Source organism: Canis lupus, chromosome X (genome assembly GCF_048164855.1).
Source record: "Canis lupus baileyi chromosome X, mCanLup2.hap1, whole genome shotgun sequence".
Classification (NCBI taxonomy): domain Eukaryota; kingdom Metazoa; phylum Chordata; class Mammalia; order Carnivora; family Canidae; genus Canis; species Canis lupus.
Genome location: NC_132876.1, coordinates 47,470,857 through 47,542,467, shown reverse-complemented (window position 1 = coordinate 47,542,467; position 71,611 = coordinate 47,470,857). Strand labels below are relative to the sequence as shown.

The following is a 71,611-nucleotide window of genomic DNA, read 5'->3' as shown; positions in this document are numbered from 1 at the left end:
ATTATGTTTATTGCTATTTTATTTTTGAAATAATAATATCACTTTGTAGGAGAATATTTAGAAAGTAGTTATAAAATGCCACCTTGTGACCAAAGACAGAAACACACACACACACACACACACACACACACACACACAAACAAAGATAGAAGCACACCATTTCTCACAAGGTAGAGTGGCACCCAGGTAGCATAGAGCCGGGAAACTCCTCAGCTAGTACCCTCAGAGGTCTGACACTTACACCAGGTTCTTCTCAGAAGTAAGATGGAACAGAAAGCAAACAAGGAACTGGAATAGCCAACAGGCCCTATCTCAGCTAAAGAGATAGGAGAAATGGTATTATAATACTTTCACCTTTATGTATGAATTATACAAACACTACACGGAGCACCTGGGTGGCTCAGTCAGTTAAGTTTCTGCCTTCAGCTCAGGTCATGATCCCAGGGTCCTGGGATGGAGACTTGTGTTGGGCTCCCTGCTCAGTGGGGAGTTGGTATCTCCTCCCCCTTCCCTCCACTCATGTTCTCTTTCTCACTCTCACTCTCAAATAAATAAAATCTTTATGGAAAAACTCAACATGTTCATTAAAAAGTTAAAACTGGATATACAGAGAAGAATAAAGATGAATTTATAAATTTCCCATAATAATACCATTTAGAAATATTCACTTCAGGGATCCCTGGGTGGCGCAGCGGTTTGGCGCCTGCCTTTGGCCCAGGGCGTGATCCTGGTAGACCCGGGATCGAATCCCACATCGGCTCCCGGTGCATGGAGCCTGCTTCTCCCTCTGCTTGTGTCTCTGCACCTCTCTCTCTCTGTGACTATCATAAATAAATACAAATTTAAAAAAACAGAAATATTCACTTCAAATTGTTTGATATTTCTCTTTACCGTGTGTGTGTGTGTGTGTGTGTGTGTGTGTGTTGCAGCTGGCTTTCTCATGAAACAGTATGATGATCAGAAATGGCTTTCCATGTCAATGAGATGTTTCTACATCATATTTTGTAATTCATGAAAGTAAGATTTTCTTCATGATTTTAAATTTTCAGGCAGATAACTAAATAAATTGGAAATTTAGAAGGAATTTGTTTCTCATCTTACAATACACAAAAGGGACCAGAGTGCATAAATGCTGTAAATGTATATAGAATTCAATTATTTCTGGAGTGCCTAGGTGGCTCAGTCAGTTAAGTGTCTGCCTTTGGATCAGGTCATGATCCTGGAGTCCCACAATGAGCTCCGGGGGGTCTGCTTCTCACCCCACTCGTGCTCTCTGTGTCTCAAATATATAAATAAATCTTTGAAAAAAGAATTATTTTAGAATTTCAAATGAATGACAGTTATTCCATTTAGTTTATGTACCATTTGCTTATGCAAGGGATAAGGTTGAATGAAAGAAATGAGAATAGACTTTTCCTTTGGAAGGGTGATATGGAATCAAGGAAGCATATTTGAGTAACTTTCATATTTGAGTATTATCTCAGCATAACCTGATGATGATAATGATGAATGATGATGATGATGATGGCACTGTTGATAATGATGATCAAAGATCTAACATTTTCTGAGGGTCTTTTGCATGCCAGGAATTTTATATAGTCTTCTGCATTTACTTCCAACAATGGTCTTAAGGGTTTATGTAGGGTTACACTTATTTTAGAGATGAATGAATCTGGGCTCATACTTCTTATAAGCAGAGAATCCAATTCCAGCCATATTGCTTTCACATTATATTGGCTTCACTCTTTCAGATGATGGGTTCCCAGGACTTGCCTACTGATCCTTAGGAATCTTTACAGTATGTGGCCTATGCCCAACAGGAATCCATTGAATATTCACTCAATACCATCCTTTGATGATGATGATGGTGGTGATAATTATGATGATGATAAGAGCAATGATAATGGTGGAGAGGACATTTTCTCTTTGATCTAAGAGTTCTATTTCCAGGGAGCCCATAAATGGCTCAGTTTCAAAGATAGTAGGTGTCCTCCAAGAAAAAAAGATAAGTGATTTATGCAATGTTGCATGCTATAAGGGGAAGAGCCCAGATTGAAACCCAAGTTATTATGGTTCTAAGGCCATACCCTTAACCACTCTGCCTTCCTAAACCCAAGAATTTGAATTTTATCTTCACCTTATTGCCCAACCAGTCTTTTAGGATATCAAAAAAAAAAAGTGGTAATAAGGGGATCCCTGGGTGGCTCAGCGGTTTAGCGCCTGCCTTCGGTCCAAGGCATGATCCTGGAGTCCCTGGATCGAGTCCCACATCAGGCTTCTGCATGGAGCCTGCTTCTCCCTCTGCCTGTGTCTCTGCCTCGCTCTCTGTGTGTCTCTCATGAATAAATAAATAAAATCTTTAAAAAAAAAGTGGTAATAATTCCTCAGATGAGAAACCTAAAGATAAAGGATCACAATTGCTTCCTCCAACATCAATGCCTTTAAAAGCATCTTCATACCAATTCACAGCTTGACTGCCCTGGCCCCAAGTTAGGGGCTGGGTCTGCAGTGCAAGGGTGTTGTTCAAACAGAAGGTGACATCCCATTTCTCCTGAACTGTAGGACCATATGCTTTTGCATGCTTCCTTTACCTGGGGTTTCCTATATCCCTGAGCCTGGGCTCATACAGACATCAGAAGTACCGCACCAGGCATACACAGAGCTAAAGTTATTGCAGAACCACACCAACACGCCCAGACACAAGAGGCCCTTCTGGGAGTCTAAGCAAGGTAGGTGGGAGAGTGATGAGGGAGGTCTTGTCTGAGATCTGTCCCCATTTCCCTTCAATTGCTTTGGGGGCTACTTCATTGGACTTGAGAGGCAACCTCTTCTGCTTTATCTCCAAGTCTTTTGTCTTTTGGCTAAGACAATTGCTTAGCCAAAGACTGTCATGACCAATGTTTCCAGTTAGGAATCTTTGGGGCTTTATATCTTCCCTCATAAAAAGTTCCCCAAAAGAGAAAGGGAGAAGGAAAGGAAAGACAGTAACTGTCCTCCAAGTATGTCGAAGACAGCCCTGTCATCAGCTTGGGAGAGTCTATGCCTGGCTGCAGGCTGAAGCAGAGAAATCATAGTTAGATCCACGCTGAGGAGGAATGTGACTTGGGTGAACCCTTCCACATCCTACCTGAACACCACCCCCTCTGAGCACCAGGAGAATGGATTTATCCTGTCTTGTAAAACTGGTACAGTTAGCCCCTGAAGTTCATCTCACTGCAACCAGAGTCCAGACCAACTGGCATCCATCAGGCTATTGCAACCTTTAAGAATGGTCTGGAGACATGAATTTCCCCCAAAATGACATCACACAAAGAAAAAATTAAAACAAAGCCAAAGGGTGTAGGACTGGCTCACCATTTTGTGTGCTGATCACAAAAAAAGAGATCTTGAATATATCTTACTCATATTGTAAGGAGTGAATGTATGGCCAAACATGGTGTTCAGTGAAGGAGAGTATATCTAAGATTACATTCCTTCCCTTGGCTTTATGTATTATTTATTAAAGGAAATCTTTTAAATTTTATGTATAAATTTGTCAGTCTTTCATAATTAAAGGCAAGCACTCTTATACGCCCCTACTTTCTGAATTTCAATAAACATTCACCAATATTGTCTTCTAATTAAAGCTCATATTTGTAATAATGGAAAATACTGTGTTTACCAGTCACCCTCATGCTTCGATGTGTATCATAATCACCTAGTGGAGCATGCTGTTACTTCTACAACCCACCTCCTGTGAGTCCTAAGGTAAGCCCCAGAAATCAGTATTAAAGATGCTTCCCAAGGTGGTTCTAATGCAGGTGATTATGCAGGACTTTGATGAAACATTTGGAGTACAATCTATTTCATGCACTTTCTTTTTGGAATTGCTTGCCAGAATACTAGAGAAACAAACTTGTGGGAGTCAATAGCAGAATGTGGATAACACCAGCTCCTTAGTAATAATTAAATCAAGAAACCAACTAAATATTGAAACATGAGGCCTCAGTTAAACACAAGTATGTGGGACTATTAGGAGAAAAGACATTTTTGTTCTGTAGGGGAAATACAATTCCTAACGTTTACCTGATAGCCTTTCTACTAGTACATTTAGATTACTAGTAGTGCCTTCACTAGTCTTTTTCATGTTTCAACTGGAGTTGGGGTAGGGTGAAGGGACTATTTCCTTAGATCTGTTTCCTATATTGCTGTGTGCGACTTATCCATATTCAAAGTCCTGTGAACCAGCAAGTCAGGCCTTCCAGGAGCCTTTAGGGAGAGATCATCTCAGAAGAGGACAAAACCTTAGTCCTTAGACCCGAGGCAACTCTGACTACATTGTTTAAATTCAAACTTGTACCTTGGTCCAACTCCCAAAATGGCCTCATCGTGTCTGACTCTGATTTAGAGGAGGGGTCCTGGAATTGAAAACAGAAGGGACTGTTTGCTAAGAACCCTGCAAGGCACTGTGGCCCAAGCAATCCTAGAGCAATCTCACCTGTTTAAGAGTCACTATAAAGCAGAGGCTTTGGAAGACAGAGTGGGGGTTCAACCCACTGGGGACTCTAGGAGTGGGTTTTGACACCCAAGGACTCCAGTATGCCAGGAGCAGTGAGGGCCAGCAGACAGCAAAGGACCCAGCAGAAGAGGTAGCAGTGCCCAGCAGGCATGGCAAAACCCAGGGGAGGAGGGTGGGGCTCAACAGCAGAGGACTGCCATGGAAGTCCCCACTGCCCTGCATACTAATGGACTTGCCCCTGAGCACAGGTAAGTGTCAGGGCCCTCCCTCAGATAACTGATGTTCTGTAGTGGGTTGGGGTTCTGTATGCACAGGCGGGAACAAGAGTCCACCAAGCCACAGCTCAGTCACCTCATTTCTTCCTCACAGCAGCCCTGTGAGGCAAATGATTTCCCCTCGAAAAGGACGGAGTCTTAAGTATATCTGTAATAACTAGCAGTTTTATTCCTCTGGCTAAGAGATCCAGAGGTAACTTGAGGTTTACTTTTTTTTTTTTAATAGTTCTTCCATCAAGAGTTTAGGTGCCCCCATTGCCCTTATAAGCTGGTTGCAAATTATTTAACTCTTAATTATAAATTTTTTTTTGTGTGTGTGTGACATGTGTTCATGAAAAAAATACATATAAGCAAAAAGAAAAAAGCTCACGCCACACAGAAATAAGCAGTCAAATTTTTGATATATGTATGTATGTATACACACACACGCACACAAATTTGGGATTTAATCCTACATGTGAACTGGTACTAAATATACTGCTCTGTAACCTGTTCTGTTTTACTTTACAATATAGAATGAATATATTTCCATGCAAATATGTTAAACTTTCCAATTGAAAAACAGACCTCTGGAATGGGTCAAAATACAAAATCCAGTGAGATGGTGGTAACAAGGAAGCTACCTAAAACAAAATTCCACCAGATGATTAAAGGTAAAACAAAGGTCAGAGATACATCAGAAAACGCTAACAGAAAGAAAGCAGGGGCCAGATTTTAATATCAGACAAAAAAGAATTCAAGGCCTAAAGCACACAGGATAAGGACGGCTACGTGAATGTCTTTGCTTCCAATGCATCATCACAAACTTGTTTCTTACTCTTCTTATCTCTTCCCTAAGCCTTTCCAACTCATCTACTCCTCTTATCATTTCTTCAGGGTCCAAATGCCTCACAGGAGTGTCCTCTTTAAACCCTGGGCCAGGTTGAATCAGCCCTCCTCTAAGATTTCCTTCTGCTTCCTGGCTTACACCTTCTTCAGAAGGTTGAGGATTTCCTTCTCCCTCCTGTGGTACATCTTCTGAAGGGCGGTCTGCCTCGGTCTTTGGCATGTTCTGTGGTTTTCCTTCATTTTCTTCACAAGACTTTTGCATGTTGAATATTTTTCTGGTATTTCTTTTGAATAATCCTAGAAAACAAGGAAACCAAACAACTAGATGCCAGACAAACAGACCAAAAGCCACAGTATAGGTTCCCATAGCGACAGGCCCCGGCTCATTCAGGTCCCTAATTGTCAAAAGTTTTCCAACTAGAGAAGGCTAGGTCCTCAGACTCAGAACTCCCCTGACTCCACCCCTTCCTCCACCTCCCTTCCCTCCCCCTCTCGCTCCAGCTCCATCTTTCCTCCTCTGGCTCCAGCCCACCATTTCCCAGCAGGCCCTGCTTACAGGCCTCTCCTAGCCCAGAAACGCGAGCAGCGCGGAAGCAATTAACCCCCTCGTCAGACGCCGGTCTCCAATATTCCCGCCCTCTCGGGCTTTCCCAAGCGGTCCCAGTCTCCCGCCACTCACCTGAGATCGGCTGGTGCAGTCTCTGACCTCCCCTCCCCCTTCCACTTCTCTCCAGCCTCCCCTGCCCCCGCCCCATTTCCGCTGCAGGCTCTGCAAAGGCCTCCAGCGCTTAATCTGGATGGGGAGAGGCTGTGGCGACCCCAAGATGTGCTTCGGTGTCATGCACGCACTCACACTCACACCCCCACCCCGTACCCGAAGGGACCTGAGGCAATTGCACCCTTACACTGACCTGCAGGGATCCAGGGGATTTTCCTGCCTCCTTCCCTCACTCGATTTGTGTCGCGCCCAAAAGACCAAGAGTCCTGCAGACCGACAGGAGCGCTTGCTGAGCAGGCCAGTACCTGAATCACCGGTCCCTTTCAGGATTCTAGGCCTTGTTCATCTAAAGTCCCACGTCCTCATCCTCTCCTTCTTTCAAGGCAACCCCACCCCTCCCCGGTGCCCACCGGTTCCCTGCAAGCAGGGAGTGGGAAACGCAAGTTATTTCCCTAATTTTTTCAACGTCTCTCTAGGGACTCTCAGTTGGCCGCCCTTCTCCCTTTCCACCCCCACCCCCGCCCCCACCAAACAGGTCCGAATTTCCTGCACAAAAATGGAGGGAGCATGGCGGGCTGTAATGTTGGGACAACAGTGGCGACCCCGTCTGGCTTCTGCTCTCCGGCTCATAGACCCCGCGGTGCCCAAGGCAGCGTCCGCTTTTATACTGACCTGAAAGGATCCGGGGCACTTTCCTCCAGTAATACGGAGCTGCTACTGGGAAACAGGCCCTGGACTATAAGGACTTCTGCACACGTCGACTCCTGGTCACGTGAAGATCGCGTCATCAATGAGCTCCAGTCTTCAGTTACCCCTCCCATTTAACACTGCAGCCCGCCCCCTGCATTCCCTCCACTTGATACTGTCAATCTTTTTTCGTATTTGCCAATCAGAGACAATAGAATTGTTATCTTCTCCCTGCAGTTGCTATTAGGCTTTCTTGGATCGCCTGGGAGGACCACCCCTTAGGGGTTAATCGACCATTTCTCCTTCTTTGGGGAATTATCTCTTTCTCTCTCCCTCTGCTTCAAATTCGCCCATCTTCCCTCCTCCCCCAAGACCTACAGTCCACCATTTCCACAGGAGTCCCATCTAGCATTAAAATGGTCGAAGGTGGTAGGTGGGGAGAGGAGTGGGGGTAGAGGCAGCTAGGAAAGAATGCAGGAGTGAGTGGAATTTTTTTTAGTAGTTCTCTTGAATTTTTTGATGCGTTAAGCATAATATTAAATGATCATGAAGTTTTACAATAATGTTTTAGAAAGAGATGCCATATAATCAATATTTGACACAATATGGAGGACAAAATAGTTTTATCAATTTTTAAGACTTTGGAACAAAGTTTCCTAATGGCTACAAATGAAATGACAGTCCTCACAACATATTGATGTGTTAGAAAAAAAAAAATTTAATCTTATTAAAAGAGCACCTTAAAAAAAACTGACTCCCAGATTAATCTCTGGAAAGAAGCCCGTTTTTCTCTTGTTAGCAATCTTATATAAGTAATCCACTACTTTTTCTCTCTCTGGCTGAACTCAAGTTACCAAATGTTAAATGTCTGACCTTTTCATTGATGACTGCTGAATGGCTTCCACTCGGGTTTCAAATAGGTTTTAGACAGACCTCTTAGGTCCCTTAGGATCTGATGCCTTGTTAATCAGAAGTGTCCCCAGAAATGCCTGCTTTCTTCAGAGTGAACTTTATTTTGGAATTCAAATAAATATGTTGGAAAATAGCTTTCATACGCTCACAAACACTCAGAAAGGAGAGAGTACCCTGTATCTCAGGTGTGAGGTTTTATTAGCAGGTAGAATTTTTATTCATTCATGGCATTCTTGAGATATTCTGGTATCATTCATTTTGTTCCATTAAAAAAGAGAACTATCAACATGCATAATTGTTATGATCAGAAGCAGAGCAAACATCATTGCTGTAAAAAAAAATAGTTAAAAAAGGAAACTGATATTCCAACAACCCATAATCCACTGGTACTTGGAAGTGTGTTGTTGCCAGAAATGACATTCTGGCCAGTGGAGCCAGCTGGAGAGTATGAGAAGGAGGAAGTAAGGGATCTTTTGTCTAGGATTGTCACAGGGGGATGCAGCAGCCAACAACAAAGCCTGCCATGGAAAAGGAAAGGTTCAAAAAATAAATGTTTTTGCTGTCTTAATGTTTTATAATTTATACTTAAGCATGCAGAATTTATCCCACAGTTGAGATACATTTATCTATTATTCAAGAGAGAGTTTTTAATGTAAATATAGCTGGTGAACTGTAAAGATATAATCCTGAACTACCACAAAATGTTTCAATTCATTCTTTCAGATGTTACATATAATGGGAGACAACTCTGATTTTTAAAAATTACTATCATATAGCAAAATTAGCCACTTTCTGTGTGTACAGTTCTGTGAAGTTTAACAAATGTATAATTTGTGTAATCACCACCACAATCAGGATGCAGTTCAATCACCACCCCCAAAAAACCCTCCTTTATGCTACCTACCCCGTTGTAGTCATAATTTACCCCCTTCTCTGAACTATAGCTACCACTGATCTATTCCCAATTCCTATAGTTTTGTCTTTTTCAGAATATTAAATAAAAGAAATCTACGAGGGATCCCTGGGTGGCGCAGTGGTTTGGCGCCTGCCTTTGGCCCAGGGCGCGATCCTGGAGACCCGGGATCGAGTCCCACGTCGGGCTCCCGGTGCATGGAGCCTGCTTCTCCCTCTGCCTGTGTCTCTGCCTCTCTCTCTCTCTCTGTGTGACTATCATAAATAAATAAAAATTTAAAAAAATTAAAAAAATATAAAAAATAAAAAAAAAGAAATCTACGATATATCACTTTTAGAGATAGGCTTCTTTCACTCAGTGTGATGCCCTGGAAAGTCATTTAAGCTGTTTCATGTAGCAAGCTCATTCTTTTCTTTTTGCTGAGTAGTAATTATTCTGTTATATGGATGCTCCAGTTTATTTGTCCATTTACCCAAAGGAATGTAAGTTGTTTCTACTTTTGAGTGATTATGAAAAGAGCTGCTATACACATTTGTGTACAGGTTTAGGTCCTTACTGCCTCATGCCTGACTGTTACAAGAACCCCCCTCTGACTTATCTGCCTTTGGTGACTTTCTCTCCCTCTCTAATTTACCTTGCACGTTACCATCAAATTAAACTTTACTCTTCCTTATTCTTATTTTCCTTCTTGAAGGCAACCCCACCATCAGAGAAGTAAATCCTATTTTACTCATCCTGACGTTAAGCATTGATCTGAATTGAGCATGAGGATGCATGTTCCCAGCCTTGTCATATACTACATCAAAAGGAACTCTCACTCACTGTTTCCCAAGTATGCTTTCTCCTCTCTTTGTCCTCATGGGCCATTTTTTCCTTGTAATTGCCCTCCACTTCCTCCTAGATCCTGGTCCTGCTCATTCTTAGGGGCCCAGACTTCATCAACCAGCCTCTAAAGCCACCCCAACTGGAGGTGATCTCTCCCTTTTCCTATTCATGCTGCACAAGAGTCTGCACCCCTCATATGGGCCTTAGGAAAGGTTGCCTTGTACCTTTGCCCTTTCCTGTTAGTTTAGGGGAAGGATATATCTAACCAGGCAGATGGTCAGAGGTGGGCTGAAAATATGGGGAGTCAGGCTCCAGCTCACATGTTGCTTTAGTGGCTCTTGTAATTTTTAATGGTGCATCTCCCAGAAATCTGAGTTTCAGAAGGAGCTGTTTGCAGGCTCACAGATGAGCCTTCTTTCTGTCTGCAAAAAAATTAAAGCTGAAGTTTCATTGTCCCCTCTTCTGCTTATTCTGCTTATGTGTAGTCAGAGCAACTTTAATACCATTTTTATGGAGCTATCAATAGAGAATATTGACCTTGTTTTCCTAAATACTCACAAGAGAGACATCAGTCACCTCACTGGTGCACACCTGACAGCCAGATTATACAGGCCTTTACATTTATTGTTGTCCCTGAGCAATTTCAGTGCATCAATATAACACTGAGCTACCTTTGAAATTAAGTTAATCACAGTAGCTTTTAAATATAAGTAGATTTTTGAAGATAATAGCATTATATTAAATCTATTTTTAAAAAGAAATGGAAAAGGTGCACATATTAATTTTAACAATAAAGACATGAAATCTAGGAAGTAGATGCCCTGAGCTTCTGACCCAATCAATGCCCTGTCTTCATGTGCCAAGAGGACACTAGGGATAGCTCCAAAGCCCAAAGTCCTTCAGGTGTCAAGAGGAGAGAAGACAGAAGGAAGCATTTTAGCAGCCAGGAGTTCTTGTACAAGACTGTGATATCCAGAATATTGTTTTCTATAATCCCTTTAGAAGTCACTTCCATGGTGTTTTGTTCTGAGGCTCTATATTCAGCAACTCCTACTGCATATTTCTTCATTGCTGTTTCTTTTTTTTTAAGAATGTTTTATTAATAATAAATTTATTTTTTATTGGTGTTCAATTTGCCAACATACAGAATACCACCCAGTGCTCATCCCGTCAAGTGCCCCCCTCAGTGCTGTTTCAAAGCTCGTCCCACAGTAGAGCTTGAGACAGCTATTCCCCTCCTTTTAGTTCTCTAGCATAGTCTGTAAGGCTTGAAAATATCATTCCCAGCATGGCAAAATCTCCTCCAGATCCAAAGGTTTAGCTGCATTGTGTGGACTCAAGTGGCCATCTTCTAAGAGGATTTCCCCTTTCAGAGCAAAGTAAACACAACACAATAGGTCTTTGTTCTACAGAGGGTAGTCCATTCATGTTCTGATAAGTGGAGCACAGAAAACCTGATTTCCAATTAGTCTGTATCTGTTTCAGAAAGTAAACCCTTCTACCATCCCTCCCTACTATGTTCCCTGACATTTGGAAATTTGGGATGGATAAATTTCAAAAGTTTCACAAACTATTCAGAATAGCGATTTGAAAAAAAAAAAATAGCGATTTGCCACATCCAAGCAAATGAACCTAATTTGAAGCACAACTTCCTTTTCTTTTTTAAAAAAGATTTTATTTATTATTTGAGAGAGAGTGAGAGAACACAAGCATAGGGAGCAGCAGAGTGAGAGGGAGAAGTAGACTCCCCACTGAGCCAGGAGCCAAATGTGGGGGCTTGCTTTTAGGACCCTGAGATCACAATCCCAACCGTAGGCAGCGGCTTAACTGACTGAGTCACCCAGGCATCCCTGAAGCACAACTTCAATGATACTCTTCATCTCTTCCAGTTAATTCTGCCCACGTCCTGAACTCACAGCTAAATGTTACATATATTGTGGATTTTTGTGGTGAAGAGTTTCTATTTATCAGGGCATAATGCTTATTATGAATTGCTGTGAACCTGAAATCGTAGGTCATAACCACTGCCATTTTAAATGTCCCCAATGGTATCCATGTTGGCCACAGTAAGAGGAATCCCTGAGTTGGTCTGTTTAGACTTAATATGTTAGAGAATGCTCAAGATCCACCTCAGCTAGATTCTCTAGATTGCTTTGTTTAGTTAAACCTTAAGATCTGCATCTATGTAGAACCTCTTGAGAGGTTCAGGGGAGGCACACTTCAACTGTACTACAGCTTGGGCCAGGCAACTTTTTCCTGTGGCAGAAGATGAGTTGTTGGGGAGTGAGTGCACTTGCTGTAGGCTGAGTGCTTTTAAAATTTAAATTTAGGGGCGCCTGGGTGGCTCAGTCAGTTAAGCATCTGCCTTCTGCTCTGGCTCCCCTCAAGATCCCAGGGTCCTGGGATGGAGGTGGAGGTTCCTGCTCAGCCAGGAGTCTGCTCCTTCCTTTCCTGCCTCTCCCCTTCATCAGTTGTGCCCTCAGGCTCTCTCTCTCTTTCCCACTCTGTCTCTCAAAAATAAATAAATAAAATCTTTAAAAAATTAAATTTATAATGAGAAGAAAGTCTATGCTGGCCTCTTGATTCTGCCTTGGTTGCCTGTTCTACACTATCCTTTCGACCCTGTATTTTTGCATCTGAACACTTTCACCCTGTTTTGTTGGCCTTCTCCTTTGTATCCCTCACTTATCTGAAAATGCCATCAGTACAAAAACTTTATCTGGTTCAAGTTTGTAACCATTCCAATGCTGAAACACTAAGTTGGTGGAAAAAATCTAAATTTGCATTAATATGGGAATGATTAAATAAATTACCCATACTTACTGGCACAAAAACAGACAGATAGATCAATGGAACAGAATAGATAATCCAGAAACGGACCTTCAACTTTATGGTCAACTAATATTTGACAAAGACAGTGTCTTCAATAAATGGTGCTGGGAAAATTGGACATCCATATGCAGAAGAATGAAACTAGACCACTCTCTTGCACCACACACAAAGATAAACTCAAAATGGATGAAAGATCTAAATGTGAGACACGATTCCATCAAAATCCTAGAGGAGAACACAGGCAACACCCTTTTTGAACTCGGCCACAGTTACTTCTTGCAAGATACATCCATGAAGGCAAGAGAAACAAAAGCAAAAATGAACAATTGGGACTTCATCAAGATAAGAAGCTTGTGCACAGCAAAAGAAACAGTCAACAAAACTAAAAGCCTACAGCATGGGAGAAGATATTTGCAAATGACCTATCAGATAAAGGACTAGTATACAAGATCTATAAAGAACTTATTAAACTCAACAGCAAAGAAACAAAGAATCTAGTCATGAAATGGGCAAAAGACATGAACAGAAATCTCATAGAGGAAGACATAGACATGGCCAACAAGCACATGAAAAAATGCTCCACATCATTGGCCATCAGGGAAATACAAATCAAAACCACAAGGAGATTCCACCTCACACTAGTGAGAATGGGGAAAATTAACAAGGCAGGAAACAACCAATGTTGGATAAGATGTGGAGAAAGGGGAACCCTCTTGCACTGTTGGTGGGAATGTGACCTGGTGCAGCCACTCTGGAAAACTGTGTGGAGGTTCCTCAAAGAGTTAAAAATAGATCTGCCCTACGACCCAGCAATTGCACTGCTAGAGATTTACCCCAAAGATACAGATGCAATGAATCCGCGGGACACCTGCACCGCGGTGTTTATAGCAGCAATGTCCACAATAGCCAGAATGTGGAAGGAGCCCCGGTGTCCATCGAAAGATGAATGGATAAAGAAGATGTGGTCTGTGTATACAATGGAATATTACTCAGCCATTAGAAACGACAAATACCCACCATTTGCTTCGATGTGGATGGAACTGGAGGGTATTATGCTGAGTAAAGTAAGTCAATCAGAGGAGAAACATTATATGTTCTCATTCATTTGGGGAATATAAAAAATAGTTAAAGGGAATAAAGGGGAAAGGAGAGAAAATGAGTGGGAAATATCAGAAACGGAAACAGTACATGAGAGACTCCTAACTCTGGGAAACGAACTAGGGGTGGTAGAAAGGGAGCTGGGCAGGGGGTGGGGGTGGCAGGGTGACAGGCACTGAGGGGGGCACTCGATGGGATGAGCACTGGGTGTTATTCTATATGTTGGCAAATTGAACACCAATAAAAAATAAATTTATTTAAAAAATTACCCCCCCCAAAAAAAAACAAAAAAAAATTACCCATACTATGGAAATTGTGCAGATATAAAAAGGAATGAAACAATGCACATATAAATGACATTGCATAATATTAAAATTATATTTTTTGAGTGACAAGTGGCAGATCAATATTTAAAGAATACTGCTTCATGCACATACACATAATGAATGCATATATATATATATATATATATATGCACACAACTAGTTTATTAAGTAGTTCCAATTTTCTGCCATAACATGAAATGGTTTTATTTTTCCCAGTAATTGCTGTCAACTGCAGTCTGTCAAATTCTCCCTTTCTCTCTGAACAATTAATTTATGTAATGACATTTCAGTTTGTTTCCTCAACTATTCAGTCACTTTCAATCATTAAGAGAGTTTTATTATAGGTTCTTGAAACTCAGCCTAGTGTATTGTTAAAACTTTTCGTTTTGAAATCATTTTAGTTCTAAAGAAGAGTTTTGAAGATATTACAAAGCATTTCCAGATACCCTACACCCAGCTTTGCCAGTAATTATACTACGTTTATAAAAACAAATAAATTAACTTTTGTGCAATACTGTTAACTAAATTACAGACTTTGTTCAGATTTCTCCAGGTTTCCTATCAATGTCCTTTTTCTGTTCCATGATTCAACACAGGATACAAAGTTATACTTAGTTAACATGTCTTTTTAGTCTACTCTACTCTGTGACAGTTTCTCAATGTTCCCTTATTTTTTGACCTTGACAATTTTGAAGAGTGAGGTATTTTGTAGAATGTTCCTCAATTTGGGCTTGTCTTGATATTTTTCTCATAGTTAAACTGGAATTAGTGATGTGGGGGCAGAATATCACAGAGGTGAAATGCCCTTTTCATCACAATATCAGGGTTATATGATATCAATATGACTGATCACTGGTGAAGTTGATTTTGATCACTTGGTTAAGATGATGTAGTCTTGGTTTCTCCACTTGTGAAGTTATATCTTTCTGTTTTGTACTCTATTCGTTAAAAGCAAGTTAGTAAATCTAGCCCACATTAAAGAGGGGAATTAAGTTCTACCTCCTGGAAGGAGGAATATCAAAGAATTTATGGATATGTGTTTGAAAACAACCATAGTAGTTAATAAATATTTGGGGTCAGATAATTTGAAGCTATGCAAATATTCTGTGGATTTTGCCTGCAATGATTATTACAGTGATGTTCTGATAGTAAATTTTTATATTACTCATTTCCTTCTACATTTAATACTTCCAAATTATTCTGTAAGGAAGATTTGTCCTCTCCTGTACCACTTATTTATTAATACAACTCTTTCTATCAGTATGACTCATGAATTCTTTTATTGAAAAAAAATTTTAAGGGGGAGTGACAGAAGGAGAGGAAGAGAGAGAATCTTAATCTACACTGAGCTTGGCCTCTGATATGGGACTCCACCTCATGACCCTGAGATCATGACCTGAGCCTGAATCAAGAGTCGGATGTTTAATCAACTGAGTCACCCAGGCACCCCTAATGAATTTTTAAGTCTTTGGGCTTATATGAACATTATTTGATATTTGATATTTGGTCCAAATTATTCCAGCCTTGGCCATTAGGGGCTCCTTCAGGTCGGCATACCTTCATCCTTTTTCTGCTTCCTTGCTTTCTGGTACTAAAAGATGTTCCAGGTTCATCTGGTATTGTGCTATTTTCAGCCCAATAATCAGCCATTTCTCCAAGCAGTTTTGGTTACTTTTATGGGATAATCATATATAGTAATTAAGACCTCAATGCAGGATCCCTGGGTAGCGTAGCGGTTTAGCGCCTGCCTTTGGCCCAGGGCGCGATCCTGGAGACCCAGGATCGAATCCCACGTCGGGCTCCTGGTGCATGGAGCCTGCTTTTCCCTCTGCCTGTGTCTCTGCCTCTCTCTCTCTCACTGTGTGCCTATCATAAGTAAATAAAAATTAAAAAAAAAAAGACCTCAATGCAAGATATTTTTGTTGCTACTGGAGTGTCCTTGATTTTAGGACTTCTCAGCTGACAGAGCAAGGAGATGTATGTATGCTAAACTGTATAAACACATACCTACAATATTTATTGTGTCTGTATCTCTCTCCTCTCTCTCTCTTTCCCTCTCCCCTCCCTCCCCACATAAGTTGATACTTATACATGTGACTCTAGTCCATTATGACAGGTATCTATTTAGCTTTCTCTCCATTTATTATTTTTTAAAAATTTTATTTATTTGACACAGAGAGAGAGAGAGAGAGTGCACAAGCAAGGGAAGGGGCAGAGGGAGAGGGAGAAGCAGACTACCTGGCTGAGCAAGGAGCCCGACAAGGGGCTTGATCCCAGGACCCTGAGATCATGACCTGAGGCAGAGGCAGGCACCCAACTGACTGAGCCACGCAGGGGTCCCCATTTATTACTTTTCAAATTCGAGTAATCTCTACTCCCAGTGGGGCTCAAACTCATGACCCTGAGATCATGACTTGAGCCAAAATCAAGAATTAGTTGCTTAACCAACTTGGCCACCCAGGTACCCTCCCCACCTTTTTTTAAAATTAAATTTTCTTTAAAAAGATTTCATTTATTTATTCATGAGAAACACACAGAGAGAGGCAGAGACAGAGACGAGGGAGAAGCAGGCTCCTCACATTCCCCGACCTGGGATCACGCCCTGAGTTGAAGGCAGATGCTCAACCACTGAGCCACCCAGGTGTCCCCTCTTCCCACTTGTTTTTATTTTTTTATTTTTTATTTTTTTTAAAGATTTTATTTATTTATTCATGATAGTCACAGAGAGAGAGAGAGAGAGGCAGAGACACAGGCAGAGGGAGAAACAGGCTCCATGCACCGGGAGCCCGACGTGGGATTCGATCCCGGGTCTCCAGGATCGCGCCCTGGGCCAAAGGCAGGCGCCAAACCGCTGCGCCACCCAGGGATCCCGATTCCCACTTGTTTTTAACTGACAGTGAGAAACCTGGTTCTTCTTCTATATAATTTATTTACTTATTTATTTAATCCTAGTATATAGTTAAAGTAATTTCAGAATTGTTATCATGTATCCCTGTAAGAAACAAATTTCCCAACCAGAGCACAGAAATTATGTACAGTTCTTTTTATCTTGAGCCTTATAATATGCAGCCAAAACACTGTTTTCTAAAGAAACTTGGTCAGTTGTTTCTTTCCCTACCCTTTCAGTGAGGTTAGGGCATGCATCATACAATGCCTCAGGTTTTCATGATATATATTTTTCCATCTTTATGCTTTCAATCCATTTGTGAATCTAAAGTGTATCTCCTGTAAACAGCATATAGTTGGATCTTTTTAAAATTCAGTATGGTGATCTCTGCCTTTCATTTGAGTTGTTTAATTTATTCACACTTAATGTTATTATTGATAGAATTGGAATTATTTCTGCCAACTCACTTTTTGTCTGTCATGTCTGATGTATTTTTTGTCTCTCTCTTCCTCCTTTTTCCTTCCATTAATTGACTATACATATTTTTTTAATTTTTATTTTTTAAAGGTTTTATTTATTTATTCGTGAGAGACACAGAGAGAGAGAGAGAGGCAGAGACACAGGCAGAGGGAGAAGCAGGCTCCATGCAAGGAGCCCGACGTGGGACTTGATCCAGCGTCTCCAGGATCACGCCCTGGACTGAAGGTGGCGCTAAACCGCTGAGCCACCCGGGCTGCCCAATTGACTATATTTTAATGAAGGATTTTAATTTCTTTAAATGACGATTTCATTATATAGCTTTAAGTTGTTTCTTTTGTGATAGTCCCAGGACTTGGCATATACATCTTAACTTACCAGGATATATTTCATATATATATATATATATTTTTTTTTTTTTTAAGATTTTATTCATTTATTCATTAGAGACATGGAGAGAGAAAGAGAGAGAGAGAGAGACAGAGACAGAGGGAGAAGCAGGCTCCATGCAGGGGGCCCGAAGTGGAACTCGATCCCGGGACTCCAGGATCACGCCCTGAGCCAAAGGCAGATACCCAACCACTGAGCCACCCAGGGGTCCCATATTTCATATATATATAAACTAAATTCCAGTAAGATATAGAAACATCATTCCCATACACTTCTATTCCCACTTATTGCAGTAATATTGTTATACATATTATATCAAAAAATGTTATAAGCCTATCCATTGTTGTCATTATTACTTTACATAACTTTCTGTCTTTTATGGAAGATGCAAAACAAATGGTAGCAAGTATATATTCATAGTATTATGTTAGTCTTCTTATTTATCACTTCTGGTTCTCTTCATTCTTCAGGGGTATTTTAGTTACCTTAGGGATTCATATCCTTAGCCCAATACAGCTTTGCCTCCATCTATGTCCTTTGTGCTTTTATTGGCAGATACATTTCTGTTCTATATGTTATAGACTCAAACAACATGTTATAAATGTATTGTTTTTAAACAGTTGCTTTTCAAAATCAGTTAAGGGAAGGAAAGGTAAAATATGCATTTGTACTGTGTTTTATAATTACATACTTACCTGTATGTGTGTTTTTATTTTTCATGGATTCAAGTTACTGTCTGGGTTGGGACACCTGGGTAGCTCAGTGGTTGAGCATCTGCCTTCAGCTCAGGGCGTGATCCCGGAGTCCTGGGATTGAGTCCTGCATGGAGCCTGCTTCTCCCTCTGCCTCTCTCTCTCTCTTTCTCTCATGAATAAATGAATAAAATCTTAAAAAAAAAAACAAGCAAATTACTGTCTGGGTTATTTACTTTCAGAAATAGAGAACTTTCTTTTGATTTTTTTATAAGGTGAGTACTAGCAACATATTCTTTCATTTTTTTATCTGAATATGTCTTTGTTTTGCCTTCATTTTTGAAAGGTATATTTGATGGATACAGAATTGCTAGTTAACAGTTAATATCCTTGAGCAGTTGGAATATGCTGTCCTCCTTCCTTCTGGCATCCATTGTTTTATAGACAAATTATTGAGACTCTCTTATAAGTTAGGGGTCATTTTTCTCTTGCTGTTTTCAACATTTTCCCCTCGTCTTTGACTTTCAGCCGTTTTTACTATGTTGTGTCTGCCCGTCTCTTGCTTGTATCCTACTTGAAATCCACTGAGCTTCCTGGATATGTAGATGAATATTTTTCATTAAATTTGGGAAGTTTTCAAACATTATTTCTTTGAAATATTTTCTGTTCCTTTTCCCTCTCCATTTGCTATTCCCATTATGTGTATGGTCAGTGTGATAAATGGTGTTCCATGTTTCTCTGAGATCTGTTCATTTTTCTTTTTTCTCTCTCTTATTTAGATTACATAAAATCTATGAATCTTAGAGTTTACAAATTCATTCTCCTGCTAGCTCAAATCTACTGTTGAGCTCCTGTCATGACTTTTTTATTTCAATCTGTACTTGTCAGAATTTCCACTTGTTTCTTTTTAAAATTCTCTCTTTTTTTTTAAGAAATTTTTTTAAAGATTTATTTATTTATTTATGATAGACACAGAGAGAGAGAGAGAGAGGCAGAGACACAGGCAGAGGGAGGAGCAGGCTCCATGCTGGGAGCCTGATGCGGGACTCGATCCCGGGACTCTAGGATGCCACCCTGGGCCAAAGGCAGGGGCCAAACTGCTGAGCCACCCAGGGATCCCCTAATTCTATCTCTTTATTGATTTTTTCAACTTGATATAACATTGTCAACATACCTGCCTTTAATTCTTTAATTACAGTTCTTTTTCATTCTTTGGGTATATTTATATTGGCTACTTTGAAGTTTTTGTTAGATTTAACATCTGGTCACTCTCACAGACCTGCTTTGTTGCCTGCTTTGTTCCCCATATATAGGCATACTTTCCTGGTTCTCTTCATGTCTTGAAATTTTTTCAGATAATACATTTTAGCAACTCAGTACTGGTTTTCTTACTCTGGGGTTGTTTGCTTGGTTGTTTAGTGACTGGCTATTTTAGACACATCCATTTCTTCCCTACTATGTGAAACCTCTTGTGTTGCTCCTGTGGGGGCACAGCACTGGGTATGCCCATAGTCACTGTGGGATGAAATTGGTTTTGTCAGTCCTCTTTCCCTTAACACACTAACTATTAAAGCTCCACTAATACCTGTTGTTTGCTCTGTTGTTTTTGAAAATGTGCTGGGTCATAAATTCACCAATTCATGGTATGAAATTTGGGCTTCTTATGAGAGATAATTTTTGGTCATTGTTTGATGTTTTTTTTAACCCCAATAAGACTCTACTTAGCTGTCTCTTTCCCTAAGTCTCTGGTAAACTATCTGCCCTGACATTAAGTTATATCTCTAATCAACTGACCTCCTCTTAATTTCATTTCACCACAATCTTCATTTTTTTTATTGCTTTAAGCCTTCAACTTCTCTACACTGTGTGACAGTTCCTTTGGAAAGGGACTGGGTTCTCTGTTTCAAAGCCTGACTCTCCCACTGAGGAAAGTCTCTGCTACAAGGCTCTGGAGCTAGGGATGGGCAGAATGGAGCCCCCACCTTTCACCTACACTCACTCAGAACTTGGCCTGAGCAACAGATAATTCAAGGCAAGATGAGAAGTTCTCTCCTGTCTATCCTGGAAAGGTAATGTGACCCTTCAGATGTGAGCTGAGGTGAAGAGACCTGTGCTCTTGGTTGTACCCTTTAGGCATGTAATTTCCATCATGCTGATCTGGGAGCCAGATAGGAAGGAGCAAAGCTTGGTTCAGATATCACAGGTTCTCAGCGTTTTACTGTTTTAGTAGATTTTCTTAAAGAAATATGTTTTTTTTTTTTCATTTGCTGTATGCCCTTATGGCCATTTCCCAAAGAATTTAAATGGTTACTTTTATTTTTTTATTTTTTTATTTTTTAATTTATTTTTTTATTGGTGTTCAATTTACTAACATACAGAATAACACCCAGTGCCCGTCACCCATTCACTCCCACCCCCCGCCCTCCTCCCCTTCCACCACCCCTAGTTCGTTTCCCAGAGTTAGCAGTCTTTATGTTCTGTCTCCCTTTCTGATATTTCCCACACATTTCTTCTCCCTTCCCTTATTTTCCCTTTCACTATTATTTATATTCCCCAAATGAATGAGAACATATAATGTTTGTCCTTCTCTGACTGACTTACTTCACTCAGCATAATACCCTCCAGTTCCATCCACGTTGAAGCAAATGGTGGGTATTTGTCATTTCTAATAGCTGAGTAATATTCCATTGTATACATAAACCACATCTTCTTTATCCATTCATCTTTCGTTGGACACCGAGGCTCCTTCCACAGTTTGGCTATCGTGGCCATTGCTGCTAGAAACATCGGGGTGCATGTGTCCCGGCGTTTCATTGCATTTGTATCTTTGGGGTAAATCCCCAACAGTGCAATTGCTGGGTCGTAGGGCAGGTATATTTTTAACTCTTTGAGGAACCTCCACACAGTTTTCCAGAGTGGCTGCACCAGTTCACATTCCCACCAACAGTGTAAGAGGGTTCCCTTTTCTCCGCATCCTCTCCAACATTTGTTGTTTCCTGCCTTGTTAATTTTCCCCATTCTCACTGGTGTGAGGTGGTATCTCATTGTAGTTTTCATTTGTATTTCCCTGATGGCAAGTGATGCAGAGCATTTTCTCATATGCATGTTGGCCATGTCTATGTCTTCCTCTGTGAGATTTCTGTTCATGTCTTTTGCCCATTTCATGATTGGATTGTTTGTTTCTTTGGTGTTGAGTTTAATAAGTTCTTTATAGATCTTGGAAACTAGCCCTTTATCTGATATGTCATTTGCAAATATCTTCTCCCATTCTGTAGGTTGTCTTTGAGTTTTGTTGACTGTATCCTTTGCTGTGCAAAAGCTTCTTATCTTGATGAAGTCCCAATAGTTCATTTTTGCTTTTGTTTCTTTTGCCTTCGTGGATGTATCTTGCAAGAAGTTACTATGGCCGAGTTCAAAAAGGGTGTTGCCTGTGTTCTTCTCTAGGATTTTGATGGAATCTTGTCTCACATTTAGATCTTTCATCCATTTTGAGTTTATCTTTGTGTATGGTGAAAGAGAGTGGTCTAGTTTCATTCTTCTGCATGTGGATGTCCAATTTTCCCAGCACCATTTATTGAAGAGACTGTCTTTCTTCCAATGGATAGTCTTTCCTCCTTTATCGAATATTAGTTGCAAATGGTTACTTTTAAAAAATAACTTTCAGGGACACCTGGGTGGCTCAGTGGTTGAGCATCTGCCTTTGGCTCACGTTGTGATCCTGGGGTCCTGGGATTGAGTCCCACATTGGGCTCCTTGCAGGGAACCTGCTTCTCACCCTGCCTCTGTCTCTGCCTCTCTCTGTGTCTCTCATGAATAAATAAAAACTTACCAAAAATAATAACTTCCAGCAATTTCACTGGGGAGTGGATTCTCAGAGTTCCTCACATTACCATGCCAGAAGTAGAACACCAACCAGTTATTTTAAATGCCCTGTTCAATTGTTTTAAGACCTGTAACATATCTGATTCTGGTTCTGATTATTATTTTTTTTTCTTCAGAATGCGTAATTTTTGTCTTTCTCATAATTTTTACCTCAGGGACCTTACACATTCATGCTCTCACTCAGTCTTTAGAAATTCATTAGCAATTTCTTCCTAAATTTTCCTACTGGTCTATATGTTGTTTGGGGGTATCTACCCCAGATAAGCAGACGCTTACTTCCCATTTCTCCCTCCATGAATTTTTCTCTCGATATTAGGATAATTCTATGCCCATGAAATCAGTTCTCTGATAGTTTTAAGAAAAAATGCTGTTTTGCAGTTTATCCAACTTTCTTTTCTGTTGTAGTGTGAATGCCATTATTTTCAGCTCTCCATTTGGAGCTGAAATAAAAAATTGTTTTGTTCATTTTACAAATTAAAGAACATTAGATCTAAAGTTCCTTTTGGTTCCCATAAGCAGTACAAACTCATTTGCTCTAGTGACTTGCAGTGGATAAGGAGTTCGGGCCTATTTTCAGGAACACTTATTTCCTTATTTCAAAAGTTTTTATTTGGTTTGGGAAGATAGTGAGGAAGAAGCAAAGTAGCGATCTCTTCTATTTTTTGTTTCTGAAGATTTTATTTAATTATTTGAGAGAAAGTGACAGAGATAGCAAGATAGGGAGAGAACATGAGGAAACAGGGAGGAGCACAAAGAGGGGAGGAGAGGGAGAAACAGACTCCCCACTGAGCACGGAACCCAAGAAACAGATCTATCCTAGGACCCTGAGATCAGACCTGAGCTGGAGGCAGACCAACTGAGCCACCCAGGTGCCCCAACTATCTCTTATTATATGACTGTCCTTAGCAACATATGTCATTGTCTTTTGACTCAGAGTGACCAGGTGATAGGCTCAATAGTCTCCAGTGAGAAAACTCTTTGTTTTCAGTCACAAAGCTTTGTTTCTTTCTCCCTGTTCTCTTTTCCTTTGGAGTATGAAGAAGAATTTTGTAGGGATGGAAATTAAGCTCCATACCATAGAACTTTAAAGCATTGCTCCCTTTCAGGGCCAGCTACAGTCTGGATTTGACCAGATAATTTGAGTTTGAAGTAGGAAGGTTGAACTCTTCTCTCAGAGTCCAATGGAATAGCCTTCAAAACAATAGGGGTGGGGATTCAATTAGGACAATCACCCAACCAACCAACCTTACTCAGACTCCCAGAAGGACCTTGATTGTGCCTGGGCCTGTTTTGGTGACACTGGTGCAGTACTTCTGATGTTTGAGTCATCCAAGGCCCAAAGTATAGGATACCCCAGGCAAAAGGGACTTAAAAAGACCTGTCATCCTCCAAGTCCAGGAGAAAACAGGTGTTACCACCTGTCTGAATACCTACATCCACTATAGGCATAACCCATGACTTGGTGGCCAAGGCAGTCAGGCTGTGAATTGGCATCAAATGCCTTTTAAAGACATTAATACTGGAAGAAGTGGTGCCATTATGAGCGTTGCTCATACGTCTGTCATCTGAAGAAGCATTACCGTTATTCTGACTTCTTAAAGGATTAGTTGGTTAATAGAGTGAAGATAAAATTCAAATAATTCTGTTTAGGAAAGCAAACTAGTTAAGGATTATTGCCTTAAAGCCAGATGAACCTAAGTTCCAGTAGAGGCCCTTCCCCTTACCAGTATGTGACCTTGCATAAATCACTTATTCTCATTGAGCCTCAGTTCAGTCACCTATATAGAATGTATAATAACATCTCTCTCAGAATTGCTTGTCAGAATCAAAGAGCTAGAAATATGAGAAAAGTGGGCTGTGAACAGCAGTGATTTATATTACTTCTAGACCACAGTGTGGAAAAATGGGTGTGAGATCTCCATGTACTCTTTTCCTCTGTTGCAGTGGTATCATGGTTAGTCTGCATCTATGGGAAACTAGGGAAAGCAGAACCTCACTATCCCCAACTCTCACCAAGTTTGAGAAATTAACCTTTGTTGTGTTAAGCCACTGATCTTTTGGGGTTGGTAGCTAGCCTAGCATAAGCTTAGCCTAAGCTTAGCCTAACCTGACAAATCCACAAATGATTCTCAGAATTAAGCAACAGAATCACTGGAATGCCTGTTAAAATACATATTGGATATGATAAAGCTATACTGGGAGGCAGGCGATAGATATGGGGATTGTGATGGTAAGATAGAACTACTCTGTTGTCACATCAGAATGCCATGGATAATGACTAAAGTTAACAAGTCAGGAAATAGCAATTACAAGTCATACATCTGATAAGAGACTTGTGTCACAATAAACAAAGAACTCTTACAACTTGACAATAAAAAGACAATCAACCCATTTTAAAATGGGTAAAGGATTTAAATAGACATTTTGCCAAAGACGATATACAAATGATCAATAAACACATGAAAAGATGCTCAACGTCATTAGCCATTAGCAAATCAAAACCACAATGGGATTCTACTTTATACGGAGTAAGATGGCTAAAATAAAAAATACAGGCAATGACAAGTGTTAGCAAGGATGTGGAGAAATTGGAATGCTTGTACACTGTGGATGGGACTGTCAAATGCCATAGTTGTTTTGGAAAGTGGTTTGGCAGTTCCTCAAAAAGTTAAGAATAGTGCTACCACATGATAGCAATTCCACCCCTAGGTATAGTCCCAAAGAAATAAAACACATATTTAAATGCAAAAAGTTAACTCTGATGTACATTATATATGAAAGTTGTTAAGAGTAAATCCTAATAGTTCTCCTCACAAAGAGAATTTTTTTTTTTTTTGCTTTTTCTTTTTATCGTATCTATATGAGATGGTGGGCATTAACTACATTTATTGTGGTAATTATTTTACAACATATGTGCAATATATATGATATGTATATAAATCCATATACTATACCCCTTAAACTTACATAGTAATATATGTAAATTATATTTCAATAAAACTGGAAAAATATTTTAACTTTAAAAAACAAAAAAGTGAAAAAAAGTATTTTTGCTTTTTCCAGCAGACATGAATAACTGTATCAAATACTATACACCTGTGCTTACCTTAAAACAGAAAAAACTCAAGTACATATAAATTTAGAGTACCTGTTCATAAAAGGGATCAAAGCATACAAATAAAGTTAAAGCGACTTTGGATATTATCATTAACATGCACTAAAGTTATCTACATAAAAAGCTAAGGCAGAACCATCATTTCTGTATGTATAAGTATTATATTTTGTCTTTTCAATAAAGTTTATTTTATTTTTAAAAGATATTTATTTATTAGAAACACAGAGAGAGAGAGGCAGAGAAATAGGCAGAGGGAGAAGCAGGCTCCATGCAGGGAGCCTGATGTGGGACTCGATCCCAGGACTCCAGGATCACGCCCTGGGTGAAGGCAGGCACCAAACTGCTGAGCCACCCAGAGATCCTCTCAATAAAGTTTATTTTAAAAGGCAAAAAAAAAAAATCCATGTACACAAAGTTTTAGTACTGATACACACTACAATGTGGATGAACCTTGAAAACCTTATGCTACATGAAAGGTTGTATATTGTATGATTCCATATATATATGAAATGTTTAGAATATACAAATCTATAGAGACAAAGTAGATCAGCATTTGCCAGGTGCTAGGGGTAGAGAATGGGAACCCTATTATATGCTAATGGGTATGAGATTTCTTTTTGGGGTGACAGAAATATCCTGGAACTAGATAATGATGAGAGATTCAGAACTCTGTTAATATACCAAAAACTACTAAATTGTACACTTTAAAAGGGTGAGTTTTGTGATATGTAAATTACATCTTAATGAAGCTGTTTAAAAAAAGAAATCACAGCATAAGCATATTTCAGCAATATGGAGGTAAATACTAGAAGAAACCAAAAATGTTTATGGTACTTGTCTCTGGAGGATGAAAATATGGAAAGGCAAGGCAGATTGAAGTTTTTAATAATAAATTATTTTGCACTATTGGATTTTAAAATTTGGTATCCATTTGATAAAAATAAAAATGAACTAAAACCAAGGACACACACACACACACACACACACACACACACACACACATTGTGAAGACCAGTCAAAAGAGATTCTGATATATTGGATCTGAAATGGGAACCAGGATTCTGAATTTTTGACAAAGTAGCTACGTGATTTTTAATGCAGATGGTCTGTTGGCAGCTAGCAAACTTTAAGAAAAACTACTGTATCCAATGTTAAAATCATTAGCAATGAATTGTGATATAATCTCTCTCCTAGTCTGTTTCTTTTGGAGTGGCAAGCTTCAGTTGCTAAATAGTGAAATTATGTGCTCAGGGCTACATATTCAATCAGGGACAGAACTGGACCAAGAATTGAAGTCTTCTGACTTGATAATTAATATATATATTTTAAAACCTCTATTATATGTTTTGAGTACCAAAATCAATAAGATAAATTGTTTGCTTTGAAAACGGCAAGTCTAATGGGGTAATTATGTCTGAAAAATATATTACTTAAAATTTTACAAAGCATTTTTCCACATTTCATGTCAAGGTTAATAAAACTACAGTATGAGAGGAGGGATCTTCTCCAGTTCAGCAGGGAACATAGAGGGGATTCAACTCAGCAGAGACTCTAGGGAAATCAATAGGGTTTTGTTACCTTAAGGATTCCAGCCCACTAGCAGCAGTGGGGCCCTTAGGGGGGTGCAGGACCCATGAGAAGACGCACAGTGCACATCAGACACAGTATTACTCCAAGTAAAGTGGCACCCACCTCTTAGCTTCCAGGACTTATTCCTGGACACAAGTGAGACTTCCTTCAGCCCTCCCCCAAACATCTGACAGAATTCTGGTTCTGCTAGTGCAGGTCAGAGGGTAGAAGTCAGCCCAATGCAGTTTATATACTCAGAACCTCATCTGATCTTCTCCATAGCCCTGGAAGAGAAGTTTTATCCCCATTTCACAGGTGATAAGATTGTTGGTTACAGTAATGCATCTGTAATAACTGCCAGGTTGATTCCTCCAGCTCCGAGTCCCAGAGGTAATATGAGTTTTACACATCATTCCACATTCTGACAAAAGGAATTTTGAGTGTCTCCACTGCCTTAATAAACTTACTGAACTGTTATTTTGATTGCGTGTTATGTATCTTCCCACATTTACAATCTTTTGTTATTTACTTTTTTGACAAAAGTAATGTTTTTTAAGGAAAAAAGCAGAAGATAGAAGATAATCTCTTCCACTGCCACTACACAGAGAAAACCACTATTTCTCTTTTGACCTACTCAGTTTCATAGTTTTCTCTACTTGTGGATGTATCATGTAACTATATATTTTTCAAAAATGGGCTGATGCTGTAGATGCAGTTCAAAAAACTGTTTTTTTATTAATATTTTTACAATGTACCATGAACATTTCTTCCATGCACATGGGTGAAAGTTCCCTACTGAAAGACAGAGTGTCAAAGTTGGGTCAAAAGGCTGCTGGTAACTGAGAGTGACACCTAAAGCAATGTATCAGCATAAGGTTAAAGCACATAGCCTGGCAAATGCCTGCCAGGGAAAGCGAGTTGGCAATATTCCCATCAGAGAAATCAGAATTAAAGGCCAAAGGCATTAAACATATGGAACATCTTCTAAGTCCTTCTGGCCCCTCCCTCCGCCCCTCACCCCCCTGACACCTCGTTGTCCCCTTGGGGCAAACGGATCCTGTACATCTCTTGGCATCCAATGAAAACCACCCATTTTCTGTTTTTTCCTTAACTCTTCCTGAGCCCTTGAAATATCTCCACATTCTCTCATCATCTCCTCACTGCCCAAGTGCCTTTCCTGTAAGTCCTCCTGATAGTCCTTGGGGGAATCATCCGTCCCCCTGTCTGTTTTTCTTTTTGCTTTCCTGGGAACGTAATCTTCAGCTGGGCGCTTTTCAGCAGCCCGTGGCTCACCCTCAGGCTTTGCCTGGGATTCTGGCTTGCCCTCATCTTGTGGTTTTCCCTCATCATTGGACTTGCCCTGCTTTTCTTGTTTTCCATCATCTTCTGGTTGTCCCTCATCATCTGGCTGTCCCTTATTCTGGAGCTTTCCCTCATGCCCTGGCTTCTCCTCTACTTCCAGCTTTTCTTCCTCATCTAATTTTCCTTCATCTTCTGTATCTACTTCATCTTCTGGCTGTCCCTCGATTTCCAGCTTTCCTTCGTTTTCTGGCTTCCGTTCATTTTCTTTGTAGACCTTTTCCATGTTGAGATTCTCCCTCCTTTGCCTGTCCTAGGACACAAAAAAGGAGGACTTAGATTGGGGAAAACAGCTTCTGAAAATAATTGCGTTTATGATTTAGGGTTTTCCTCACCTTATCTCAAATTACAAGTACATTCCTACCCATACATTTTTTTTTTTCCTTTCCTTCTCGCTTCACACGTATTTACATGATGCAACTTTACAGAAACATCCACATGTGCTTCTTTCTTACACTTAAAACTTAGTCTCAACTTACACTGACCTTCAGTAATCCTGGGCCAGTTTCTTTTTTCCCTTGCCTGCAGTTGTGAGACTTCTAAAACTGCAGACAAAACAGAATAATGGCCACTTCTCAGATTTCAGGGCTACTCTATTATCTTCAAGAGGTTTCACAGATGCCACACCTCCTGTCTCTTACTCCCTTGTTCTCCCCTCTGTCATCTCCAGCCATAAAATACCATGTTTCTTCCCTTAGAATCCTGACAGAGGCCATGTATTCTGAGACTGCAGTAGGGTGGCCGGGAGGAGAGTTGGCAGGTAGTAGCGTCTTCAACTTCTTTTTTTTTTTAATGTTTTATTTATTTATTTATTTAGTTATGAGAGACATAGAGAGAAAGAGAGAGAGGCAGAGACACAAGCAGAGGGAGAAGCAGGCTCCATGCAGGGAACCCGATGTGGGACTCGATCCTGGGTCTCCAGGATCAGGCCCTGGGCTGAAGGCAGTGCTAAACCGCTGAGACACCTGGGCTGCCCCTCAACTTCTGCCCAAGCTTAAGTCACTCCTATTCTCAGAGGTCCTGGGACAGTTACGCTCTCCCACTGACCTGTACTGATCCTGCAGGTCTTTCCTCTTCTTGTCTGGGTTGGTGCCCACAACCACAGACCAGAAGACCTGTAGAGAGATGGGAGACAGTGGGTGAATAGAGGGTTGAGAAGTGAATGACTGGCAACTGGGACACTGATTCTTTCACACTATAGTTGTCAAAACTTTCCCAAATCCTGCCACTCTCTTGCCCTTTCCCTAGCTTCTCTGATCCTCCTCTACAGCTCCTCCCTAACAGTCTCCATTCTACTACTGGGCAATGGCAGAGAAAGTTTATTTCCAAAGGGTTTCTTTGTTTCTGAATCCTCTCTCAAATTTCTATCTCACTTGTTCTTGCACTAAAATGAGTGAAGTTTTGAAGTTCATTCAGCATAATGATGTTCAGAAGGCAGATCCTGCTGTACTCCCTTATCTGCCGTCCAAACCTCCCACTCTAGGGTGCCCAGATAACACAAACCACATCACTTCTCTGAAAATGGTGACCGCAGAGTCAGGGGGCAGAGCAAAAATGTCCAGAGCATTCGTGACACCCCTTGCCTCTTTACATACACAGATATACCACGTTTTTCTACAATGCAAGAGATAAATTATTTCCAAATTCAGTAAAAATTTGGGCTCATGCTATCTCCTCTCAGCCCTCCCTAGTTTAGAAGCCGCTCCTCCGCAAAAGGGAGCTGGTCTCCAGACCGAACCTCTGTCCCCCTCCTTTACAGCACCTCCTCCCCTTCTCCCCACCGACATGCAGCCCACCATTTCCGGCTCCAAAATGGACGGAAGGTGAAGAAGAGATGCAGGGAACGAAGGCCCTTCCCACCTCGGGCTCACAGGCTATGCCCTCTCCCGCTGCCCTGCAGAGATCAGGCCATTTCTTCGCTATCGCCATCCCCCTCTCCCGGCCCTCTCCGTCAGACGAAACTCCATAGCCTCCCTCCTAGGAAATCCCAACGGGTACCCATTCTCAACCCCTGGTCCCTCTCCATCTCCTCCCGCCAAGCTCTCCGTTTCTTGCACCAAACCTATGGCCATTGGGGAAGAACGGGGTAGTAAGAATCCAGTCCTGTACCCACTCTGGTCTTTGCCCTCTGCTACTATCCCCACCCTTCACCCCAAGGGTCCGCAGGTGCCTGTGGACTTGTAGCCATTCCAGAGAGATTCCTCCTTCTCCTCGGATTTCTTTCTGCCGTAAACCCACACTGATCCACGGAAATGAGAGACGGTACCCAGACCTCTCCCCAACACTCATACAATTTCCTGCGCCAAAATGAATGGAGGTGGGAGGGGGTGGCATCTGGAAAGCAGCCTCTACCAGTTACCACTCTTGTCCCAGCACCCACCCCGCTTCTCCTCCATCTCCTACTGACCTGCAGGGCTATCCACCAGCTGCCCCTTCGGCTCTTAGTCCGAAATCTTTCTCTACGGAAACAGGGAGCTGGTACCTGGAGGAGAGGGACTTCTGCACACGTCGGCTTCTGATCACGTGAAGGAAACGTCACCAGTGGGCTCGGGTCCTTAGTTCCCCTCCCACCAGCAGAATGTGCGTCAGGAGCCAGCCCACTTTTTCCCTTCCCTAGCCCCTTTCCACCGCCTCGCCGCGCTGTAGTCCCCTCCTCTCACCGCTGGACCCCCTGTCACTCAATTTGGTCTTTACTAATCCCAAAGGTCAAACGTGGCCCCTTCTTCCTGTGATATGTGTTTGTTCTCTCTTATCTGGGAAGGGCTACATCTCCCAAGGCAACCGGCCATTGGTACGTCGCCAAGGAATTTTTTTCTTTCTCTCCTTTGATTTCAAAGCATCTACCCCTCATTCCACTTCTCCGCTCAGCCACTGATGTTCATTTCTCTTCTTCTCCAGACCTTCATAAAATAGGTACGTGGAGGATTGCCAGGCAGGGAAGTATATAGTTGAATGAGGATTTTATTTTCTTCTAAGTAGTTTTTTCCAGTTTTATTTAACTGACTCCTATCAGGTTGGGTTATTCTTATAAGCAAAAAATTAAATACAGCTATTTTCATTTGGGGCAAAGAATGTGTTTAAGATAGAAAAAAAAAATAAAAAAATAAAAAATAAAAAAAGAAAAAAAATCAAACAAGATTACAAAATTAAGTTCATTGCATTAATTATTACTACATGGAAAATGGATTCAATTAGCTACACACAAAATATTTTTCTTAATTTTCATAAATAGGTAGTTCTGTCATGTTCTACTAAAAATGCATGTAATTATTGTGCCCAAACAATCACTGAGTATTAAGTAGACTTTCTGGAATCTCCAGAAAGACACAATATCAGTCTTGAAAATATGGCCTATGGCTATTTTTTTCCCCTATGGCTATTTTCATTCAGAGATTTAGCTGTTGTGCAAAGGCAGCTGAGGATTTGAGGGATGCAGACATGGTCTGATTTTTCCTGTCTTTTCAAGAGGGGAGGAATATGCAATTTTCAGACTCCTCAACCTTCCAGAGCCTCTCACCCTTTACATTCAGGCACCTGACTGTTGCTCACTCCAAAACATTCATGGAGAGATGACCAAGGTGGTGACCTGAGTAAAATGTCTTTGGCTCCTTCCCTCCCTTCCCCAAATTCCCACAGAGGTAAGTCAACCCCAGCAGAGATGGAATGCTGTCTTGACAACTGGAAATCAGAACAAATCCCTTCCAGATCCCTGTAGTAGAGGGTTTCCATGAAGCCTAGAAAAGTGATTGCTGAGAAGAGAGCCTCCGTGCTTCGCTGCTCTCTGCCTCAATTCACAGTGTTCAGGGAAGCTTCTTTGACCCTGTGTGCTACCTACCACTTGACTTAGGAGGTGCACCCTGATGGGTTTCTCAACTTCAGTATTTTCACCTCCAGGGCACCTAAGGAGGAGCTTAGCCATCCTGCAGGGCTGCTGCCTTCCAGTCCATGCCCACCCTTGTCCTCTCTGAGTCAGATTTGTTTCAATGTCTAAGGAAGTCTGATATGCTGACTGTACAGATTGACCTAGACCAGGTGTTCTCAATTGAGGAAGTCTGTGGACCACCTGAAATGATATGCAAGGCTGCATATGTTTAGAAGATAGTAGAGTATGTACACTTATGAAAAGAACTGTACCCTAGGAACCTGAGAAACTATGATACATGAGCAGATTGACATCATGAAGAAGCAGAAGCTATAGGTAAAAACAGAGGAGATGGAGAAGAAGCTACATGGTAGTGAGACAGAAAAAGGAAGAAACAAATAGCAGGTGAGCTATGTTAAAGGGAGAGCACTTACTCCTTGCATTCCAGCATTCTTAACTAGAGAAACCTCTGAATCCCTTGGAATTATATTCAAAATTATGTGCATGTGTGTGTGACTGGGCGAGAGATGTATATTTTTGCTGGGTGTGTGCATTTGCTTAGGATAGGATCCATCAGTATCACTGGATGCTGAGAGGGATATGCAATATAAAAAATGTGAAGGCCAATTGGCCTAAAGAATATACTTATATATATCTTTTTACAAATGAGACTATATTTTTAGGAAAAATTAACAGAACATAAAATTAGCCATTTTATTTTTTATTTTTTTTTTTAATTTTTATTTATTTATGATAGTCACAGAGAGAGAGAGAGAGAGGCAGAGACATAGGCAGAGGGAGAAGCAGGCTCCATGCACCAGGAGCCAGACGTGGGATTCGATCCCGGGTCTCCAGGATCGCGCCCTGGGCCAAAGGCAGGCGCCAAACCACTGCGCCACCCAGGGATCCCGAAATTAGCCATTTTAAAGTACACATGCAGTGACGTATAGTACATTCACAATGTTGTGAAACCATTTCCTCTATATAGTTCCAAAATACTTTCATTAACTCTGAAGGAGACCCCCATACCCATTAAGCAGTCACTCCCAATTTTTCCCCTCCTCCCCTCCCCTAGCAATGACTAATTTGCTGTCTCCATGGAATTACGCATTTTGGATATTTCATATAAATGGAATCATGCAGTATGTGACCTTTTATGTCTGGCTTCTTTGCATAATGTTTTCAAGGTTCATTTATATTATAGCATGTACAGTATTTCATTCCTTTTTATGGCTGAATAGTATTTCATTATATTCCCATATTGTATTTTATTTATCCATTCAAACATTGGTGGATATTTGAGTTGTTTCTACATTTCAACCGTTGTAAATGCTGCCTTAAGCACTTCTGTATAAGTTTTTGCATGGATGTATGTTTTTATTTCTCTTGGGCATATATCTAAGAATGGAATTGCTAGGTCATATGGTAATTCTATGTATAACTTTTTGAGGAAATACCACACTATTCCACTGCAACATTTTGCACTCCTACTAGCAATGCATGAAGATTCCAATTGCTCCACATTCTCAAAAACAATTATTAATTGTTAATTTTTAAAATTTTTGCATTTTCCTAATGACTAATGATATTGAGCATCGTTTCATATATTTATTGGATATTTATATATCTTCTTTGGAAAAATATCTATTCAAGACCTTTGCCCATTTGGGATCCCTGGGTGGCGCAGCGGTTTGGCGCCTGCCTTTGGCCCAGGGCACGATCCTGGAGACCCAGGATCGAGTCCCACGTCGGGCTCCTGGTGCACGGAGCCTGCTTCTCCCTCTGCCTATGTCTCTGCCTCTCTCTCTCTCTCTGTGACTATCATAAATAAATAAAAATAAAAAAAAAGACCTTTGCCCATTTTTAATACTGAGTTGTTTGTCATTTTCCTGTTGAATTGTAAGAGTTCTTCATATATTCTGGATACAAACCTATTCCAGATATATAATTTGCAAATATTTTCTTCCATTTTGTTTCTTCCTTTGCCTTTTTCTTTTTTTTAAATTTTATTTATTTATTCATAAGAGACACACACAGAGAGAGAGAGGCAGAGATGGAGGCAGAGGGATAAGCAGGCTTCATGCAGGGAGCCCAATGTGGGACTCGATCCTGGAACCGCGGGATCTCAACCAGAGCTGAAGGCAGATGCTCAACCACTAAGCCACTCAGGCATCCTGCCTTTTTACTTTCTTGGTAGTGTATTTTTATTCACAGAAGTTTTTAATTTTTATGAAGTCCTATGTGTATATTTTTCTTTTTGTTGTCCTTGCTTTTGGTGTCATATCTGTAAGTCCATTACCAAATCCAAGGACATGAAGATTTACCCCTTTGTTTTCCTTTAAGAGTTTTAAAGTTTTGACTCAAATATGTAGGTATTTGATAATTTTGAGTTAATTTTTATATATGGTATGACTTAATCTTTGTAAATGGCTTTGTAAGATTTAAAGGTTCTTTTGATGGCAGAACACAACACACTGTCACAAAGATAGAAGGCAGAACTCTTTGTTACTTATAGCTACAAAGGAGTGAAGGTTGCCAGGAAGAGTCACATAGGGTTAAGCCTGGATAACAGGAACATACACCACTGTATAAGTTTAAGATATATAGCATGATGGTTTGATATACATATATTGTGAAATGATTACTACAGTAAGTTTAGTTAAGATTCATCATCTCATATAGACACAATAAAAGGAAAAGAAAGTCATTTCACCTTGTGATGAGAACTCTTAGGACCTACTCTCTTAACAAATTTCCTATAAATCATACAGAAGTGTTAACTATGGCCATTATGTGTTACATTACATCCCCATGACTTATTTATTTTATAACTGGAATTTGTGCCTTTTGGCCACTTTTCTCCCATACCTCCACCCCCCACCTCTGGTAACCACAAATCTGATCTCTTTTTCTGAGTTTGGTGGATTTAATGTATGTCCTCAGTGTTTTATAGTTTTCAGTGTGCAGGTCTTGATTATCTTTTGTCAGATTTATCCCTAAGTATTTCATATTTCTGATGCTATTGTAAATGATGTTGTTTTAAATTTTAACCTGCAGTTCATTGCTTGTAGAGGACTGAAAAATTTCCCCCAATATTCATGTCCACCCAGCACTTCAAAATGTGACCTTATTTGTAAATAGGGTCTTTGCAGATATAATTAAGAACTGAGATATAGGATGATACCTGGCTGGCTTAGTTGGTAGAGCATGCAACTCTTGATTTCAGGGTTGTGAGTTTGAGTCTCATGTTGGGTGTGCAGATTACTTAAAAATAAAATATTTTTAAAGAAGGAGAATTGAAAGAGATCATATTGGCTTAGGTAGGCCCTAAATCCAATGGATGTATCCTTAGAAAAGACAAAGAACATATAGACACACAGAAGAGAAGCAGAAATTGGAGTTATGCTATCAAAAGCTAAAGAATGCCTTGGGCCACTAGAAGCTGGAAGAAGTAAGGAAGTACACTTATGTACTAACATTAGTACACTTGTGTACTAAACATTTTACCAAATGTTTATTCATTAGCCACTGAATTGATAATATGTTTTTTCTCTTTTTGTTAATGTGGTGAATTACAATGATTTTCAAATGTTAACACTCTTTGAATTCTTGGGATAAACCTTACCTGGTCATTGTATATTTTATCTTGTATATATAATCGGATTCTATTTTTACTAAAGTTTTATTAAGAATTTTTGCACATATGTTCATAAAGGAGATTAGTTTGTTGTTATATTTCCTTGTAATATAATTGTCTCGTTAGTTATCTGGGTAATTCTAGCCTCATAGGGTGAGTTGGGAGCTATTCCTTCCTCTTTAATTTTCTGAAAGATTTTGCATAGAATTGGTATTATGTAATTTTTAAATGTTTGGTAGAATTACCAGTTAAGCCACCTTGACTTAGAGTTTTCTTTGGAGGAAGTGTTTTATTTTTTATTTTTTTTAATTTTTATTTATTTATGATAGTCACACACAGAGAGAGAGAGAGAGAGGCAGAGACATAGGCAGAGGGAGAAGCAGGCTCCATGCACCGGGAGCGCGACGTGGGATTCGATCCAGGGTCTCCAGGATCGCGCCCTGGGCCAAAGGCAGGCGCCAAACCGCTGCGCCACCCAGGGATCCCTGGAGGAAGTGTTTTAAATAAAATTTCCATTTCTTTTCATGGGAAGCATAGATTAATGTATAGAATTATCAAATCACTATGTTGTACACCTGAAACTAATATAACATTAGAGATCAAATATACATTAAGTAAAAAAACTTTAAAATTTCTATGTATTTAATAGCTGTAGAGCTTTCTTCTATTCTAATACATATGCTCAGTGCTATAAATTTATGCCTGATTGGTCCTTTTGTCATATTTCACAAATTATCATATGTTGAGTTTTCATTTTCATTCAGCTCAAAGTGTCTTATAATTTCTACTTTGATTTCTTCCTTTGGTTATTTAGACATGTATTGTTTGATGTTAATATAAATATTTGGGATTTTCCAGATATTTTTCTGTTATTAGTTTCTTATTTAATTCCATTGTCCTCAGAAGGCATACATTTTATGATTCAAATTCTCTTAACATTACTGAGACTTATTTTATGGCCCTGATTATGGACTATCTTGGAAAACATTCTATGCATAAATGAAACAAATACACATTCTCCTGTTGTTGGTTGCAAGTTCTACCATTGGTCAACTAGATAAGTTGGTTCATAGTGTTCAAGTCATAGATGTACTTGCTGATTGTCTACTTGTTCTATCAATTTTTTAGGGAAGACGTTAAAATCTCTGACTGTAATTGTGGATTTGTCTGTTTCTCCTTGAAGTTCTATCAGTTTTTGCTTCATGTATTTTATTTATTTATTTATTTTTTCCACTTTGGGTTTTTTATTTTTATTTTATTTTATTTATTTATTTATTTTTGCTTCATGTATTTTAAAGCACTGTAATATGTGAATGTTTAGAATTGTCATGTCCTCTTGACAAACTTACCACTTAAAATTAACTTACCACTTTCTATAACTGTAATATCTTTGGTATTATTCTTTGCTCTGAAATTTATTGTATTTGATACAAATATAGACACTCAAGCTTTGATTGATGTTAAGATTGTTCATCTTGGGGCACCTGGATGGCTCAGTGGTTGAGTGTCTGACTTTGGCTCAGGTAGTGATCTTGGGGTCCTGGGATTGAGTCCTGCTTCAGGGAGCCTGCTTCTCCCTCTGCGTTTGTCTCTGCCTCTCTCTGTGTGTCTCTCCTGAATAAATAAAATCTTAAAAAAAGACTGTCCATCTTTTTCCATTCCTTTACTTGTAATCAGTTAGTATCTTTAAATTTAAAATAAGGTGTTTAGGGATCCCTGGGTGGCGCAGCGGTTTGGCGCCTGCCTTTGGCCCAGGGCGCGATCCTGGAGACCCGGGATCGAATCCCACGTCGGGCTCCTGGCATGGAGCCTGCTTCTCCCTCTGCCTGTGTCTCTGCCCCTCTCTCTCTGTGTGACTATCATAAATAAATAAAAATTAAAAATAAAATAAAATAAGGTGTTTATAGGCAGCATATATTTTCCTTCCTTTTCTATATAATCTGACAATCTCTTCTTTATAATTTTTTTTAATTTATTTTTTATTGGTGTTCAATTTACTAACATACAGAATAACCCCCAGTGCCCGTCACCCATTCACTCCCACCCCCCGCCCTCCTCCCCTTCTACCACCCCTAGTTCGTTTCCCAGAGTTAGCAGTCTTTACGTTCTGTCTCCCTTTCTGATATTTCCCACACATTTCTTCTCCCTTCCCTTATATTCCCTTTCACTATTATTTATATTCCCCAAATGAATGAGAACATATAATGTTTGTCCTTCTCCGACTGACTTACTTCTTCTTTATAATTAAGGTATTTATATCATTTACATTAATGTGATTATTGATACTGATACGTTTGGGTTTAAATCAACCTTCTTGTTATTTGTTTCCATGTGTCCCATCTGCTCTTTTTTCTTTTTCCTCTAACATTTTTGATTGACTATTTTGAAGATTCCATTTTATTTCATATCTTGGTTCATCAGCTACAACTTTTTTCATGATTAAGTTTTATAATATACATTTTTTAACATTTCAGAATCTACCTTCAAGCGATATTAATGTGTAGAATAAGAACTTCAAAATGCTGTACTTTCATTTCCCTCTCCGGATCTTTGTGCTATGATTAACATACATTTTACTTCTACGTATATTACAAATCCTACAATACACAGCAAGCTTGGGGCAATCAGAATGCTCATATTATTTGTTTCTACTTTATTGTTTTTAAGATTTTATTTAATTATTTGAGAGAGAGAGAGAGCACAGAGGGAGAGGGAGAGAGACAAGCAGACTCCCCTCTGAGCAGGGACACCAATGTGGGACTTGATCCCAGGACTCTGGAATCATGACCTGAGCCAAAGGCAGACGCTTTACCAACCGAGCCCCTCAGGCGCCCCTGTTTGTACATTCTCAAGGAACTTTCCCCTCCACTGCCTAATGTTAAATAACTCAAAATTGATGTTTCATGTATTTTGTCCAGGTTTTAGTTGTTTCAGTTAGGAAGATAAATCCAGACCCTGTTATTCCATTTTCATTTGAAGCATAAATGTAGCTTGGTGTTTTAAATAATAATTAATCATGATGGTTTTATTTCACCTCTAACCAAAGTTTCGTTTGCTCTCTGGACTTCCTGGAAAAGAGTCCAGGGTCTGTGTATTCTCCCTGCTCTTTGACTACAAAGTTCAAATTGCACTGCTTTCTTTGGCCACAAGGTGGCTCTTAAATTTATTTTCTGAATTTCCTTCAATTGACTTGATTTTTAAATTTTAGAAAAAATAAAGTAATATTTTTATTCAAAACTCATAAGACATTATCTGCATAATTATCTTAATTTTGTTAGAAATACAGAAGGATTCAAAGATGTGCATACTTATCATTTGCTGAATACCAGTAAAAACATACTTACTGTGCTGAGTTTTTCATTCACCAAGTATCTACTAGATGTACATGATGTACTAAACCTTCAGTGGCCCAATGCATGTCAACATCTAAAACTTCTTTTTTATACATCCTTTTTTTAAAGGATTTTATTTATTTATTCATGATAGACACACGTGGGGCAGGGGGTAGGCAGAGACACAGGCAGAGGGAGAAGCAGGCTCCATGCAGGAAGCCTGATGCGGGACTCAATCCCGTGACTCCAGAAGGCAGGTGCTAAACTGTGAGCCACCCAGGGATCTTTTTTTTTTTTTTGAGAACCAAGGCACAATACCTAATCTCACTGCCTTCTCTTGGCTAAAACTTGTAGGCATTTATGGGGAGAATTTGTGCACCCTTTTGTGGACAATGATCACTCTTTGGGAGAAAAGGAGGCTCACAACGTAACATATAGAAATGATGTAAATAGGCAATTGCAGTCAGAAACTTAACTATGGCTATTCCCCTGGAAGGAACCTCATGCCCTGTTCCTTAACTGGCTTTTGCTCCCTTTCAACTGTATGTTGTCTGAACATTTTATCTGGAGCCTGGCTATTAACATACTACTTGCTCAGATGCCCCTTCAGATCCAAACACTATTAAGAACCAAGGGAAGCTAGTTAATAGCAGTCTCTATTTCTCTCTCTCCAGAAACTAGGATCCTAAACCGATCCTTCTCTGAGGTTAACAAGGCAACTTTGATCTGCCTTACATGGAAAAGATATACATTTTTCTGGGCAAATGCATGCCTAAACTTCTATTACAATATGCTATGAGTTCACATGTGAGTTTCCAGTTTTTCTTCAAGAAGGAACTGCTGAATATTGTTAGGCCAATGAAGCCACAATGCTTCTGTTTTCCAGGAAAGCTGATGCTAATGTTGACAATCAAGTGTAGGAAGTATGGTAGGGCATACGTTTCTCTCTTCATCAGTCTTCCCGCCTTTTCAACTCTAGCCTTCATCTTTATAAACTTCCATCCTGCATGAACGTGCCTTGCGTTTCAAGCACCTGGAGGAGGGAGGGCTTTGGAATTGCTTAGGCATCTGATTCGTGACGTCTGGTTTTGCTGAGTTATATGATGTTTTCACCTGCCTATCCATTTTTCCCTTTGGTTTCATAACTGCTATTGTGATGTTATATTCCAGAGCAGGGTTTGGCAAACTTTTCTATTAGGGTCGGATAATAAATATGTAGGCTTTGCAGGTAGGCCATACTGTTTTTTTCACAACTAAACTCTGCTATTGTAGTGCATAAACAGCCACAGACAATATGTGAATTCCTACGTATGGTTATATTCCAATAAAACCTTATTTATGGACAGCAAAAATTGGTTTTCAAATAATTTTTACATGTCAAAAAATATTCTTGATTTTTTTAACCATTTAAAAACGTGAAACTTAATCTTAGCTCATTTGCCACAAAACTAAGCAATAGGCCAAATTTGGCTCATGGGCTGTGGTTTGCCAACTTCTGTTTTAGGATCCTAACTTCTCAGGCACTTGGGCAGGTCAGTCAGTTTAGCGTTTGCCTTTGGCTCAGGTCATGATCCTAGGGTCCTGGGATCAACTCTGCTCTGTAGGGAGTCAGTTTCTCCCTCTCCGTCTGCCCCTCCCCCTAACTTGCGCTCTATCTCTCAAATAAATACATAAATCTTAAAAAAAAATTCTAACTTCTCAGTTTATTTCCACACAAGACTGTCTTCATACATAGTATATATCTCATCTACATAACACACTTCAAAGCAATTTCATTTCTCAAGTTCTTTTGGGACACTTAAACCCAATAATCCTTTAATGGACTTCCCATAATTACCCACATTTGGGTACCCACTGAATTCATGGACATAATCTTCTGGCATCCAGAAGATTCAATGTAAGTTAGTTAAGTTAGTTCTTTCTTTACATTCATAGATTTCAGGGGGATGGGAGGAGGAAGGACTGTCTCAGACTGAACGTGAGCTTTGTCCCCATACACATCTTTATACATAGTCTAATGAACTAAGGTTTCTGTTTTTAAAGATTTATTCATGAAAGACAGAGAGAGAGAGGCAGAGACATAGGCAGAGGGAGAAGCAGGCTCCTCACAAGAGGCTGATGTGGGACTTGATCTGGGATTCCAGGATCACAACCTGAGCTGAAGGCAGCTGCCCTACCGCTGAGCCACCCAGGTGTCCCACTAAAGAGGTTTCCTGGAAAAGAACTCTATGCTTAAGGAAAGAGAGAACTAGACAGATGAGGTCTCTTCATGAAGCTAAAAAGGGAGAGGGGACTTATTCACACTTTTACAGAAGAGTGAGGACTCAATTGGAGTGTTCCAGAAAAAAATCAGTGGCTTTTTCACCTTGAGGATTCCTGAACATCAATACCCAGGGAAGAAGATGGGAATGGGGTACAGAAGCAGAGGAATATTGGTACCTACCCCTAAGTCCACATAAAGACCTGACTTTGGAAACTTCCCCAAGCAGCTGAAGGGAATATGTAAATGTTGGGTCATGCACATTCCAGTGAGAACAAGAACTTGGAGAAAGCTTACAAACATACTGCTTCATCAAGTACACAAGGCAGCTCTTGGGAGTTGTTATCATCTTGATTAGGTACCATTTTTTTGATGATTCTTAGAGATGATTCTCTCATCATTATTAGGTTTATATGTTTAAATAGGTGATCCAGAGGTAAGCTACAACTGAAATTGTATCACAAATGTTTAGATAAGTGCTCATATTGCTTTTACCAGGGGGCCAAGCCCTTTCACCAGGTAAAAGCAATGAGAAAATATAGTTATTTGTAATTCTATCATAAAAAGATAAACATGTTAACTTTTTATTTTATATACTTAGACTGTTTGTTCATATATAAAATCTAGAAGATTTGAAGTAACAGAATACAGAGAATGTCTTTTAAACTGCTTTATTAACTCCACAATATATAATGAACATCTTGCCATGCAATAGGGTAAAACTCCCCTGCTGACAGAATCTTACAGATTGGGTCAAAATACAACATTCAATTAGAAGCTGGTCATAGGAGGCCCATAAGAGACATATAACACTAAAAGGTTTACAACAAAGGTACATTGAGAACATGTAAATTTAGGAAGCAGGTGTGCCTTCCTATTTAACTTCAGGGAAAACGTCAGGATTCAAGGCATAAGGCAAAACTCATCATGATGGTCATGGTGAGGAGGGTCAGTGCTAACTGCCCGCAGACTATGACTCAATTGCTTTTCCCTCAGCTTTTCCATCAGCTGTCTCATCTCCTCCCCAATCCTTTCCATATTCTCTTCTCTCATCCTTCCCTGTGGTTCTCCAAGCCACTGAATCACATCCCACCTATACTGCAGGATGGGCTGCCTAACACGGAACCGCCTACGATTTACTCGAGGCACACAATATTCTCCAGCTTCCAAAGGGAGGGCTAAGGACTCTCCTTTATTAGCAACTTGCTCCTTTTCATTCTTCTTTTCGTTTTCCTGCTGGGCACTTTCCATGTTGACACTTTTCACCACTTGTTTCTCTTTGGACGCCATTGCTCCTAAAAGACAAAAGAGCAATGATTTTCTTAGTGGGCTGATCAGCACCGAGGACAGAGGCCCTACTATGCACATTCCAAGATTCAAAGCCCTGGATCTCTTCAGTTTTTTAAAATTTCATTTTCCCACCTGAGAGGCTCCCTACGCCCTCCAGGGGGCCCCCGGTCCGAGCCCCCCTCCCGCCCCCGTCGCTCCCCTCCCCGCCCCCCCCCCCACCCAAAGCCCACCATTTTCCCTGCCGATCCCTTCCCAGGCCTCTGCAGGCACCAAGATGGAGGACGCGCTGGGGCGGGGGGAGGGGTAGGGAATTTGGGGCCTCAGGGTTTTCCACACGTTCCCCGCACGCCCCCTCTACTGTCCCCCACACCGACCTGGGCCTATCCTTGCAGTCTCCTCCTCCTCCTCCGGATTCTCGCCGCGAGTGCGCCGCCGCAACACTTGGACCAGCACACCTGCAGAGGGCCGGGGTGGCAGCAGGGGGGCTGCGGCGGCCGAACGCTTCGCGCGGACCCGACGCTACCCAGCCCCTCACGGGCCCCCCACGGCCCTGCCCCCACCCCCACCCCCAGCCGCCCCATCCCCCGCGCTGACCACCATTTTCTACACCAAGAAGGACCGGCGCGGCGCGGTGCGGGGCGGGGCGGGGCGAGAGGCAGGTGATGCCGAAGGGTCAGCGCCTCACCACAGCCCGGCGCTCCGCCTACCATTTTCTGCAGCCAAACGCGGGCCGCGGTGGGGCGGGAGGCTGCGGTCCCCCCGCCGCTTCGCCCCGGGGCTGCGGCACCCCGGTGGGCTCCGCGGCCCGTGTGGGCTCTCCCACACCAAGCCCAGGGATCGCTCCCCGTCCGCCGGGTCCCTTACCTGCTCCCCCTCCGCCTCCTACTCTTTGGGGCCGCCCCTGGTCCGCCGCCTTCAGGGCCACCGGGAGCAGGTACCGACGAGCGGGCGGGCGAGCGAGCGAGCGAGCGAGCGAGCGAGCGAAGGCCGGGTCTGGCGCTACAGCGAGGCGCGCGAGTCAGCGTTGGCGGGTCACGTGAGGCCTTCGTCACTGCTCGGGGCACCGCCCCCATGCCGTGTGGGCTGCTGCCCGCGAGGTGGCGTTCGGCGGGGCCGCTAGCACAGCTCGCCTCTGCTGCCGCGTCCTTCTTAAGCAGCACCAGCCTGGGCTCTGTGACTCTCCCTTTGTGTATTCCTGGGCCTTTCTCTGCCTGCTGGGGAAGGGCAATATTTTCTCAGGGGCCTGTTGGCCATTCCCAGTTTTTCTCTGGGGACTTGCCTCTTCCTATCCTCTGCTCCAAGAATATGCTTTCTTCCACTTGCTGTGCTGTCTGCTGCCAGTGCTCTCCATTTTCCCTCCACTAAGATGCATAGAAGAGATGTGTCAGGAAAAAGAGTCAGGAGAGTGGATTTTTAAGAATTCTTAGTATCTGTTTTGTTCCTTTTATATTAAGCCCCCCCCAAAACAATATACTTTTTTTAAAGAAACTATATTTTAATTTTAAAATTAAAGTTGAGGACAAAAACCCAACCACCTGTTTCTTCTGCTAAGTCACTATATAAATATAGACTCTACAGGCAGCGTCTTTTTTTAGAACTTGGAAGAAAACACGGCAGCTGATGGCTCCTCTTGTTAGGGGCTCCCAGACACATGAGGCCCTTCCATAGGGTGAGCTAACGAGTCAGTAGTGCCCCAGAGTCTTAATGAATTTTCAGAATTAAAACACCAGCAATGAAAATTCCTTAACAAATTTCAGGCTCAAAAGGTAATATGTAGGTCTTTATTTTTTTTTTTTTTTTTTTTTTTTTTTTTTTTTTTTTTTTTGCAAATCACATGATTTAGAGAATCCTAACGTATCTACAATAAATGTACTATAGAACTAGTACTTTAATTCAGTGGAGTTGCAGCTATAGATGGATATAAAAAAAAACTCCATTGTATTCCTGTATGCTAGTGATGAACAATTGGAAATTGAAAATGTGTTTTGGATAGATACAGATGTAAAGATACAATATAAAGATTAATGTAAAATACATGAAGGTCCAGGATTAGGAAACTTAGTACTGTTAAACTATCAATTCTCTCCAAATTCATCTATAAATTTAGTGTAGTAAAAATAAAAATTTTAGCAGGCTTCTTTGTATAACTTGACAAAATTACCCCAAATTTATATGGAAATGAAAAGGACCTAGTATAGACAATGATTTTGAAAAAACAGCACAGATGTGGAAAACTATATTATCTGATTTCCAGACTGAGGTTGTAGTAATAAAGGTAGTGTAGTAATGGAGTATACATAGACACTGAATTTAAAATTAAAAGCTTCTGCTCTGTGAAAGATATGGTTAAGAAAATGAGGGGCTCCTGAATAGCTCAGTTCATTAAGCGTCTGCCTTCGGCTCAGGCTCAGGTCCTGATCTCGGTCCTGGGATGGAGCCCCCCATTGGGTTCCCTGCTCAGTGGGGAGCCTGCTTCTCCCTCTCCCTCTACCACTTCCCCTATTTGTGCTCTCTCTCACTCTCTTTCTCAAATAAATTTAAAAATCCTTTAAAAAAAAACCTTAAAAAAAAGAAAATGACGTGGGAAGCTCATCAATATGTGTAACCAAAAAAGTTTATATCCAGCAGATATATAAAGACCTTCTAAAATTCAAAATAAGGCAAACAATGCAATGAAAAATGATCAAAAGATTTCAATAAGCATTTCACTAAAGTACATGTACAAATCACCAAAGAGCTCATGGAAAGCTGCTTGATGTCATTAATCACCAGGAAAATATAAAACAAGCAAACAAATATAAACAATGAATTACCACAACATGACCATCAGAATTGATAAAATTAAAAAGTCTGATAATCCTAGATTGTCAGATATGCACAGATATCTAAAAGATATTTTGAAGATATGGAAAAACTGGAAATCTCATTCCTCATTTGTTGCTGATGAGAAGTTCAACCACTTTGAAAGACTTTTTGATAGTTGCTTAAAAAGTTAAATTTATACTTACCATATGTCCAAGAAATTCCACTCTCAGGAATCTTCCCAAACAGAATTTAAACCATATTTCCTCAAAAAGATTTGTGTAGGAATGTTCATGGCAATTTCATCTAGATAGCCACGAAGTGGATACAATCCAAATGTCCATCAACAAGTAAATGTATAAACATTGTGATGTATTCATGTGTTAGGGTACTACAGAGCAACAAAAAGGAACAAACTACTGGTAGAAGCAATAACATAGATAAATCCCAAAAAACATATTATACTCAGGGAAAGATATCAGACACAAAAGACTGCATTCTGTTTGATTCCATTTATATGAAGTTTTGGAAGAGGCAAAACTAGTTAATATTGATATAAATTGGATGAAATCAGTGTTTGCCTGGCTTGAAGGTTGGAATTTTTCTGAGTTTAAAGGAGGAGTAACAGAACTTTCTCAGGTGAGGGAAATGCTCTGTGTCTTGATGGGGTAGTGACTCCATTGGTGAATACATTTGTTGAAAACATTGAACTGTATAGTTAAAATGTATGCATCTTATTGCATGTAAATTATATCCAATAAAGTTGATTAATAATCAAAATAAATCTAATTAAATACTTGCAAGACCATTACACTAAGAATTATAAAATAATTTTGAGAAACATTAAAGAAGACCTAAATAAGGATAGATATATACTGGGTTCATGTATTGAAAGACTCAATATTTTAAGGTTGTCAATTATTCCCAAATTGATCTATGAACTCAATGCAATCCATATAAAGATCCCAGTCAGTTATTTTTTGTTGACAGGCAGATTCCAACTATATATGTGAAAATACAAAAAAAAAATGTAGCCAAAAGAACCCTGAAGAAGGGAGCACCAAAACTTTCACCAGTAGATACCAAATTTAATACAATGCTACAGTGAGTAAATTATGAATAATGTGATATTGTCTCAAAGATGAATTTACATACTCATGCATGTACAGACCTGTGAAACATACCTACACATACTGTTGCTTGATTTATGGCAAAGGTGACACTATAGTCAAATGGGGAAAGGATTTTTTTCCTAAGAAGTGGTGGTAGCAGATCAGTTGGGTATCCATATGTGAAAAAATGTATGTCAACTCTACCCTAAGTAATACACTAAATAAACTCCCAATGAATTGCAGATCTAAATGGGAAAGGTGAAAATATCATTCTACAGGAATGACAAGAACACAGAGGAAATTATCTTCTTAACTTTGGAATAGGCAGTATTCTTCTCTTTTTCAATTTAAAATTTTTAAATTTTTTTATTTTTATTTTTTTAATTTTTAAAAATTTTTAAAAAGATTTTATTTATTTATTCACGAGAGACACACAGAGAGAGGCAGAGACACAGGCAGACGGAGAAGCAGGCTCCATGCAGGGAGCCTGACGTGGGACTTGATCCCAGGTCTCCAGGATCAGGCCCTGGGCTGAAGGCGGCGCTAAACCGCTGAGCCACCCAGGCTGCCCTTTCTTTTTTTCAAAAAATTTTTTAAACCTATTTTGAAATTTTATTTATTTATTCATGACAGAGAGAGAGAGAAAGAGAGAGAGGCAGAGGGAGAAGCAGGCTCCATGCAGGGAGCCCAACGTGGGACTCGATCCCAGGTCTCCAGGATCACACTCCAGGCTAAAGGCAGCGCCAAACCGCTGAGCCACCGGGGCTGTCCTTTTTTCAATTTTTTATTTAAATTCTAGTTAGTTGAGACGCCTGGGTGGCACAGCGGTTGAGTGCCAGCCTTTGGCTCAGGGCGTGGTCCCGTTGTCCTGGGATGGAGTCCCACATCGGGCTTCCTGCATGGAGCCTGCTTCTGCCTCTGCCTATGGCTCTGCCTCTCTCTCTCTCTCTCTCTCTCTCTCTCTCTCTCTCTCTGTCTCTCATTAATAAATAAATAAAATTTTAAATTCTAGTTAGTTAACATACAGTGCAGTGTTGGTTTCAGGAGTAGAATTCAGTGATTCATTAGTTATATATAACACCCAGCGCTCATCATATCAAATGCCCTCTTTTCTTTTCTTTTTTTTTTTTTTAAGATTTCACTTATTTAGGGACACCTGGGTGGCTCAGCGGTTGAGTGCCTGCCTTCTGCCTGGGGTGTGATCCCGGATTCCCACATCGAGTCCCACATCGGGCTCCCTGCGTGGAGCCTGGTTCTCTCTCTGCCCATGTCTCCACCTCTCTGTCTTTGTGTCTCTCATGAATAAATAAATAAAGTCTTTTAAAAAAAGATTTTACTTAAAAAAAAAATAAAAAAAATAAAAAAACAATAAAAAAAAATAAAAAAAATAATAAAAAAAATAAAAATAAAAAAAATAAAAAATAAAAAAATAAAAAATAATAAAAAAAATAAAAAAAAAAAAAGATTTTATTTATTTGAGAAAGAGGGTACACACGAGTAGGGATGGGGGCAGAGGGAGAGGGAGAGTAGCAGACTCCCTGCTGAGCAGGGAGCTCAATATGGGGCTTGATCTCAGAACCCCTCAGATCATGACCTGAGCCAAAGCCAGACACTTAATTGACTGGGCGACCCAGGCGTCCCTGAAGTCCCCTCCTTAATACCAAAGACCCATCTATCCCATTCCCCACCCATGTCCCTCCATCACCCCTCAGTTTGTTCTCTGTATTTAAGAATCTCTTATGGTTTGTTTCTCTCTCTCCCCCCCCATATGTTCATCTCTTTTGTTTCTTAAATTCTACATATAAATAAAATCATATGTCTTTCTCTGACTTATTTTTGCCTAGCATAATACATTCCAGCTCCATCCCCTACTCGCCAATGGCAAGATATCATTCTTTTTGATGGCTGAGTAATATTCCATTGTGTATATATACCACATCTTCTTTATCCATTCATCGTTGGTGGACATTTGGGTTCTTTCTTTAGTTTGGCAATTGTTGATAATACTGCTTTGAATATTGGGTGCATGTATCCCTTGGAATCTTGGTTTTTTTTTTTTGTATCCTTTGGGTAAATATCTAATAGTGCAATTGCTGGATCATAGGGTAGTTTTATTTTTAACTTTTTTGAGGAAGATCCATACTGTTTTCCAGGGTGGCTGCACCAGTTTACATTCCCACCAATACTGCAAGAGAGTTCCATTTTCTCCACATCTTCACCAACATCTGTTGTCTCCTGTGTTGTTAATTTTAGACATTCTGACAGATGTCAAGTGGTATCTCATCGTGGTTTTGATTTGTATTTCTCTGATGGTAAGTGATGTTGAGCATCTTTTCATGTGTTTGTTAGCCACCTGGATGTCTTCTCTGGAAAAGTGTTATTCATATCCTCTGCCCATTTCTTAACTGGATTATTTGTTTTTTGGATGTTGAGTTTGGTAAGTTCTTTATAGATGTTCGATACTAACCCTTTATCTGTTATGTCATTTGCAAGTATCTTTTTCCATTCTTTAGGCTGCCTTTTAGTTTTGTTTATTGTTTCCTTCGTTGTGCAGAATGTGTTTATATTCATCAAGTCCAAAGAGTTCATTTTTGCTTTTGTTTCCCTTGAATAGGCAGTAATCTTAAAGAGGACGCAAAAAGCACTAATTATGAAGGATAAAAATGATTGTAAATTGCACTTTATTAATACCAGAAATTTCTGTTCATCAAAAAACACCGTTAAAAGAATAAGGACGCAAGCCACAAACTAGGAAAAGATATAAGGAACGCATATATTTGACAAATGGCTCATATATATAATGTATAAAGAATTCTTACAAATTAGTTTTAAAAAGAGACAATCCAATTAAAAAATGGGCAAACACCTTAAAACAGCACTTCAAAAAACAGAATATCCTAATGGCTAATAAATTCATAGAATATGTTCAACTTCATTAGTTTACAGAGAAATACAAGTTAAAACCAGCATGTCATACTACTAACCCCCCTCCCCAGACAAACAAAATGTCTAAAACAATAAAGACAGAAAGTGTCAAGTGTTTATGTGGTACAACAGGAACTTGCCCTACCACTTAGGAAAACTCTTTGGTACAATATACAAAGGTGAACATATGCATACTTTACGACCAAGCAATCTCACTCTAGTTATACCCATAAACCAATGTGTGCATTGGTTTACCAAACATTTACTCATACGTTTATAATACTTTTTATGTTGCCAGAATTTAGCACATACCCACATGTTCTTCATCAGGAAAATATATAAATAAATCGTATATTTACACAGTGGGAAGTTACTCAGTAATAAAAATGTACAAATTACAACTACATGCAGTATGGATGAATACCGTAAAGATAATGTTGAGATAAATAAGCCAAAGTGAAAAAGAGTAATGTATATGAGTTTTATGAGTTTAAACAAAGGCAAAACTTTGATGTTAGAATTCAAGGTAGTGGTATCCTTGAATAATGAGTGGAACAGAGTTTCTACAGTGTTGGTTATGGTCTGGGGGTTTTTCTTACATTTTCTTTAAAGTACTGCTTAAATGGTTTTAGTTTGTAAAATGTCACTGAGCTAGGTACTCATGATTTGGTCACTTTTACATATGTATTTATTTTTTTATTATTTTCTTTTTTAAAGATTTTATTTATTTATTCACAAGAGACACAGAGAGAGAGAGAGAGAGGCAGAGACATAGGCAGAGGGAGGAGAAGCAAGCTCCATGCAGGGAGCCCAATGTGGGACTCCTCGATCCTGGGACTCTAGGATCCTGCCCTGAGCTGAAAGCAGATGCTCAATCTCTGAGCCACCCACGCATCCCTACATACGTATTTTATACTTTATTTAAAAGTTCCCTTAAGCTAGCATCCAAGATCTATAAAGAATTTATTAAACTCAACAGCAAAGAAACAAACAATCCAATCATGAAATGGGCAAAAGACATGAACAGAAATTTCACCAAAGAAGACATACACATGGCCAATGAGCACATGAGAAAATGCTCTGCATCACTTGCCATCAGGGAAATACAAATCAAAACCACAATGAGATACCACCTCACCCCAGTGAGAATGGGGAAAATTAACAAGGCAGGAAACAACAAGTGTTGGAGAGGATGTGAAGAAAGGGGAACCCTCTTGCACTGTTGGTGGGAATGTGAACTGGTACAGCCACTCTGGAAAACTGTGTGGGGGTTCCTCAAAGAGTTAAAAATAGAGCTACTCTTCGACCCAGCAATTGCACTGCTGGGGATTTACCCCAAAGATACAGATGCAGTGAAAAGCCAAGCCACAAGCACCCCAATGTTTATAGCAGCAATGTCCACAATAGCCAAACTGTGGAAGGAGCCTTGGTGTCCACTGAAAGATGAATGGATAAAGAAGATGTGGTCTATGTATACAATGGAATATTACTCAGCCATTAGAAATGACAAATACCCACCATTTGCTTCAACGTGGATGGAACTGGAGGGTATTATGCTGAGTGAAATAAGTCAATCGGAGAAGGACAAACATTATATGGTCTCATTCATTTGGGGAATATAGTGAAAGGGAATAAAGGGGAAAGGAGAAAAAATGAGTGGGAAATATCAGAAAGGGAGACAGAACATGAAAGACTCCTAACTCTGGGAAACGAACTAGGGGTGGTGGAAAGGGAGGTGGGGCGGGGGGTGGGGGTGACTGGGTGATGGACACTGAGGTGGGCACTTGACGGGATGAGCCCTGGGTGTTATTCTATATGTTGGCAAATTGAACACCAATAAAAAATAAATTTATAAAAAAAAGAAGATGTGGTTTATATATACAATGGAATATTCCTCAGCCATTAGAAACGACGAATACCCACAATTTGCTTCAGCGTAGATAGAACTGGAGGATATTATGCTGAGTGAAGTAAGTCAATCAGAGAAGGACAAACATATGGTTTCACTCATACGGGGAACATAAAAAATAGTGAATGGGATTATACGGGAAAGGAGAGAAAATGAGTGGAAAAATCAGAGAGGGTGACAGAACATGAGAGACTCCTAACTCTGGGAAATGAACAAGGGGTAGTGGAAAGGGAGGTGGGTCGGCAGATGGGGTGACTGGGTGTCTGGCACTGAAGGCAGCACTTGACGGGATGAACATTGGGTGTTATGCTAAATGTTGGCAAATCGAACTCCAATAAAAAATATACAAAAAATATATAAAAAACTAAAAGTTCCCTTAAGGCAAAACAAACTAACATCATCTTTATTATGGTAAATTGTTAAACTTACAAAAAAATTCTCACACTATTGGTGGGGATGTAATTTGGTATATTCTTTCTGGAGAGCTATTTGACAGTAATTATTAAAAGTCTTAGAAATGAGAGGAGGTGTGTGGGGGAATGGGGTAACTGGGTGATGGGCATTAAAAAGGGCATGTGATGTGATGAACATTGGATGTTATATACAACCGATGAATTATTGAAAACTACATCTGAAACTAATGATGTACTATATGTTGGCAAATGGAATTTAAATTAAAAAAAGAAAAAACAAAGTCTTAGAAATGCTCATACTATTTGATGTAATAATTTAATTGTTTACATTCCAACATACTTAAAAAAATCATACATGTGTTTGGAGATTTACACATAAGGATATTAATTATAGTAAAACAAATATAAGTAAAGTAATTGAAAAACATGAGCAAAAATATAAGCAAAAAATGAAAAATACAGATTAGTTGCCTTAAACAAATCATTGCCTATTAGTATAAGTGAGTTCTGTAAAACAAGAAAAATATCCTGTATATACAATGGAATATTATTCATACACAAAAAGGAATGAAATCTTGCCATTTACAATAACATGAAGCTAGGGAAACAATGCTAAGTGAAATAAGTCCTTCAGAGAAAGATAAATACTATATGATTTCACTCATATGTGGAATTTAAGAAACAAAACAAATGAGCAGAGGGGAAAAAGAGAGAAAGAGAGAGAAAGAGAAACCAAGAAACAGACTCTTAATTTAGAGAACAAACAGATAGTTACCAGAGGGGAGGTAGGTGGAGGGATGAGTGAATAGGTGGTGGGGATTAAGGAGTGCACGTGTGTTGTGATGAACACCAGGTGATGTATGAAAGTGTTGAATCATTATATTGTACATTTGAAACTAGTATAACATTATGTTAACTATACTGGAATTAAAATAAAAAGATTAATTAAAAATAAGTACATAAATATATAACTTGATTAAAGAAAAAGAAAGAAAAAATCCCACATCTCATATTTCATTGCAAAGAATTTGGGCACAAAGACAGCCTTGGCTGCAAGGGAGGCTGGGGAATGTTAGTTTCTAGTTCAGTGATCAAGAGTTCTTTGAAAAAAAAAAAAAGAGTTCTTTGAAAACTTTGGGGAAAAGAATCTTATTACTTAGAAGAAGATGGGCTGGGATGCCTGGGTGGCTCAGCCTTTGGCTCAGGGCGTGATCCTGGATTCCCTGGATGGAGTCCCACATCGGATGGAGTCCAGCATCGGGCTTCTTGCATGAAGCCTGCTTCTCCTCCCTCTGCCTGTGTCTCTGCCTCTCTCTGTGTGTCTCTCATGAATAAATAAATAAAATCTTTTTTAAAAAAAGAAGAAAATGGGGAAAATTGTTATTGGGGAAAATAAACCACCTTGGCTAAAAGGAGTAATAGCAATAAGGTGGCACTTATAAGTCAAAATTTGGCAAAGTTGTTCATTTATTTATCTGAAATACATCCACACACAACTCAGTTCAGTGCAAAGCATAAGGTTTTTTAATTCATATCTAAGAACAATCAACTGGGTGAATATCATTATAGTATAAAGATAACTTGATCATTCATATTTGTTATAACTTTGTTATAGTTATTTTTGTGAGCATCACTGATAATTTCCTTAGTATGGATGCTTAGGAATGGATCTGTAGAGTCAATGGGGAACCTATATTTTAAATCACATGCCACAGTTCCATAAAGAAATGTTAATATATTTGGATTCTATTATCTGAAAATAAGTGAGAAAGCCCTTGAGGAAGTACAGAGCACATATTTCCTGACTTCGTATCATAAAGAGCTTGCACTGAACCTGCTTTGCAATCATAGACTGTTAATAGACAAGCACCTCTAAGGAGGAGCAAGTGAACTTGTACCCACAAAGCAGCATGAGACAGGATAGAGTGATTAATGGTAAAGACAGGGCTGGGCTTGGGTTCAGTCAGATAGTTCTTTTCTCTCTTTCCTACCTTACTACTAGGTCATTCCTACTTTCTGAGGCCCAGGTCAAGGTCTTTTTCCTCCTTGAGATTTTCTCTATTTCAGGCCAACCTAGCCACTTGTTCTAGTTTCTATTGATCAGACAGTTCACCCTTTTGTTCAGTTGTCTCCAAATGGCCCCATGTGAAAGGGTATTTGGCCTACCAGAGACAGTATATGTTTCACCAATGTTGTGCATTTCTCTGAGACCTAGCCATTATCATTCAGAGCATATAAGGCAGTGCTGGGCATGTGAAGTGCACCCCAAAATAACTCTTAAGTGAACAAAGGTGGGAGAAAACATAGGGACATTTTCAGACAGTCCTCATTCTAAAGATTTTTAAAAATTTATTCATGAGAGACACACACACAGAGGCAGAGACATAGGCAGAGGGAGAAGCAGTCTAGTTTCCCGCAGGGAGCCCCATCCCAGAACTCCAGGATCACGCCCTGAACTGAAGGCAGACACTCAACCATTGAGCCACCCAGGCGTCCCAAGACAGTCCTCATTCTAAAACTTGTGTCCATCCCTGATTGAACACTAACCAGCTATGTAACCTTGAACACCTTACTTAAATCTCTCAAAAGGGGAGGAGGAGAGGATAGAGGGAGGAACATCAGAGAATTGTCTGCCCTAATAGTTCAGATAAAAGGTCATAAGGACCTGAAACAGGATAATGATGAATTCGGCTGTCACAGTGAAGAAAGACAGAGTCTTACTGGCTAAGGAAGGGGTGAGAATCAGACAAGACTGACATTTCAAGAAAGAGCCACTAGACAAACTAGCATGGATGGTTGCATTAATTAATATTAAGAGTATGGGATCTCAAAGATAACTATAAAATATCAACAGAAGACTTGAAAGTCAAGTTGGTCCTAGTCACCAAATGGTATCTGGATAAGGGCAAAATGTTAGAGTCAATATTTTATTCTCTTGGATATCATTGCCAACTTACAGGAATTAACAAAGAGGATCAGGTGGAACTGTAAATAGGCAGTTAGAAAATCTAGACTCTGGGAAAGTCTACTAGTCAAACAGCTCAAGTTCTTCCATAGATAATTTTCAAGAAAAAGAAAGAAATGGAGCAAAAATCTGTACATTAGTAGGGACCTTAAATAAATATAAACATTTTTAAAGAGCAAGACTAAACTATAATGTCTAGGTATGCATACTTGGAAGATAAGGACAAAGAAACCAAAGAATGTGATTACTGCAAAAGTCAGGATAGTGGTTACTTTTCAAGGTAAAAAAGGGAAGCTTCAATTAGGATGGGGCAAATAGGGGCACCTGGGTGGCTCAGTCGTTTAGCAGCTGCCTTTGTCTCAGGTGGTGATCCCAGGGTTCTGGGATCTGGGATCCAGTTTCACATTGCATTCCCGCAGGGAGCCTGCTTCTCTCTCTGCCTATGTCTCTGCCTCTCTGTGTCCCTCATGAATAAATAAATAAAATCTTTTTTTTTAAAAGGGATGGAGCATATAGAGGAGCTTCTGGGGTGGCTGGAAGTTTTATTTATTGATCTGAGTTATGGTTATTAAGAGTGCTCACCTTATACTATTTCACTAATGTTTACATTTTTTATGTTTCTGGGTTATATTTTGTAATAAAATACTTTAAAACTCATAAGATTTCTTTTCGTCTACAGAAGTATGATCTAAGACACCATTTCAAAACTCAACGTGATAGACACCAAGAGCAGTAATGGTGAGATCCTAGAGTTTACTACTCACCTCATAATTAAAAAGTTTCATAGTTTTAGGGTTTTTTTTTAAAGGGTTTATTTATTTATTCATGAGAGACACACAGAGAGAGGCAGAGACGTAGGCAGAGGGAGAAACAGGCTCCCCATGGGGAGCCCGATGTGGGACTTGGTCCCAGGACCCGGGGATCACGCCCTGAGCTGAAGGTACATGCTCAACCACTGAGCCACCCAGGTGCCCCCATAGTTTTAGGTTTTATATTCACGTGTATGATCAATTTCAAATTATTTTTTTTTTGTGCATGAGGTGAAGATCACAGATACCCTGTGAGGAGATATCTTGGCAACTTTGTTGAAAACCAATTGACCCAAGCGTGAGTGAGGCAGGCGAGCGAGCAGCCTGCCCACCGGCCGCCGCCGCTTCCCCTCCATTAGCAGGAGCCCTGCAGACTAGCCGCCCCAACACCACCCTCGTCGTCAGGCAGCGAAGGCAGCGCGCGCCTACCTGGGGGAGCGAGAGCGAGAGAACCCGCGAGCGCCTAGTGGAGGAAGCTGGCCCCCGCGAGCGCGCCTGCGCACAAGTGGCGTGAGGGGAAGTCTATGCCCTCACTCTACGCCTTCCCTTCTCCATCTCTCCGCTCCCTCCCCACCCCCCAACCGCGGAGCAGAGCCACTTTGACTTTGGAGGCCAAAGTCAGTAAAAAGGAGCTCCACTCCAACCACCACGGGACCATGGAGACCTCAGAAAAAGAACAGCAAGAAGCAATTGAACATACTGATGAAGTACAAAATGAAATAGACAGACTTAATGAACAAATCAGTGAGGAGATTTTGAAACTAGAACAGAAATATAACAAACTCCGCCAACCATTTTTTCAGAAGAGGTCAGAATTGATGGCCCAAATCCCCAATTTTTGGGTGACAACATTTGTCAACCATCCACAAGTGTCTGCACTGCTTGGGGAGGAGGATGAAGAGGCGATGCATTATTTGACAAGAGTTGAAGTGACAGAATTTGAAGATATTAAATCAGGTTTTTATTTTGATGAAAATCCTTACTTCGAAAATAAAGTTCTCTCTAAAGAATTGCATCTGAATGAGAGTGGTGATCCATCCTCAAAGTCCACTGAAATCAAATGGAAATCTGGAAAGGATTTGACGAAATGTTCAAGTCAAACATAGAATAAAGCCAGCAGGAAGAGGCAGCAGGAGGAACCAGAGAGCTTCTTCACTTGGTTTACTGACCATTCTGATGCAGGTGCAGATGACTTAGGAGAGGTCATCAAAGATGATATTTGGCTAAATCCATTACAGTACTACTTGGTTCCCGATATGGATGATGAAGATACCTGATTTATTTATTTTTAATTATGTTTTTTGTGCTGTTGATGTCATATATAAGAAACCATTGTCTAAGTTAAGGTCACAAAGATTTATGCTTATGTTCTCTTCTAAGGGTTTTATAGTTTTGTTTCTTACACTTAGGTCTGTGATTCATTTTGAGTTAATTTTTGTATATGGTGAGAGTTCAGCTTTATTCTCTTGCAAGTGGTATCCTGTTCTCCCAGTACAATTTGTTGAAAATTTGATTTTTTTCCCCATCAAATTATCTTGGTGCCATTCTAAAAATCAAATGACGATAATATATGGGCTTATTTCTGGAGTTTCAATTCTATTCCATTGACTTGTGTGTATATCCTTTGCCAGTACCATCCTGTTTTGATTATTATAGACTTGTACTAAGATTTGAAATCAAGAAGTGTAATTCCTCCATCTTTGTTCTTCTTTGACAAGATTATTTTCGTTATTCTAGGTTCCTTGTAATGCTATTATGTATTTGAAAGTCTACTTTTTCATTTATTCATAAAAGGTAATTAAGCTTTTGGTAGAGATTGCATTGAATCTGTAGATCTCTTTGAGAAATATTGCCGTTTTAACAATTTAATCCTCCAATCTATGAATATGGAATGTCTTTCTATTTACTTAGGTCTTTACTGTATTTCAATAATTCTCTGTAATTTCAGAGTATAAGATTTACACTTTTTTGTTAAATGTCTTCCTAAGTATTTTTTTGATGATACTGTAAATAGAATTTTTCCTTAATTTCCTTTTCAGATTGTTTGTCATCGGTATATATAAACACTACTGGTTTTGTGTGTTGATCTTATACCCTGCAGCTTTGAATTCATTTATTACCTCTGGTACCTTTCTTGTGGATTTTTTAATGATTTCCTATGTGTAAGATCCTGTTGCCTGCAAATAGAGATGGATTCATTTCTCCCTTTCCAATCTGGATACTTTTGATTTCATGGGTTTTTTTTTGCCTAATTGTCCTGTCCGGAACCGCCAATACAATGTTGACTAGAAGTGGTGAAAGCAGGCATCTTTGTCTTGTTCCTGTTCATAAGAGGAAAGCATTCATTCTTTTGCCAGCAACCATAATGTTAGCTGTGGGTTTTTCTTATATGTCCTTCATCAGGTTGAGGATATTTCCTCTATTTCTACTTTTTTGAGAGTTTTCTTCATTATTATGAAGAGCTGTTGTATTTTTTTAAAAAAAAACATCCTTGTGCTGTTCACTAAAATAAAATGATGAAATGAAATGGTAATGTGGTGGGTTTTTTTATTCTATTAATATGATGCATACATATATTGACTTTCTTGAGATTAACTCTGCTTGGTCATGGTATATAATTCTTAAATGTTTTTAAATTCAGCTTGCTAGTATTTTATTGAGGGTATCTGCATCTATATCATAAAAGTCATTGATCTGTAGTTTTTTAATTTTTATTTATTTATTCAGAGAGAGAGAGAGAGAGAGGCAGAGGCACAGGCAGAGAGAGAAGCAGGCTCCACGCAGGGAGCCCGACGCGGGACCCCGCGTCTCCAGGATCACACCTCCGACTGCAGGCGGCGCTAAACCGCTGCGCCACCGGGGCTGCCCTGATCTGTAGTTTTCTTGTGATGTCATTGTCAGGTTTGGGGATCTATCTATTTGCATAATTTACTTTTTCTCATCCTTTTACTTTTAACTTATATGTACCTTTGAGTATAAAGTTTTTCGTCTGTAGAAAGTATTTTGATAAAGTATTTTGTTTTTATATCCAATTTTACAATCTCTTTCCTAGATTGTTTAATCTACTTACATTTAATGTTATTATTGGTAGAATTGTATTCACATCTACCATATTTCTTTTGTTTTATATATCTTTCAAGTCTTTTTGTTCCTTTTTTCCTACTTTACAGCTTCCTTTTGCATTAAGTATTTTTTTATTATAACATTTTTGTTTTTTTTTTGATATTTTTTACTATATATTTTTATTTATTTTCTTAGTGCTTACCCCTGGTGTTACCATATACGCCTATCAAGATTTACTTCACATTTATATTAACTTAATTCCAGTGTAACATAGTTATGTTACTTCTATATAATTCTATTCCCTCTTCTTTTTTGTATAGTTATTGTTATACATATTACATCTAAATATGTTAGAAACCCAAAAATACATAGTTATAATTATGACAATATAATTTTATGCCTACTATATAAAAGCTGAGAAAAGAAAGGCCAAAAAGTATGTTGCAGAGTTTGCTATGTTGACCTTCTTATTTCCCATTTCTTGTTGTCTTCATTTGTTCCTGTAAATTCAAGTTACCTCATGGTGTTGTTTACTTAGTCCAATACAAATGGGCATACCTTTAGTCAAAAATCTAAAGCAATCATAGAGCTCATCTTGATTGCTTCTCTTCTGTCAGGGACCACACTGTCATGCTCTCAGTTGTGTAGAGTCTGAAAACAATTGTAGTTGTTTGATATATTTGTCCAGTGATAAGGTTTTTTTAAAGATTTTATTTATTTATTCATGACAGACACACACACAGAGAGAGAGAGAGAGAGAGAGAGAGAGGCAGAGACATAGGCAGAGTGAGAAGCAGGCTCCATACAGGGAGCCTGATGTGGGACTGGATCCTGGGATTCCAGGATCATGCCCTGAGCCAAAGGCAGACGCTCAACCACTGAGCCTCCCCAAAGTCCCAGTTATCAGGTTCTTCAAGGCAGAAGTATATGCCTGATCCCTGTCTGTCCATAATTTTTGTCATTTTTTTATTTTTGTATATTTTGTACAATTCTAGAACAGATTGCTTATAGATTCCCTTCACCCCATGTAAAGTCATATTGTAAAAGGAACCACCAAGTTAGCCAGGTGTCTACCTAACCCACAGGGAAATTCACCCATTCTTGCCATAGCAAAAGTAGGAGTAAACTATGTCTCTATTTTCACCTTGCCATCCCTTTTGGATCAACAAGATAAGCAGTGATCTAACTGGAGATTGTACACCAGTATCCGCTTCTTACAGACCTCTCTCTGTATATGATTCTCTTAGAGCTTCCACTTCCACTTGGTTTTTTATTTTATTTATTTATTATTTTTAAAGATCCACTTGGTTTAAAAGAGGGAGGAATCTATAGTCTTGCTCTTATCCATGAAAAAGTGATAGAATTGACTTTCACTGTGTGCCAACTCTGGAGTCATAGTACCTTATTCAAAATTCTATATCCACTATTTCCTGTGTGACTTTGGGCAAGCTACTTAACCTCTGTACTCCTTAGTTTCCTAATAATAGCATTATAAGTATTAATTCAGTTAGTATATGTAAAGTGCTTAGAAGAATTAGGCAATAACTAAGAAGTATTATATAAGTTGTAAGTATCACTGGTGTTGTTACAATGAACAATACTGACCTCCCCACAAGGTCAATGGCTCCCACATTTCTTTACTTCTTATGCTTACCTGTCTCCTTATCCTGACTTGGGGAAGGGAAGACTAGGGTGATTGTTGCAGGTGGTAGAGGTGGCTTAGATGCCTTTTGTCAAACTTTTGTGAAGGTATCTGGTCCCAATTGTTGGAGTTTCTTTTTATGATACATAATGCCTCTTTGTCCTCATCTATGAGTCACATCAGTCAATCCTAGGCAAACAAGTCAAATCTAATTCAATATCTTACTTTGCCTGCATTTGCATGTATTTTCATACTAGCTTTTACTTAGAAATGGAGATGTAGGGATGCATGAGTTGCTTAATTGGTTAAGCACCTGACTCTTGGTTTCAGCTCAGGTAGGCTCAGGTCATGATCTTAAGGTTATAAGATGGAGCCCCATGATTCCACTTTCAGCAGGAAGTCTGCTTGAGATTCTCTCCCTCTCCCTTTCTCCCTCTTCCCCCCCACTCTAAAATAATAAACAAATAAATCTTTAAGAAAAAAAATGGAGATGTATTCCATGAAATGTTCAGAAGATCAACTAAAGATGTTCCTACCTAGTAAGATTGTTGGAGGATGAAATAAAATAATTCAGGGCAATAATATGATCATATATGTTGATTGGAATCATCATTCTATTGAAAAGTGGAAAGATGTAAGGCAAAAAGACCAGTAAATATTGTGGTTGTCCATGAGTTTATGGCTGTTTGCATTAGAGGAGTGGTAGTAGAGCCACAGTGGGAACTGAAAGGGTTCCTGAGAACCTTAGTAGGTAATCATTGAGACCTGTCATTTATTTGGGCATTTGGTATTATTTAGTCATGTACTAAAGGTTTTATATAAATTATATCATTTAATTCTGATAACTCTATGAAGAATTAGCCTAATTTTATAAATGAGACACAGGGAAGTTTTAATATCCAAGTTTTAGAGCCCAGGTTATACATTAGGCAAGTAAATGCAATTAATTCAAACTCAGATCTATTCAAATCTAAGCTTCTTACCACAATGCTAAAATCTTCAGCACCTGGGTTCTTCCAGCTATTTGAAAACCATGATTCTAACCATCTGCATGAAAAGCTGCTTTCAGAGGATTCAGGAATTCCCCATCCTATCAATAAATCTTATGCCTCTATCACAACTTAGCATTTCTTAGTAACTGTGACAACAATGCTGCACTCTTCTTAATACCTCTTCTCTTTCTTCTAAGTATTTTCTGGAGCCATTTGCCTCAACCTGGTTAGTGGCAACTTTGCATTCATATTGAGCTATAGTCTTCCTAAAAAACAAGTTTTAAGAGCACATCCTTCTTTCAAAGGAAACAGTCAACAAAACTAAAAGACAACCTACAGAATGGGAGAAGATATTTGCAAATGTCTTATCAGATAAAGAGCTAGTAACCAAAATCTATAAAGAACTTATCCAGCTCAGCACCCAAAAAATCCCCAGAAAATCCAGTCAAGAAATGGGCAGAAGACATGAACAGATATTTCTTCAAAGAAGACATACAAATGGTCAACAGATACATGAAAAAATGCTCCACATTACTCAGCATCAGGGAAATACAAATCAAAACTACAATGAGATACCACCTCATACCAGTCAGAATGGCTACAATTACGAACTTAGGAGACAACAGATGTTGGCGAGGATGCAGAGAAAGTGGAACCATCTTACACTGTTGGTGGGACTGCAAACTGGTGCAGCCACTCTGGAAAACAGTATGGAGGTTCCTCAAACAGTTAAAAATAGAGTTACCCTAAGAACCAGCAATGTATTACACTACTAGTTATTTACCCAAAGGATACAGGCATAGTGATTCAAAAGGGTACATGCACCCTAATATTTATAGCAGCAATGTCCATAATAGCCAAAATATGGAAAGAGCCCAGATGTCCATTGATAGATGAATAGATAAAGAAGATGTGGTATATATAATGGAATATTAGTCATTAAAAAGAATGAAATCTTGCCATTTGTAGTGACATGGATGGAACTAGAGGGTATTATGCTAAGCGAGTAAGTCAGTGAGAAAAAGATAAATATCATACGATTTCATTCATATATGGAATTTAAGAAGCAAAACAGATGAACATAGAGGAAGGGAAGGAAAAATAAAATAGAGGGAGGCAAATGATAGTAGACACTTAACTATAGGAAACAAACTGAGGGATGCTGGAAGGAAGGTGGGTGGGGGAATGGGGTAACTGTGTGATGGGCATTAAGGAGGGCATTGGAAGAAATTAATGAGCCTGGGTGTTGTATGCAACTGATAAATTACTGAATTTTGCCTCTGAAACTAACAATGCAGTATATGTTAATTGAATTCAAATAAAATAAAAAAAAAAAAAAAAAAAAAGAAATCAAAGGAGGGGGATCCCTGGGTGGCTCAGTGGTTTAGCGCCTGCCTTCGGCCCAGGGTGTGATCCTGGAGTCCTGGGATCGAGTCCCACATTGGGCTCCCTTACATGGAGCCTGCTTCTCCCTCTGCCTGTGTTTCTGCCTCTCTCTCTCTCTCTCTCTTTCTCTCTCTCTCTCTCATGAATAAATAAAATCTTTGAAAAAAATCAAAGGAAAAAAGAACACATCCCTCTTTCTGTTGTCTATATTTCAAACTAACATATCGACAACTAATCCACTTAGATTACTACCAAAATCCTTAGCAACAAAAAATTTACTGTGATTCATGACTAAATGTGTCCAGTTACTGTTGGTCCTAATTCCTCAGTGTGGCTGAATGACGTATAAGAAAACATAAATAGGATGATGGTGTCTGGGAGAAATGAAAAACTATTTGATTCTCAATAAGAATATTGAGGCCTCAATATTCCAAAAGATGGGGCCTTTTGGATACAGAAAATAAAGAAATAAAACTGTATAGTGCAAACTGAGAGAGAAGACATGATACTGAGATCAAACTAGTAAAGTTTTATGACGGATTTTTGAAGTCTGAAAATCTAAGGGTGAAGTGCTGTTGGTTTATGACCTCAGTAGTTCTCCTAATGAAAGGGCCTTACACGCCCAGGGCTCCCCAGAAGGTTAGTAGCTTCCAGCTGCCCTGTATATTTTAAACTTCCAAAAATGTGTCTGCCTGGAGGGTCTATATTTATCTTATGACTCGGCAGCAGAAACAGGTGCCTAGGTCTTTTTTCCCTCCCATCTTGAGTCTTTTTCCAAATGTACTTATTGTTATTGTATTTCTGATTAATAAAAGAATATAATAAGTTGATGGAAAAAATGGAAGAGTAGGAAATTATCAGAAAAAAAGTAAAAATAACACAATCTCAATCATTACTTCCTTTTCTAATTTATCCTACCCCCTCTAATTTGATTTTAGAATTGAACAGAAAGGCAAATAAATGGTGGCTATTGATGACAGGGGAGGGGTGGGTGGGTGCACAGGAAACTGGTACCTTTCTGTTTTGTAGCTTAGAAGAGGATGAGTAATCCTCTTAATACAACTACTAAAAAGTCACAATGGTTAATATGACCGTAAGAAAATGCAGCCCCTCTCTGGTAATCAGAGAAAGGCAAATTCCAACCACAAGGAGAAGGGGCCACTCTTGACCTCTGTAATCAGCAGTGAGAAAAATAAGTGGCAGAGCCTGGTGTGGGGAGGTGAGAGGTTGGTAAGTCGTTCTACTTCTGCAGCACAGCTGATGGGAGGGGAAAGTGGGGACCAGAGTTGGAGGATGACATAATCCTCACGTGACCAGGAGCTGCCACAAAGTCCTTATATTCCCCGGCTTCTTTCTCCTCTGGGTACCAGCTCCTTACTGTCCTGTAGCCGTTTGTGTTGTGACCAAGAGAAGGAGGACTTAAATTCCTTAAATCTCAGAAGGTTGGTTTCAGGAAACCGCTGGGACCCCTGGGGTGGTAGTGGCTGAATCTAGTGACTGGAATAGGTCTAGGCTCACTTTCCCCAAACCCCTGCAAACTCATTGGGAGATGATTGTATTTTTTGAAAGGACGGTGGTTTGGGAGTAGGTGGAAGTCTCCTGAGATTTAGTGATAGTTTAGAAATAAACGGCTTCTCTCAGACTGGCAAGCTTTCCGTTATCCTCTTTCTCCAATTCCGTTGAGGAAATGAGGTGTGGGCTGTTGTGTGGAGAACGGCTAGAATCCTGAGGTGGAGGCAGAAATTTAGACAAAATTTCAAAATATTTCCTCATTCAATGCCTGCCTGTGGGTCGTGCGGGGGGGTGGGGTGGGAGGGGGCAAGGGGACAGCAGCCCTCGCAATGACTAGGCCAGAGAGTGAGGGGTGGGGGGTGGGGACAGGGATTCAGGAGGAAGGGATAGGGACCCGAGGGGAACCAGGACGTAGGAAATTTGGGGCGACGACGGTCGTGAGGATCCCGGACTCAAGATAACAGTGTCTTGTCTCTGGGGCTGGTGGATCCCCCGAGAGCTCCCTCCTCCTCGCCGCCTTCCTTTCTGCCTGCAGGTCCAAGGGTCTGTGTTCACAGACACCTCGAGGCAAGAAAAAGAGGAAACTCTCCCGAATCATCACAGGTGAGTGTGAGAGAGGCACTTAGCCCGGGTCTCTGAGGGTGGGGTTTGGGAAGGGCAAGAGCTGGGTAAAATTTACGGCCTCACAGCTCAACTACCGTTCTGCTCCCTTTCTCCCGCGTCAGTCAGAGAGGCCATTAGCCTTGTCTGCTGGGGAAATGGTGGGTTGCAGAAGGAGGGGAAAGGAGGCGGAGTGGTGGGGATGTGGGAGGTAGGGGAGGCATCTCTAACTTCAGAGGGCTGGACCTATGTGACAGGGTTGGGAGATTAGGCGGGTTATCTTGCTAAAGATACTTACTTGTCAGAAACGGACAAACCTGAATCAAAAGAAACAAGCTATTTGCTCTACATTTTCTCCCCGGACTTAAGCTGGAAGCAACATCATGCAAAAACCCTGCAAAGAAAATGAAGGAAAGCCCAAGTGCAGCGTGCCAAAGAGAGAGGAAGAACGCCCCTGTGGGGAATTTGAACGTCAGCAAACAGAAGGGAATTTTAGGCAAAGGCTGCTTCAGTCTCTCGAGGAATTTAAAGAGGACATAGACTATAGGCACTTTAAGGATGAAGAAATGACAAGGGAGGGAGATGAGATGGAAAGGTGTTTGGAAGAGATAAGGGGTCTGAGAAAGAAATTTAGGGCTCTGCATTCTAACCATAGTCATTCTCGGGACCGTCCTTACCCCTTTTAATGCATTTCTCTCCTGAATTCAACTATTTTCTGTTATTAATATTACCACCATCGACTTCCTTTTGTTTGCATTTTCTTGCTAAATATTGCACCATTTTACGCCTATCCTTCAATGTTCCTTTGATTTGCATATGACTCCGGTTACCAACATCTCATCTTTTGACCCAATCTCATTCATTTAATAAGGATGTTTCATTCATTTGCATGGGAAGATGCTCATTGTATATTGTAAAGTAAAAATAATACATTGCAAAACTGTGTGTGTATATGTGTGTATATATATATGCACTTTATATGTACATTTATATATGACATAATGCATAAAAGTCTGAATTATTATACACCAAAACGTTAACAGTGAACCTCTGTGTGATCTGTATTTAATTTTTTGCCTATCTGCATCTTCTCATTTTCCAAAAAATGAATCTATATGTGTGTGTATGTGTGTGTATTGTGTCACAAAAAACCTAAAATGAACAGACACACAAAAAACTTGTCAATCACCGTTGAAGGGCAGTAAAACACTTAATAAACTCTTGACAACAGAACTATAAAAATGAAATGTAAACTTCAAATTACCTCTGGATCTCTTAGCCAGAGGAATAAAACTGGCGGTTATCACAGATATACTTGCTTAAGACTCAATCCTTTTCGAGGGGAAATCATTTGCCTCACAGGGCTGCTGTGAGGAAGAAATGAGGTGACTGAGCTGTGGCTTGGTGGACTCTTGTTCCCGCCTGTGCATACAGAACCCCAACCCACTACAGAACATCAGTTATCTGAGGGAGGGCCCTGACACTTACCTGTGCTCAGGGGCAAGTCCATTAGTATGCAGGGCAGTGGGGACTTCCATGGCAGTCCTCTGCTGTTGAGCCCCACCCTCCTCCCCTGGGTTTTGCCATGCCTGCTGGGCACTGCTGCCTCTTTTGCTGGGTCCTTTGCTGTCTGCTGGCCCTCACTGCTCCTGGAACACTGGAGTCCTTGGATGTCAAAACCCACTCACTCCTGGAGTCCCCAGTGGGTTGAACCCCCACTCTGTCTTCCAAAGCCTCTGCTTTATAGTGACTCTTAAACAAGTGAGACTGCTCTAGGATTGCTTGGGCCACAGTGCCTTGCACGGTTCTTAGCAAACAGCCCCTTCTGTTTTCAATCCTAGGACCTCTCCTCTAAATCGGAGTCAGGCACGATGAGGCCATTTTGGGAGTTGGACCAAGGTACAAGTTTGAATTTAAACAATGCTGTAATCAGAGTTGCCTTGGGTCTAAGGACTAAGGTTTTGTCCTCCTTCTCTTGTGAGATGATCTCTCCCTTGAAGGCTCCTGGGAGGCCTGAACTGCTGGTTCAGAAGAAAATCAGGGGACATATAAATTGCACAAAACAATGTAGAAAATAGTTCTAGGAAAGCAATCCCCATCTTTCTATCACTTTTCTTTCGTGAAACATGTAAAAATTCTTTGTAAGACTATAATATATATAATATATAAATATATATAGAAATATATATATTTTATTGTACAATATGTATTGTATATATATTTCATTCATATGTATGTGTATATATTTTTTAGTCTTACAAAAGACATGTATATACACACATATATACTTACATATGTGTATTTATATTACATACATGCATATATATGTATATTACATACATACATATATCTGTGTATATATACACACTTAAGCATTATTTCCTAATTGGATTTCTTTTATTTTGCATCTCAAAGTAAGCACCATATCATATATTTAATTATATTTCTTTTTGATTAGTGACTTACATATAGTAAGTATTTAATAAATGTTTACTTAATTAGAATCTAGTGTTCCTGGCCCAGTTTTACCTTTGATTGCATAAAATTGGCAATAATCTACTTCACTACAAACTGTAACTTGAATTTTTAAATGGGACCCAACAGGAAAGGGATTATTTCCAATATTCAGTCTATAAAGTTATTGTAAAATTGTATAACTGATGTCTCAAACAGCTCCTTATAATCATCTGGAGTGCTTATTAAATATGCAATATTTTGACACATATGTCCCCATACACACTGATACTCTTAGAAACACTCTGAATCAGAATCTCTGCATTTGGTTCTGGCCCTCCATTGGGGTTTCCCATGAAATCATGGTCTCCATTATTGCTTCATATACTCTCACCATAGTCCCTGTTTCAGCTGAGCAGTGCAGAAGTCTCCTTATAATCAAAGAGCCAAATGGTTTACAATTCATAACTAAGGGCTCCTGAAAGTCAGAATCGTGGTTCTAGCCTGAAAATTCTAACAAGTAAATCTATGTGAATAATAAACTTTATTTGGCCATGGTAGGAGGTGAAGAACCAAATGAAAACTAAAATAAAAAAACAAATTTGCCTATCAAATAGGCAAACGTTTGCTTACAATACTCAATTTTATTGAGGATATAGGCATTCTCATACTCAATGAGAGAGTAAATTGCTACATCCATTTTTTTGCTTCTATTCAAAATAAGTACCAAAAACTGTATGTACTGCATATACCACGGCTCAACAATTCTACTATTTAAAATTTCTCCTAAGAAAATAATCATATTGGTGAGCAAATGTTTAGCTATAAATATTTTATTTAAGGGTGTCACATATTTGCAAGAATTTTTTAAAACCTAAGAATCAAGTACATGTACTATCCAATCAGAAGGAAATGAATATAGATTCCTATTCACCACACACACAAAAATACATCCCAGGTGGATTGAAGATGAAAATGTGAAAACATGGAGTACCTGGCTGGCTCAGGTGGTGGAACATATGACTCTGAATTCAGGGTTGTGAGTTCAAGCGCCACATTGGGTGTAGTGATTACTTATAAATAAAATCTTTAAAAAAGAGAGAAAGAAAGTAAATGTGAAGAACAAGAATAAAATATTACAATGAAAATTAACTAACATGTACAATCTTGTGATGCTTGTGATGCAATCTTCTTTTTTTTTAAAGATTTATTTGTATTTATGATAGACATAGAGAGAGAGGGAGAGGCAGAGACACAGGCAAAGGGAGAAGCAGGCTCCATGCCGGGAGCCCGACGCGGGACTCGATCCCGGGACTCCGGGATCGGGCCCTGGGCCAAAAGCAGGTGCTAAACCGCTGGGCCACCCAGGGATTCCCTGATGCAATCTTCTTAAGCATGAAAAAAGTCCAGAAGTTATAAAGGAAAAAAATATAAAAGGCCCAAAGATAGGAAATATCCTGTGAGGAAATATTTTCAATACCATGACAGATAATGGGAAAATATATAACCTCAATAGCTTTTACAGATGGAAAAGAAAAAAAATAAACAAACCAGTAAAAATATGTACATATCACATGACCCAGCACTTGCACTGCTTTGTGTTACCATAGAGATATACGTACACACACCCACAGGAAAGCATAGATGGATGTTTATTGTGTTATTGTTTGTAAGTGCCAATATATTAGAAATAGCCAAGGTCATCAAAAGGGAGATATCAAATAAAGAGTGTCCTATCTATGCCAAGAAAACTACGCAATAGTTCCAAAGAATGAGATTCTTATATTGAAGCATCTTCAGGAATATTATTAGGTAAAGACAATATATATCTTAGGGTGCCTGAGTGGCTCAGTCAGTTAAGCATCTGCCTTTTTTTATTTTTATAAATTCATTTTTTATTGGTGTTCAATTTAAGCATCTGCCTTTGGCTCAGGTCATGACCTTAGGTTAAGTTCCATGATCTCAGCCCCTGGTTGTACACCATGCTCAGCAGAGAGTCTGCTTCTCCCTTTGCCCCTCCTCCCCACTGCCCATGCTCTTTCTCTCAAATAAATAAATAAAATCTTTAAAAAAACCAATATGCATTTTTACTTTGCTATTGTCACAAATATTATTGTCATAAATAATGGATTACATTATTTTATTATTATTATCATTTATTTTATTATTCATTTTAACATACTGCTTTAACCATACCTCCAATTTCAATCTGCTCCCTACAATTAAACACTTATCAGTTTGATGGATAACTCAAAAATTGATGTATTTCTGTTTTTCATTTTAATTGAATACCCTAATATTACATTGTGACTTTCAGGAGCCCTTAATTAGAAATCATAAACCATTATAAGGAGACTCCTGTACAACTCAACTGAAACAGAATGTATGGTAAGTGTGCATTTTAATGTAGCTTTATAATTATTGTTATATGCATTTGTCTTTTAAGACGTATAGGGAAAAAAAGGAATTGTAAACCAAATATGAAAAACTACTTGCTTTTTTAAAAAAAGATTTTATTTATTTATTCATGAAAGACACAGAGAAAGAGAGAGAGAGAGGCAGAGACACAGGCAGAGGGAGAAGCAGGCTCCACGCAGGGAGCCCGATGTGGGACTCCATCCCAGGTCTCCAGGATCAGGCCCTGGGCTGAAGGCGGCGCTAAACTGCTGAGCCACCAGGGCTACCCCAAACTACTTGCTTTTATATTTACCTCTGTAGCTACCTTTACATTTGTTATTTATTTAGTTAGTTAGTTTTTATTTTTGTGTGTATGTTTCTGGTTATTTTATGATTGTTATTATTTTAAATCAAATTTCTTCTATAATAATTGACATACAATACAGTTCCTCCATTTTAAGTGAATACTTTGTTGAGTTTTGGCAAATGTATGCACAAAGAGTAGCCACCACTTCAGTACGATATAGAACATTTCCATAAAATTTCTGGAGTGATCGAAATGCTGTTTATTTCTTCACATGACTTTAAGTTACTTGTGTCTCTTTTTCTCAGCATAGAAGTCTTATAGGACTTTCCAAACTTCCATAAATACAAATACAAATAAGTCTATTTTCTATAGTATGAATGTACCTTATGTTATTAAAATCATTCCCGTTACTCAACATTTATGTTATTTCTGTGTTTTCCCACTAAAAACAATGCTGTCTGCAAAGAAAATGTTTACACATGTATTCAAATTACTATATTTCTATAGAATAAACTCTGAAAAGTACAATTGCCTGATCAAAATATCTCTTACATTTCCCAATCTCCCTTGCCCATATAGTTGGGACCACCAAATGTAATATAAGACACTTCTTTTTTTAAAAGATCTTATTTATTTATTCATGAAAGACACAGAGAGAGAGAGGCAGAGACACAGGCAGAGGGAGAAGCAGACTCCATGCAGGGAGCCTGACATGGGACTTGATCCCGGGTCTCCAGGATCAGGCCCTGGGCCAAAGGCAGCGCTAAACCACTGAGCCACCCGGGCTGCCTCTAATATAAGACACTTCTAAGGCTTTTACAATTCTGGGTGACCTTTCCATCTTCTTTCAGTAACCTTGGAAACCATGTGTGCCATCTGGAACACATGATTGTGTTCCTAGATACCTGAATAATCAATGGAGCAGAGCCATGCAGGAGAACCAATAACTCTCATTAAACTATGACATGAATGAGTAATAACTTGCCTTAAATCTACTGAGATAGGCTAGTTCATCTTAATATACTGCTTTACCCACACCTCCAATTTCAATCCCCTCCCCACAATTAAACATTTATCAGTTTGATGGATATTCACCTAGAAATATATATATTTCTGTTTTGTATATACAAATATTATTATATTACATAATATTATTATAATATTATATATTATATAATATTATAATTATATAATATATATTATAATTATTATAATATTATAATATTATATCTATTGCCCTATTATATAATATTACATCTATTGCCCTATTGTTTTTACTTAACAATATTCCTGGAGATGCATCAGTATAACAATCTCATTCCTTTTAATTATTGTGTAGTTATATACACAATAATTATTATAATATTATAATATAATATTATATTATATAATATTATATAATATATTATATATATTATATTACATCTATTGCCCTATTGTTTTTACTTAACAATATTATAATATTGTTATCATTATAACATCTATTATAATATTATAATTAATTATAATTATAATAATTACATCTATTATAATATATACTATTATAATATACATTATAATATTACATTATAATATTATTATAATATTACATCTATTGCCCTATTGTTTTTACTTAACAATATTCCTGGAGATGCATCAGTATAACAATCTCATTCCTTT

The 71,611-nt window shown here is 39.4% G+C and overlaps 5 protein-coding genes across 11 annotated transcripts; 2 read left to right on the top strand and 3 right to left on the bottom strand.

Annotated features, from left to right (window-relative positions):
* Positions 1 to 5,155: 5,155 nt before the first annotated feature.
* On the bottom strand, positions 5,156 to 7,131 carry TCEAL8 (transcription elongation factor A like 8). Of its 3 annotated transcripts, none has more exons than XM_072818016.1 (3): positions 6,992 to 7,131; positions 6,513 to 6,585; positions 5,156 to 5,898 (listed from the first exon to the last, which is right to left on the bottom strand). In XM_072818016.1, the coding sequence occupies exon 3, from the start codon at positions 5,861 to 5,863 to the stop codon at positions 5,510 to 5,512; it is 354 nt and encodes a 117-aa protein (XP_072674117.1). In that variant the 5' UTR covers positions 5,864 to 5,898; positions 6,513 to 6,585; positions 6,992 to 7,131; the 3' UTR covers positions 5,156 to 5,509. The 3 variants fall into 3 exon arrangements, with proteins under 3 accessions (XP_072674117.1, XP_072674119.1, XP_072674120.1); XM_072818018.1 differs by having other exon boundaries at positions 6,513 to 6,624; positions 6,992 to 7,126; XM_072818019.1 differs by lacking the exon at positions 6,513 to 6,585 and having other exon boundaries at positions 6,992 to 7,129.
* Positions 7,132 to 27,634: 20,503 nt separating this feature from the next.
* TCEAL5 (transcription elongation factor A like 5) lies at positions 27,635 to 30,849 on the bottom strand. Of its 4 annotated transcripts, none has more exons than XM_072815449.1 (3): positions 30,766 to 30,849; positions 29,331 to 29,398; positions 27,635 to 28,536 (listed from the first exon to the last, which is right to left on the bottom strand). In XM_072815449.1, exon 3 carries the CDS (start codon positions 28,507 to 28,509, stop codon positions 27,889 to 27,891), a length of 621 nt encoding a protein of 206 aa, XP_072671550.1. In that variant the 5' UTR covers positions 28,510 to 28,536; positions 29,331 to 29,398; positions 30,766 to 30,849; the 3' UTR covers positions 27,635 to 27,888. The 4 variants fall into 4 exon arrangements, with proteins under 4 accessions (XP_072671550.1, XP_072671548.1, XP_072671549.1 ...); XM_072815447.1 differs by having other exon boundaries at positions 30,691 to 30,845; XM_072815448.1 differs by having other exon boundaries at positions 27,635 to 28,531; positions 30,691 to 30,845.
* An 11,180-nt stretch (positions 30,850 to 42,029) lies between these two features.
* LOC140628267 (protein BEX1-like) lies at positions 42,030 to 43,714 on the bottom strand. The gene is made up of 3 exons (XM_072817472.1): positions 43,529 to 43,714; positions 43,039 to 43,119; positions 42,030 to 42,669 (listed from the first exon to the last, which is right to left on the bottom strand). The coding sequence occupies exon 3, from the start codon at positions 42,662 to 42,664 to the stop codon at positions 42,278 to 42,280; it is 387 nt and encodes a 128-aa protein (XP_072673573.1). The 5' UTR covers positions 42,665 to 42,669; positions 43,039 to 43,119; positions 43,529 to 43,714; the 3' UTR covers positions 42,030 to 42,277.
* A 12,407-nt stretch (positions 43,715 to 56,121) lies between these two features.
* LOC140628812 (protein SET-like) lies at positions 56,122 to 58,011 on the top strand. Its single transcript, XM_072818339.1, is given in 1 exon segment — positions 56,122 to 58,011. A coding segment is annotated over 1 exon segment (753 nt). The 5' UTR covers positions 56,122 to 56,123; the 3' UTR covers positions 56,877 to 58,011.
* A 5,984-nt stretch (positions 58,012 to 63,995) lies between these two features.
* Positions 63,996 to 66,104, top strand: TCEAL7 (transcription elongation factor A like 7). Of its 2 annotated transcripts, none has more exons than XM_072815693.1 (3): positions 63,996 to 64,124; positions 64,730 to 64,797; positions 65,100 to 66,104. In XM_072815693.1, the coding sequence occupies exon 3, from the start codon at positions 65,178 to 65,180 to the stop codon at positions 65,478 to 65,480; it is 303 nt and encodes a 100-aa protein (XP_072671794.1). In that variant the 5' UTR covers positions 63,996 to 64,124; positions 64,730 to 64,797; positions 65,100 to 65,177; the 3' UTR covers positions 65,481 to 66,104. The 2 variants fall into 2 exon arrangements, with proteins under 2 accessions (XP_072671794.1, XP_072671793.1); XM_072815692.1 differs by having other exon boundaries at positions 64,000 to 64,124; positions 65,164 to 66,104.
* The last annotated feature ends 5,507 nt before the right edge of the window (positions 66,105 to 71,611 follow it).

Excerpts from the sequence above, each read along its gene's own strand:
- TCEAL8 (XM_072818016.1), bottom strand. The coding sequence starts at position 5,863 with ATGCAAAAGTCTTGTGAAGAAAATGAAGGAAAACCACAGAACATGCCA.
- TCEAL5 (XM_072815449.1), bottom strand. The coding sequence starts at position 28,509 with ATGGAAAAGGTCTACAAAGAAAATGAACGGAAGCCAGAAAACGAAGGA.
- LOC140628267 (XM_072817472.1), bottom strand. The coding sequence starts at position 42,664 with ATGGCGTCCAAAGAGAAACAAGTGGTGAAAAGTGTCAACATGGAAAGT.
- TCEAL7 (XM_072815693.1), top strand. The coding sequence starts at position 65,178 with ATGCAAAAACCCTGCAAAGAAAATGAAGGAAAGCCCAAGTGCAGCGTG.